The sequence below is a fragment of the Cinclus cinclus genome, chromosome 9 (assembly GCF_963662255.1).
Source record: "Cinclus cinclus chromosome 9, bCinCin1.1, whole genome shotgun sequence".
Classification (NCBI taxonomy): Eukaryota; Metazoa; Chordata; class Aves; order Passeriformes; family Cinclidae; genus Cinclus; species Cinclus cinclus.
Window position 1 is genome coordinate 29023451 of NC_085054.1, and position 56994 is coordinate 29080444.

At 42.4% G+C, this 56994-nt stretch overlaps 2 protein-coding genes across 7 annotated transcripts; both read left to right on the forward strand.

Annotated features, from left to right (window-relative positions):
* The first annotated feature begins 4821 nt into the window (after positions 1–4821).
* PKP4 (plakophilin 4) lies at positions 4822–41190 on the forward strand. 6 transcript variants are annotated; one of them, XM_062498714.1, is made up of 22 exons: positions 4822–5361; positions 14990–15102; positions 19189–19223; positions 23345–23476; positions 23625–23815; positions 24604–25153; positions 26847–27038; positions 28124–28126; positions 28447–28657; positions 29905–30037; positions 31090–31303; positions 32213–32396; positions 32703–32820; positions 33290–33481; positions 33623–33796; positions 34593–34743; positions 36737–36932; positions 37719–37803; positions 37909–38026; positions 39612–39743; positions 40424–40497; positions 40942–41190. In XM_062498714.1, exons 1-22 carry the CDS (start codon positions 5233–5235, stop codon positions 41188–41190), a joined length of 3576 nt encoding a protein of 1191 aa, XP_062354698.1. In that variant the 5' UTR covers positions 4822–5232. The 6 variants fall into 6 exon arrangements, with proteins under 6 accessions (XP_062354698.1, XP_062354699.1, XP_062354701.1 ...); XM_062498715.1 differs by having other exon boundaries at positions 23345–23470; XM_062498717.1 differs by lacking the exon at positions 39612–39743.
* Positions 41191–47866: 6676 nt separating this feature from the next.
* Positions 47867–54836, forward strand: DAPL1 (death associated protein like 1). The gene is made up of 4 exons (XM_062498211.1): positions 47867–47912; positions 51460–51547; positions 53159–53222; positions 54717–54836. The coding sequence occupies exons 1-4, from the start codon at positions 47867–47869 to the stop codon at positions 54834–54836; spliced, it is 318 nt and encodes a 105-aa protein (XP_062354195.1).
* The last annotated feature ends 2158 nt before the right edge of the window (positions 54837–56994 follow it).

Genomic DNA, 56994 nt, shown 5'->3' on the forward strand with positions numbered 1-56994 from the left:
CTGTTAAAACTAGAAATGTAGTACGTCTTGTTTAGGTTTTGGCTTTTCATGCACTGTAAAGGATGAGAAGAGCAGAGTCTTTGACCAAGAGCTGAGATGTGTCTTGTTGCTCTAAGTGTAGATGTACAAGAATAACTTTGGTGTGTAGTAAATAATGTTAGTGTCCCAGCAAGTTGATTTTAGCTTATAGGAGCTTTTCCACTCTATACTAAGGAGTATTTGTCTAATATCATTGGTAATTTACTATTGTTACTTGAGTTACCCTTGTAGCTATATGAATATGAGGATTTTCAGTGATGAGAGGTTGGCCGTTGTTATTTTCATGTTGCCCTCATGAAATAAATCCAGTCCATCCTGTCCTAGCTGCAGTGTTGTAAGAACTGTATTACCTCTTCATCATGAATTGTGCTGGTGACTGATTTTACTGGCTGCAGGTCAGCAGTGGGAGGCTCAGAAACAGGGAACATAGGTAAGGAGCAAATTTGGAAGAATAACCAATGTAAGGAGGGCAGAAGAAATATGAAGAGAAGGGATTAGGAGGTTGTGAAAAAGCACCACTTCCATCTGGCATCAATCCTCAAAAGGTCTGGCTTTTTCTTGGCCCTGCACTAAAAGAAGTGGGATTATTCAGTACTGGCAAAGCTATCTGGGTATGTCTAAGAACAAGAGGAGCACTGAAAAGTGGGGAGTAGAGACTAATGACAATGAAAACTTGAAGCATGGTTTGCTACACTTGGCTTAGTGGTTTCTCATATTTCTTCTTTCCTTCTCAATAGTATGTTCTTGATTCCTTGTGTCGGTGATTGTGGCTGCAAGACCAGCTGGCTCAGGAAAACACACCCTCCTCTCATCCCCAGCAGCAAGGCTGTGTCAGATGCACCCCCCAACTTCTGGCTTTGCAGCTGTTTGACCAGTGGATCAGACACAAAGGAAAGTATTTCCCAGGTTCCTTCCCTGAGTGCTGAGAGCAGTGTGAAAGCCTGACTGGCTGCTGCTGGAGCCACAGGTGACTCTGCCCAGCCCAGTGCACGGGGCTGTGGAAGGAGGAGGGCTGGGAGGCTTTAGGAGCTGGTGCTTGAGTCAGCCACATGAGCAGAACAGGGGGTGCACAGTGGAGCCAGCATGTCCTCTGAAGGGGCAGTTAGGGGTCTGTTTGGTCAGGGTTTGCTTGAGCAAATCCCACAAATGCCCAGTGGTGCTCCCTGCCAAACCATCCCTGGATGGAGAGCTGAGTCTTTATGGTGGCTTGGTTTGCTCTGCTGTGATTTACTTTGTGGTTTCATAAAGCCATTTGAGTGAGTCTTTACAGCAGAGACACTGGGAAAACCACTGTTCTCAAAATTGTTTTAGGGTATTTCAAACTGGAGGTTTCAAATTGAACAGCTATGCCTTTCTTGCACACTTCATCTGGACATGCCAACCTGGAGCTAGGTTGTCACTGCATTTTGACCTTTAGTACTGCCCAGGGCAGGACCTAGGAAACTACAGCATGGGGCTGTGGGGGAATGAGGGTCTGAACAGGCTGGGAAAGATGTGGGAGCAGTCTTGTATTCTGGGTGGTGTCTGCTCAGCCGTAACACCAGAGACAAGCAAAATAAATATGAACCTAATTTTTTGGAGGTATGAAATCTGGTTGCTAGTTTTCCAATAATGAATCAGTTATCCATCCCCAAATGAGTAGTAGCACAATCCAGGGAGTGTTTTGAGTGGATAAATTCCAGTCTTGTCTAAGGTAGAAACAGGGTTTTGTATTAACTCCTCTCAACTTCTAACTCATATCAGATTTTAAGGCTCTCACCAAACCTGCTCTTTCTGTTTCCTGCTCCTATAAGGTGAAGATGAGAACCTGCCTTGACTTTGTGAGTTCCTGTCCTTAACCAGCATCCCTAGACAGAGCTGTGCAGGGGTGGACTGGGCCCTGGAGAGCTTCTCCTGCTTCCTCACTCTCCTGTGCTGTCACCCAAGCCCACAGGCCTGGCTGGGGGGATGAACAGACTTGTTTATTAGCTCAAGTGTGTACCTAAGTGTTTGTGGGATCAGAGCCAACAGTTATTTAATGTTGAAATCAAAATTAGAAAGTCAGTAACTTGGCTGAGAAATGTGTTAATTGGAGGAACATCAGTTGAAACAAGTGCCTGTGTGATAGGGTGTAGGTCTGTGATTACATCTCTTAACACTGAGATAGATGTACATTTAATACTGACAGCTTCACTAATAATTAATTTGATTGGTTTTTATCTGGATGTTTTTATTAGATACTCAATACTGGGCATATTTTCTGTTCCAATGAATTAGTACACCTTCCAACCATCTCAGAGGGATGTTTTCTGGACTGGCTTGTTACAGAAATCTACTACAGATGGGTTGAGAAGTTACAGTGTTGGGGTGAGAAGAGAGAGAAAACTATGGAAAAGATGAATTGAGATTGTTTCACTGCTGTATTTTGTACTTTTAACCTGGAAATCCCAAACTACAGCAGGCATTGCCCTGTTACATGCAGGTGGAGACACGGTGGGATATGTGGACCAACAAACAGCCCCATTCTGAGAGAAGTGCATGTGTAACTTGTGAGTTTTTGAGAGTTGTCCTTTAGATTGCTTAGCAGATTTTCTAAATGAAGGAAAGGCTTGATTGGGTGATTTTATTACTTGATATGCTTTCAAATTTATCTGGTCATTTTGAAACCTGAAACACTGAGTTATAGTCATAAAAGAACTATGGTAAGTGATATAAAAAATCATATATGACACGTGGAATTGTGGCATGTATTTTGTGCTTTGGGTTCTTACTGCTTGATTGACAAGTTGGTTTTCAGAAGTAAAACTTTGAAGAAACCATTTTTATTTTCTAAAACCATAAAGTTGTGCATTTGACTTTTCAAAATCCCATTATACAACTACTAGAGGTACTTTTGCATTTTGCTGGCTTAATTTCTGTTTAATAGGTTCTGTAGAAATGCTCCTTGAAGCATTAGGGGTTTGCCTGCCTGATGTGAAGCTTGTGACAGGCTTGGTGTGGTAGCCTTTGTATCTGCAAGCTGAAACCAATAAAAATAGTGTTTCAAAAATAGCCAGATATGTCTGGTTATTAATTTGTGGCACCTTGGAAGTCAAGTAGCATTTAATGTCTCTTTCTTTGTCGAGAGTTAGTTGTGCTGCAGTTGCAGAGTTGAGTGTTGGTGTCCTGCAGCTGCGCAGGGCTGGGGCTGGGCAGGACAATACCTGTGGGAGCACCCAGCCTTGCCATGGCTGCCCTGGCTGCTGGCACAGGAAGGAATGCTCATCCTGGGCCACGGAGCCTGGAGATGAGGAGGACAGCAGGGTGTGGTCCTCACAGTGCCATGTCTGCAGGGAGGGGAGACCGGTGTGTGTGTGTGAGGGGAGAAGGGAGTCGAGTGGCTCTTGGTGTGGCTGGGCCAGCATACTCAGGTGTCCTTGTGCACTCCTGACAGCAGAAATCTTTGGGCAGTTTCTTTTGCCTTGTTCCTGAATATAGGTGTGGTGTGGATGTAGGGTAAGAATGGGCTGTTCGTACAGTCTCATTTCAGGGTACGTACCGGGCGGCCTCCCCGTGCTTCACCTGCAAGGTGCTGAGGGGAAAAGCCCTGCCTTATGGAGTTGGACTCCTTCTCTGCTGTGTTTGGGAAGCAGGTTTATCTTTCTCCATTTGCGGTGGTAGAACCTAGTGGGTGTCCAGGCTTCTGCACGACAGGTTGCTCCCATGACTGCTTCACTGGCTTTCATCACTCATCTCACCTGAGTTTCCATGAAAGTGCTCAATTCCCTCAGTGGCTGATGTGAGACTGTACATGAACCACGTCACCAGCTCTTTTAGCAGGAAAAGGCTGGTTAATAAAGACCCCTGCTACTATCAGGAGAGCTTGTGGGCCTGAAGAGGAACCATTCCTCTCACAGCCCTTAGGCTGCCATACACCAAGCAGAATAAAAGCGGTTGTTCTTACACCATGGCCTCTCCCTTAGGTGTTCTTACACCATCACCTCTCCCATAGGTGTTCTTACACCATCACCTCTCCCATAGGTGTTCTTACACCATCACCTCTCCTGTAGCAGCCCAGCACTCCTCTGACAGCACAGGGCTTTGCCCTGGCCTGGCCTCTGCGTGCAGGCCATCCCAGGAGAGATCCCTTCAGGGTCACCTTGAGTCCCCTTCCAACCCTGTCAGAAACATGCAGCTCTGCAGCCCAGGTGTGCACTGATCCTGTGCATTGCCCTGTGCTCATTCAGGTGCTCATGGCCAAAACAGCTCTGGACTGAGGGGTCTCACAGGTCCATTCCTGGCTTTGGAGCCCATTTGCAGCCTAAGCATCTCCTCACCCTTTGAGTAATGAATGGAATGGGGAAGGAATCTCTTCCTGTTTGTCTGCCCTAGGAATATTGGGTGAGTTTGTAATGAAAATCTAAAATGAAATATGGACTACTTCTAACATTAGACCTCACAAGCTTTTTTTTTCTGAAGGAAATTAAAGTGTAGTATCTGTGCAGAAGCTTAGTGAATGCTACTTGCTGCTTTCAAAGCATTAAGCACACTTCATAACTATCTTTCTAATATTTAGTTAATAGTGACTTTGATAATTGAACAAATTAATTGCTTTTTTTTCCATAGATTGGAATTGTTAGTGTGCTGCCTCTGCAATAGCACAGTTTGGGATTATTAGATGCTAATCCTGTCAGTCCTTTCCACACTATCCATAGCCCAGGGCAATTGCTTTAAATTTGGCATTTTAATTTCCTCTTTTGCAGAAAGAGCATTAGAAGCATTGTGCCCATTAAGCTTTTATTACCATAATTAGTCTCTTCCATAGTTTGTTCCTGACAGCAGAGTATTCTGCTGTTAAGTGTCAGTCTTCTGTGCTGAAAACTGTGGTAGACTTGTACTGATCCTGGGTGTTCTTAGCAGCTAACACTAGTATTTTTCATGCATCTTGAGTTTTATTGACCACCACAAAATAATTATTTTTAAAAATAATTGTGAAGCATCATGCAGCCTGCTTGCTCCTGCCCAACCCTCGAGTTGTGTAGGTGATTCTGGTCTCCATTTGTGAAGGTGAAATACAGTCACACAACACTGATTGAGTAATGCAAAATTCCCTGCTAATTTAGTTAAGTTTGGAAAGCTTCTAGAAAAAAAAAAAATATAATCCTGAAAACTTGGATTTTAAACATCCCTGGCTGAAAATGTAAACTATCTTAAAATCTTGTTATTGCAGGCAAAATGCCAGCCCCTGAACAGAGCCCAATGGTGGAGGAGGGGCTGCCGCAGACAGCGCAGGAGACTTCCACAGGCCCAGGCATGGAACCAGAGACCACTGCCACTACCATTTTAGCTTCTGTAAAGGAACAGGTACCTGCTTCGTTTTCAGCAATTCTTCAGAGTGTGCGTGGAGTTAACTGCTGTCTCTTACTGCCTTGCTGCAACAACCAGCACTGTTTGATCTGCAGCATGTGACCCAGTGCCACTATAGCCTATTTCTGTATCAGTTTTAGAATCTGAATAGAAGGGGTTCAGTTACCTGCATTAAACAGAAGCATCTTTCTGGTGTTCTGTATCCCTTGGAATGTCTGCATTGCTGCTGTAAGTCAGACTGGAAATGCAGGTTTAGTGGCAAAGGAAGAAGAAAAGCTAGTGTAGAATTGATGCAACATTGGAATCAGTCCTTGTAAGTCCTGTAAAGCAAAGTGTTCAATGCTACGAAGTCCTGCACCTACAGATTGGGTATGATTAATTGTACTTTATTTAAAAATGGGCTTTAAACTCTGAGTTTGCTTTCAGTACCAAGGTACTAATACATTTTAAATCTTTAGCACATTTATGGATGTGTATCTAAAGTGATAATTTTTATAGGAAAAATAAAATTGCGTTTGCAGTCAAATTCAGCCTTAATTTCTGAAGATTGTTCAAGTGGGAAAAATTGCAGTTCTACAAGGAGACACTCCAGTTAAAGTTTTTGTTGGTTTTTTCTTTTTTAAATTTAAAGAACACAAAGGGAGAAGGGATACTTTGTTTTTCATTGTATTACACTGAGAAATAATGATCTTTATTGACTTAATACACAGACTGTAACATCTGAAGCTCAGAATAAATCTGCTTTGCTGTCTGTTTTGAACTTCCTTTAAGATGAATCATGACTTGATTCAAGACGGTAGCTCTGAATGCAAACACTTGATATATTAGTTCTTACATTGTCCCATATTAATATTTTTAAAAAGATGAGAATTAGATTATATCTTCTTGATATCAACAGTTTTCATACCCATAATACCTTATTGTTAAACTAAAATTATCTGCAGGGTGATGAAATTTGAATCTTACATTTTTGCACCTAAATTAAGTTTCAAAAGTAATTTAAGGTGACAATAGCAACTCTAAAAATATCTTAGCAGTGTTAAAATTAATATTCACATTTGCAGTGTTCTGGGTATCACTGCCAGGGCAGTTGCAGTGAGAAAAGTCAGCCAAGAGTTACAGATACCTTCAAACCTCTTTCATCCAACAGCAGTTTGCCTTGTGCCGTGGTAGTCTGTCACAAATTAGGACTCATTTGCCTGAAGTAGGTGGGTGGTCAGCAGGTCCATTTTGCACAAAGAGTGTGCTGGCGGTGTTACCGAGCTGGCAGCAATGCCAGTGCCAGAGCTGGGCTGTCCAGGCAGGGATGGATGGATGGATGGATGCATGCATGCATGCCCCTGCCCAGGACAGCTCTGTGCTCACAGCTCCGTGCAATCAGCTCCGTGCTGACGCTGTGCTGGGTGCCAGATGCCGCCGAGCGTGCAGCCAGGGCAGTGCTGCCAGGAGCAGCTCCACACACGGGTGTGCACTGAAGGCTTTTGTTACTGTTCCTTGGCCTGTCCAAACAATATTTGCATCTTTTTATTAGTCCTAGAGAAAAAATTATAATGGAGTATTTCTTTCTTTTGAAAAGGAAGTTAAAACCACTTCCTCTTTCCATTTATAAAAAGACTATTAAATATGTGGCTATTCCACAACTAAATTCTGATGAAAGCTAAAAAGAAAAATTGTCATTTAGCATTAGCATTACACAAACTTCAGAACTGGAGCCTTGCTGTAAAATGTGCAGACACATAAAATGTGTGTGAGGGAAGGAAGATGTAAATTGTCCTTCAGTCTTGGAATTGATAATGTGAAAGAATTAAGTTCTGAACTGCTGCTTTCTGGTATTTTTTCTGTTGATAATAATTATGGACACTGACATGTTCAACACCCTTCCTGCATGGCAGAAAGCCCAGAACAGAATATTTTCCAGTGAAGTTCTTTACTTTATTAACCTTGAACAGAAACTGCTGCACTGTTTGCTGTTTCCTTTGGTACAGGAATTGCTGCGAGGTGCAGCAGGTCAGTGTTTGTAAAATGGAGCTGCCGCACCCTGACCCAAGTACTTCAGAAACACTACAGTGGAAACAACCAAGAAAAGCCTTTATTATTACTTGTCAAATTGGGCAAGATTTAACTTAACAAAAGCTTTAAAAATTACTACAGTAGTTCTAAGATAAATGTGTTGCATTATTTCGACCTTTCTGCCATAGTCATGAGACAATAGTTATGATTACCTAAAAATTTGCACTAATTAGCCTATGAATCCTATAAGCTACTTCTAAATAAAGTTTCCACTTGTTTCCATTTGTTTCCTTTTCCTAGGACCTCAAATCAGTTTAAAGCAATTGTTTTACCAAACTGGAGTGTGTCCTCTCAACTCTGATCCTTGGGTAAGGTGTCAGACAGCTGGGTCCATCTCCCTTGGTCGTATTTTAGGAAAGGAACATTTTGATTCACTCGTAGTATTATAAAATAACACGAGCAGAACAGGTGTAACCTGTGAAGAAATTTAGATCACTACAGCTTTGTGCTTTTCTGACAAAGCTCAAGATCTGTTTTAAAGTGAACATGAGCCCATGTGGGCAAAAAAGCCAAGGCACCTGGCCCTTGTCCAAACTCGTGTGGCCATCAGGACTAGGGCAGTGCCTGTCCCCTGTGCTGGCAGTGCTGAGGCATCTCCTGTTCTGGGGGCAGTTTTGGGTGCCTTAATATAAGAAAGTCATTGAGGGACTGGAGTGTGTCCAGGGAAGGGAGCAGAGCTGGGACTGGGCTGGAGAATTCCTGACCTGGGAAAGGGGTTCAGCCTGGGCAGAAGGAAGCTCAGGAGGCCCTTGTGGCTCTGCACAAGTCCCTGACAGGAGGGGACAGCTGGGGGGGTCGGGCTCTGCTCCAGGGAACAGGGACAGGAGGAGAGGGAATGACCTCAGGGGAGCTCAGAGTGGGCATCAGCAGGAATTTCTCCATGGAAAGGGTGCTGAGGGATTGGAACTGCCCAGGGAGGTTTGGATCCCCATCCCTGGAGGTGTCTGAGGAAGAGCTGGAGGTGACACTTAGTGCTCTGGGCTGGGGATAAGGTGGGGATTGGGCACAGGTTGGACTCTGTGATTCTAATAGAGGAATTCCTTTTTGAATGCAGGAAAACCCCAAGGCTAATTGTAATAAACCTGAAACATTTTATCATGTTTTTGTCTTTAAGTGGATTTGATGATGGATTTTGAGGTGTTTTTGGGTTTTTTTTGTTTTTTTTTGGGGGGGGGGGGGCGGGCAGGGGAGGGAGGGGATTGTTTTCTATGGGCTTGTTCTAGAGGAGGGTTGGGAATTTTTTCCCTAAAATATGGCTTTCACTTCTAAAATGTTATGAGGCTTCCATACTATCATGGGTAGAAGTATCTTAGGAATTGCTGAAAAAAGTCTTAAATAAAAGTAAAATGTGTCTATACTTCTGAATCCTGGGGAGTTCTGAATCCTGCATAGCAGTTTAGTTGAGTTCTGTAGGGAGTCTCTTATCCATGCTAAAAGTAAATTGAGTATTTTCATACTAAAATAAAAACTTGTTAAAAATTGTAGGAGCAGCATAGTAGCAGTAAATTTTGGGGGGGAGGAATGTAGGGCAGCTAATTGCCAACTGCTCCCTGTAGGTTCATGGAATCACTGCTGTTTTCTGTGTTCAAGCTGTATACTGATCAATTTGGAATGAACTGCTGCTGAATTGACAAGATTAAATGGGATCATTTGGAATTGTGAATTTCCTGCTTAGCACATTAGTTTTCAGTGGTTGGTCTGAGAAGCAGTCTTGCAGGAAAAGCCACCCATCAATGCAGTTTTCAAAAGTAACAGGAGTATGCTGGTTTTAATGCCTTTGCTAAGACAGAAACACTTGCAGCAATGGCTGGTTTTTTGGTTTGGTCTAGCTATTTGTGACACTTAGAGATGGGCAGCTTTTCACCTTTTCTTTAGTAAGTAGGTGACAGAGAAAGAATGATTTGATATGCTTTCAGGTGGATAATAATACATCTCTTGGGTTTCCCTGCCTGTTTTTCTAGAAGTGCTGTTTGTTCAGGACTTCAGCAAAATCTTTTCCTTTTGTGTAAGTGCACTGAACTGTATCACATAAATAAAGAATGTGCACCTCACTTTTTTCCTTCATTATTGTTTAAGTACAGATTTTTTTACATGATTCTTGAGATGTTTTTAATAGGGTTTGAGAGCAGGGAGCAAACCTCCACCTTTTTCAGATGGAAACAGAAGGAAGAATGCATTTTGCCTATTTTTTATTGCATGTTAAAACATCTTTTTGGATGGGAACTATTGATACTAAGTCTTGGAGATTTCTTTACCGTTCAGCTACCGTTCAGTACTCTGTGTAGGCATGTCACTTCATAGAGATACCTGAAAAGAGACTTACTAAATGCATTTCCAGTAATTGAGCACAAACTTTTTACAGTCTCACTTTGAAATTCTGATTTGCATGCATCTAGTGATCAGTTGGGTGATAAACATGTGGCAGTTCTGAACTGAAGGCAGTACTTTTTGTTGAATGGACTCCCAAGTTTGTCAGGAGTGAAACAAAAATCTTGGTCAACATTTTGTGAATAGCTGGAAGAACAGGGATTTTCTTCCAACTCTTAGTATTGTCTTCAATTGCATAGGTCACTCTTGCCTATTTAATCCCAGAACTCTGAGGTTTAGAGCTTCTGCTGTTTACCAGCATTTTTAGTTTTGGTAAGTCAAGTCTGAGATGTCAAATTCCTGAAGGTCTTACTCTAGGACAAATTTAATTCCACTCGTGTCTCAGGTGAAATAGCTAGCTCATTTCCTTAATCAAAATTCTCTGTACTGCTTTATCCATATGATGACTTAGAAGTTAACTTTCCTTTCTCCTTTGTACTGCTAGGCTTCAGAGGAGAAACTCCCCTTGAAAAAGAGCCAGTCTGGAACTGTGGGTGCCTCTGACATATACTGGAGTATTGACACCTTTTGTAGCATGCTTGGTTTAGATTATCAACTTGTCTGCTCAGCAGTGACTGAGCCCTCGTGCCCTAGCTGTACCTCAGCTCCAGCACTGACTTGGGCTGCCTGAGCATTGTCACAAAGCTTCCAGAGAGGATGTGTCAGAGGCAGCCAGGGAATGCCTCCAGTGCCATTCTTCCCTCCTGCCACTGGCAGCAGTGAGCTTTCTATAAAATGCTAAAATTTTGATCTCTCATCTGCTAGAGCAGCACTAAACTGTTGTACCAGACTAGTGAACAATGCATGCATAAAAGTATTAAGGGCTTTAATGGTCTGCTGCTGTTGAATACAGAGTAAGTGTGATCAGCCAGTAATTGTAGCTGTGTCATCTCACATCCTGTAATCTGTGATTCTCTCTACACTGTCCAATTTTTTATCTTTTGTCTTCTATTTTGGAAGATACTGAGATACTGAAAGCATGCAAATGCAGTTGTGTGCGTGAGTAAATTTAATTTTTACAGAAAATATTATGGTTGCTCTAATATGGTTAGTTAGTTCAGGCTTTTTCTGCAATAGATTCTGGTAGAGAATTTAAATATTGGGTCACTAGAGTATGACATCCATTTTGGAAAATATGGTATTCAGTGTGGGTTTAAGTAGTCAGTTGCTTGATCTAGCTCTGAATTATGGCAGGTGGCAACTGAACGCTACATAGATGAGTGCAAGAGGTTAACATGAAGGGAGGTTATAAATCAACTTCTGTTTTGTTGTTCTCTTCTTTGTTGCGCATTTGTATCATGAAAATATCCAAAATATAATGGCCTTTTCTGTAGCATTGTGTGAACTTTCACGGGTGATGGAAGTTGTGTGGCTCTGCACTGTGGTTGCAGTTTAATAAGAAATAGTAAACACAAGATAAAAATATTCCTCTCAAATGCAGGCTATGCTTTCTTAGATGAGTAAGTTGAGCTATTGAAAGAAGCTCAGCTCAATCATTCAGCAGACAACACTTTTGTAATTAGAACACATTTCATAGTTCAGCTTACAATTTCCCTAATAATATTTCACAGACAGCAACATTTGGTGTTTGAAGCAGCTCAGCATATCCCAGTATTACTGCAACTGGAAATACCAGCCCGTCCTAGCCCAGTCTTCTGTCACAGCAGCCACTGGGAACTGGTCAAGTCAAGAAGCTGCAAGAGATGCCTTTGTTTATTGGAGGAATCTTCTCCCTCTGATGTCCAGCTGCCCAGTCTGGGTCTGGCTAGCCAGGCATGAACCATTCAAAAGGAATCTTGACTTCTCTTCACTGTTCGTGCAATTGCTACTGATTCTTGCAGAGCTGTCACTAGAAAACCTTTCACTAAGCACCTGGACCACTGTTTGTTTAAAGTTGTCTGTGTTTTCCCAGAGGTCCTCAAATCACAACAGGGCAGGAAGAAAGTAATTTTTATTTTTCGGTGTGGTGAATGTAGATTCCTCATTCTCACCGGCCTCATCAACACAAATGAAAAAGGTGAACCTGCAGCACAGTATCATGATAGGATGTATGAAGGCACAGAATAGCCCCTAAACCCTCTTTTATTATGCAATGCCTGCAACAGGAGAATGGCAGTCTTCACTGGCAGTTGTGCAAACAGCTTTCCCATTATTTACTTGTTTTCAAATACTTGCTGGCAAGAGCCCAGCACAGTGTGTTGGTAGTTGCTGTCCCTTGCCCCGGAGCCACCAGCCTCTCAGAGACACTCAGCTTTCACATGGAAAGAGGATTCAGCTGCTGAGACTGGTGGAGCTGGCCTTGCCTGTACCTTGGTGCAGTGAAATGTCATCGCGAGTGAGATTCCTGCTGGGCAGAGCTTGCCAAGGAAAAGCAGCTGGTCACCTGGTGTGAGCACTACAGCACCAATGCAGGGTTTGACCCTCCCCCAAAAGGAGATTGCACAGCTCTGAAATGTTCTAGGCTCTGGTTTCCACTCTCACAGCCTGGCTGCCTGCAGTCACTGCAGCTGCTTTCCAAAGCGAGCTGCTCTCTTGCCCCGTGTGTGTGCGCTTTCTGATCCAGAGCTGGAATTGTGGTCAAAGCTGTCTTTTATTGCAGTTTCATATTAAGAATCATGGCCTGTGGCTTTACAGTGGAATTTTAGGTTATGAACATAAAACCTGCAGTTTGATAAGGTGATTAGTTGCTGCTGAAGAGGTTTACAGAATTAGAGGTTGCTTTTTTTCCCCTCAATGTATGTTGAATAATTTTGAATGAAAGTAGTTCTGGCCAAGCCAATGTAGTGTGTCTGTCTGAGGAGATTTGTTTGCTCCTTGGGATGCAGTATGGCAGTGTGTTCTGTAATTTTATGTCTGTGATTTTACAATGTGCTTGCCACATAGATGTTCTGCTGTGAATGATAATATGCCTATTAAGAGTTGTATTTGAGTCCAGCCATGCTATTTTGTCAGTAGCCAGTGCTCTAGGAGTCAGTGAGTTGGGATTTGTGCCCACAGCAGCAGCTCTGTGCAGGGAGCATCCTGCTCAAGGAGTGAGCTCTCCCATTGCTCCCAGAGAAACTGGATAGAGAAACAAATTTTAGTAGATTCCTTCCAGAACTAGTGTGCAGTCTGATAGATACACATTGTGGGGGTATGTCCACTCAGAGTGGTATAAAATTTTGTATAAGGAAGTATAAACTAGAATGGTGATCAATTTAGAGCTGGTTAGGACTTGATTTTCTTATGTCATTCACCTCTTCTACTCTCAAGAAAAATAGAAGTATAGTTCTTCTGGTTTAAGTGCCTTCACATTTTTGTGGTGTGGGGCAAAAGGTAGGGATGTTTTATTTAAATGGGGAATTTATTATTTGAGATGTTATGCAGCAAGATGTTTCCTAGAATAATGTGTTCATTAATGCCTCTATTTGTAATGAAAAGGGAAATTAATAGAGATTGGTTGAATGGAACCAATTAATGGCTAGTAATTTTTTTTTTATTAATCTAATTAAAAGATCAGGAAATAACAATAGGTTCAGATTTTCAGTTTGCACCCATGACATCGCTGTTAAAATATTGATTTAATAGTAAGGAACAGGAAACGTGCCTTGGATGCACACCCACCTTTTCTGGCCAAAATTGAGGGTGTTAGGTGTTTATTCGGTTTGGTTTGGGAGTTCTCAGAAATGTTTGGATGTGTCCACAATTGCTTGTATCCTCTGGAAGGGCAGTCAGCCGTGTGTGTGTGTGTGTGTGTGTGTGTGTGCGCGTCACAGCCAGGTTGGTGTAGGGGCTCACATCAGACCTTCAGAAGTCACTTTTTCAGTTTTATCATCTAATCTAGTCATTGTGGCAGCAGCAGCTGCTGTTTGCCTTGGGCCTCAGCTGCCTGCCTGATGGCATAGGTACTAATTAGCCTTCCTTTGTGGGGTTCTTGGAGGGCATCTCCTTGTGTTGTTGGGAGAAAAATCTTTATCTCAACTTCTTAGAATAGCATTTCCCAAACTTATTGTGAGCCTCCTACTGTTAGTGCAAGTGTCCTGAGGGCTGTGAGGCTCAGGGGCTGGAGCAGGGAGCAGAGGTCCCTGCAGAGTGCTGGGAGCTGTGGGACACTGCTGAAGCACCCTTCATCTCACTGGGAAGGGCACAGGCTGCAGGCAGTGGTTGGTGACAGGGAGGTGGTTCTGCCCCATCCTATGTGATGTGGGGCTGTAGGAGCAGTTTGCAGGAGCTGATATCCCTGGCTCACATACAGCACATGGGAGAAACCTCAGCAGTCATTTGGGCTTTCACACCGCACGAGTGCTCTGTGTTGCACTTCACCTCTATGTAAGGCTTGCTTGGTGTTTCATCTGATTACTGAATATTGGTGTTCATCTATTTTTATATGGTTTACTTAAACTTCAGAGGGCTTACAGTATCAGTTCAAAAAAATAATGCAATTGCTCAATAGAACCCTTTTCTCTGGTCAATAAAAGCTAACTGGGGGGGGGGGGGGGGGGCGAAACACTATCAATATCTTTTGATGTGACATAGTCTGGATTTCAGAATACTTTGGAGAATGGTTCCAGATTTCAGTAACACCCGTCCTGTGTGGCACTGGTATTTCCCACTCACCCTTGCAGCCTTGCATTCCAAAAGTCTCTTACAAAGGCTGAAGAAGTTTGGTACCCTTGACCAAGAAATGTAAAAAAAGCTGTACTCAGAAAAGGTGAAATTGCACATCTACACTCAGCCACTTTGAAGTTATAAATCTTAAGGTTTCCAACTACAGTCAGAATGTAGGATAGCTTAGGATTTGAAGGTTTGTGATTGGAAGGGTTAGGATATGATATTTTCCAGTTTCCTTGTTTATAGATTAAATTGAAGACTGACTTTATAGGCACTGACTATTATCACTATATGACTGACTTTAATCACTATGTGTGATTTTGTTAGCCTGTGGTAATGTAAGAAAACACAAAAATTTTAATTGCAGGAGAAATAAAACCCAAAAATGCTTAAACATGTTTTTTCTTTCTGTAACAGGTGATAAATCAATATTTGCATGAATCAGTGATTTAAAGAACCTTTAAATTTCACTTTTATAGTTTATTCCCCTAAGGAAGAGTCAAAACACAACTGTGATGAATCAGTGATTGTTTCAGAGTTAATCCACACACATTTTTTTAACATCAAGAATGCTTTTCTTTTTATTTTGAAATTTCAGGAGCTTCAATTTCAAAGACTTACCAGAGAACTGGAAGTGGAAAGGCAAATTGTGGCTAATCAGCTAGAGAGATGTAGGCTTGGAGCAGAGTCACCAAGTATCGCCAGCACAAGGTACAAGTCCTGATGACTTTCCTTTCATTTGTCCCATAAATTAAAGACTTTTCAGTGGTGCTTATGTCCTCTATACATATGTTTTCACTGATAGCTATTCACCTCTATTAATATCTGAAGGATTAAAAAATGCAGGTTTGATGTAAAGAGTTATGGGAGAGTTTCAGGAGGCGTCTCTAAAGATTACAGTGTATTGCAGACATTTTTTGAATTCGCATCCAGAGAGGTAGTGGTTTTCAGGGCTACCTGGAAACAGCCAGCAAGTCCCAGGACCACCTGGTTTTGGTGGCAGTGCTGGTTAATTCGTTTGAGGGGGAGCATAGGATTGCTTAGGTTCCTGGCACAGGGTCTGGTAGAGTGGGTAGAAGAATCAGCTGTATTGGTGAAGTCAAAAAGATAGCTGTTAGAAAAGTTGAAGACTGAAAACTACCTCATTTACTTAAAATATTGCGAAAATGTCTGCTTACCTGTCTCAACAAGAAAAGCAAAATACTGATTTTCCTGGTTCCCAGTTGCTTGTAAGGTGTAAATCAAGTTTATGGAGTTTAGTACATAACACTTTATTAGAGAAATCCCTCTACACTAAGAATTTAAAGTTACACCAAGTTTTCTGTATACTGCATGTAGTTGTAAATGTGTTGCTGATGTAGCTATTGGAAATAGAAGCTAAAGGACAGGTAGAAGAGCCCGTTCAGCCTGTGGGGGCACTGGAGTGTGGCTGGCAGCTCTGTGAGCAGCACACCAGGCTGGCTGGGAGCAGCCCTTTTCTGCTGCTGCCTCACAGCACAGATGTATTCCAACCACGGAGGCGTAGCCATGCAGGGAGCTCAAATACCACAAGAATATCTGTGAACTACGTATGTTTTTAACAGAATTATATTTTTAGCTTTTTACAGCTTCTCACTATTTTATAAATATTTAATAAATAGTGCTTAATTTTTTCATCTGTTGCCTTTTTTTGATGAGAGCAGCAGTATAGCCAAGCAGGAAGGTAGGCGATGGAAATCACTGCTTTTCTCTCAAGTGGTGCTGTTTAAATCAGAAATACTTTCCACCTTATGGAGTACTTGCAGAGATAATAGCCTTAAACTGTTTCACATCATGCAAAATCTGTGAAAGATGCACTGGGAATTGACTTGTCCAGTCTAGGAACTGGAGATCATAATTGTGATTACCACATTTAAAAAAAATAGCACACTGCTTAACAAAATCAGAAATGTGCCATTTCCCTAAGTGTCAGTGTTGTTCCTGAAGGCTTGGTGTGCTGTGCACAGGTGCTGGCTGAGATCTGGCTGGGACCTCCACCAGCCCCTTCTGCCTTAGCAGAGTGGCACAGCCATGTCACTGAGAGGCCTCTAACCTGGAAATTCAAATGCCGGAAAGTATTTAGGAGCTGCCACATGAAAATGTAAAGCAGTGTTGGTGACCCTTAGTGTGTTTTGTCTCTAAATTACTTAATGCAAAACCTTTTCTATATATCAGATTTTTATTTTTTTCCAGATTGGCAGCTGGTTCAATTTTATGTCTAAGATAGCTTTGAAGTAGAACAGTAAAATGGCCAGGAAAAGGTGTGAAATTAAGAAAGGAGCATAACCAAAAAACAAGCAATAAAAAATCAAATTAATCAAAACCTCAAACAAAAAAAAAACGTAAACAAACCAATCCAAATCCTTAAAAATACAAGCAAGGGAAAAAAATCAAAAGGGTAAAAAAAATTTAAAAAGAAAGGCATTGGTGGATTTCAGCACACTTTGTATGCATGCTTCATCTCCAGTACCAAATATTTGTGTTACTGTCATATTTGTCTCTATCATCTCTAACTGAAAACTGTACGTCATACCAAGCTGTTATGATATTTCTGATAGAGGAATATTTCTGCATGTCTACTCTACTAACCTAATTCTTTTTCAAGGATAGTAGTGGGCTACATTAGCATTTTCCAAAGTGTGGCTTGCTGCATCTGGGCTCTCTTTGGACGTATGACATGCTGCTGTTGGGAAGAGAAAGCATCGTGGCTGATTCCAGCAGCAGCTCGGCATGGGCACTGCAGTGTGTCACCACAGTGCTTTTAAACACTGCCACGAAATGCACTGGACTGACTGCTCAAAGCTGAAAGAGCTGCTGTCTTCTAAACATTGCATCTGCTGGGGGACAAAATCAGCTGATGGTATCAGTGGGTGATGTGTGCTGGACTTGTTCCAAAATCATTGAATTAGAGTCACCTTAACCAGTTGAAGTGTTGATGAAGCAGCTTTCTTCCTGTGACCCATGGTCAGAGCAGCCTTTTTCATTCTTACCTTGTGTACCTGTAAAGGAAGTTCAAGTAGTCAGAGTCAGGAATGCTGGGCAGGGTTATCTATTATATATTATATTATATATTATATATTATATATTATATATTATATATTATATATTATATATTATATATTATATATTATATATTATATATTATATATTATATATTATATATTATATATTATATTATGCTCCGGGTTATAGCCTCGTGTGTGTGACAATTAATTTTTGTGTGTATTCAGTGTTTGTTACCATTGCCAGCAACACTGAGCCACATTGCATCAGTGTAAGGAATTGAGTTTCCAAAAGGTCTGAAGAGCAGAGCAGAAGGGCAAGAGTGGAAAACCTGGTGTTCAGGTAACATGGGAGTTCTGGCCAGAGGTTGATTTTCGGAAGCCTGCCGCCTGCCTTGGAATTCTCCTTTTACTTGAAGTCTCATTGTAACTCTAGTTCAGTTTGTGCTAATATGTGTCTTTAGGACTCTTTTATGCAAATATTTTGTTTCTAAGAAGGCTCCTAAATGGTTGTTTTCATTGTAGAAAATAAGTATCTTGTGCTGTTCATGTTGCTGAGCTATTTTTTTGTAATCAGTAGCTGCCGTAGAAAGAAGTAAAATAGAAAGTCATTTAGAAATTGCTACATCTTGCCCAAAATCACAATCTCATGCTGATATTTAGACACAATCAAATCTGATGGACTTGGCCGTTTTTCCTTTAAAGAGCTGTTTTTTGGAAAACAGCAGCTTATAATCATTGCAAAAAATTATGTATTATTCAAAGTTTGATATTTTATATTTAGAGGGAGGAGATACATTTTCCCATAGAAATATTTAGAGTATCTAATGTTAATAACACATGGCTGAATTCTGCATTTGTCTGCAAAGATGGTCGTGCATCAGTACTACCGCGAGCACAGGAAGGCACATGGCTCGGTGGACGGACAAAAGGGTGGAGATAGTCTGATAAAAAATCAGTATTGGAAAAATGCAGGAGAAAGTTGGTTTTTACACTGATATCAGATACCTGCTTGGTCTGTGCACTGGTTGGCTCTGAAGGCATCTCACTAACCTGGACAGCGTGACGTACGTCACTCCTCACTCTCAGAGCTGTAGCTGTGTGTCAGCTGCTTTGATTTGCTCTGTGCAAAGGATCAGAATTCTCTCTGGAAAACTGGAAGCTGAAAAAACAGTGGAAAAAATGAACAGGAAGAGACCTACAACTTTTGAACTGCTTTACATGTAGAAGCCAGATGCTCTGGAGTGGTGATCCCCAGACCTCCTTTGCTGTGCCGTGCCACGAGCAGCGCCTGCTGCTGTTGAACAGAGTGCCTGGTGCTGGGGGCACACAGCTGGCTGTGGCTGTGCATGCTGGCTCTGCTCTGCTCTGCTCTGCTCTGCTCTCCTCTGCTCTGCTCTGCTCTGCTGTGCTGTGCTGTGCTGCTGCTGGCACAAGCTGCTGTGGGCTGGCACTGACAGCACAACACCTTCAGCAGGAGTTGTGTGCCATAAGTTGTGACCCACCTGTCCTGTTGCAGACGAGTTGTGTTGCCTGGTGCTGTGAAGTACAGGAAGTTACAGTGAATAATTCCCACTGACTAATAGAAACTGAGCTCCATAATCAGTGCTTTGGTAGTCAGGTGTAAAGCACTGCAGAGTGCTATTTACATGGTCTATTGAAGTTTTATCTGCTGGGGGATGGGTGGTGAAGTTTCCTATGATTAATTAAAAATATAATTAAAAGTCCACACTAACCACATGGTTCATTTGTGATAGTTTTTTTTTTCTTTCTGCAGCTCTACTGAGAAGTCATTTCCTTGGAGATCCTCAGGTATTATCTTTTATGTACAATTTGCTTAAAGCCGAAGTAGATTTATTTTCTTGGCATTCATTGCTTGTTTTGACAAAAACAGAACATTTAGCAGCAGTGCTACATATCTTTTCCAAGTGTCTTTTCTCAAGTATGACATTCATGTTTTCTTTGTCACACATGGGACACGCGTGTTCCCTATGTGACTTTAAAAGATGCTTGAGCTTACAGGTAGTTGCAAGTACTTTTGTTGTATCTTTATGTGCCTTTGCATTTCTGTGTGAGCTGTGGCTGTAGCACAAGGCTTGTCATGTGTTGGGTCTTCCTTGCAAGTAACTAAAATTTACTTGTGAGTCTTCCCCCTGGCAGGTAAGGAGAATGAAAAAAAATATGCTGCATGGTTTAAGATGGAAAACTGGGGGTTTTTTTCTTATTACAGATGTTCTTACTTAACTGAGAAAATCTCTGATAAGTGAAGGTTTTTGGAGAGCGCTTTTTCTACTTTTGTAGCTCAGGATGGTGTGGACTTTCTTTCCAAAAGAAGCACTTTTCTTGTACTGCTACACCTGCTCCTAGTTATATTGGGGGAGAAGGTAGGACTGTATCTTCAAGGTGGCATTCCCGGGTGTGTTGTAATAATCCCCCTGCCCCTGCCAGGCCAGAGCAGGGAGCTCTGCCAGTTGTGTGCATCAGTTGGTGTTTGACCTTGTGGAGCTCTCTGAGTTCCAGGGCACTGGAGTGAGGGGGCCATGTGCAGGAGCCACTGCAGCACAGGCAGGGAGCTCCTGCAAGTCCCTTCTTGTGCTGGGTGACCCTGTGCTCTTGTCCTGCTGGCCAAAGGGCCCAGTGCAGTACCAGTGCAGCTGGCATTGGAGAGTGAGAGTTGTGTGACCCCATTCTGCAGAGCCTTCCTGTCCTGCTTGTACAGGGGGAGACTGTCCTGGGAGCTGTGTGGCTCCAGCTGTGTGGCTGCTGCACAGGGACCCTGCCTGCTGCTGCCAGTTCAACCAAGCACATCCATAATTACCATAACCAGCATTACTTTATATGCCATTCCTGGGTTTTGTTTTATTTGGAGATTAAGCTCTTAAATTTTTGCAAAATTGTATTTTCATGGTTTCTGTTGCTGCAGCTGAGGTGAGGTGCATGTTAGCTTTTCTCTTTTATTTTGAAGCTAATATTCTCAACAGCATACTTGTACTGCCATTTAACTTTTGCTAGTCATGGTGGTGCTTTTCAGGTATTCTTTCAGCAGTGGTTTTAAACAGAATCAAATTTGTTTTATTGAGTAATTGAGGATCAAGTCTTAGATATTTTTTCAATATGAATGTTGGTTTTGTGGGTTTTGTTTGTTGGGGATTTTTTTAATCACATGGTTTCCCCTTGTTCTATAATGTCCCAATGACATTTCACAACTGGTAGAGATTCCTTCTGAAAGCTCTCAGGTGTTGTTTTACTTATTTATTTCAGCCAGTTGCATTCCATTGCTGTATTTCCTCTTCTGAGTTTCCTGTAACTTACTTTTCTCCTTCTGACCTTCTATTAGTTTCTTCCTTTTATTTTCTTTCTTCCTCTGTCTTCCTTTCTTTCTGCTCATATTTTTATTCTGTCCTTTAATTCTCTCCTCACATTTGAGTTTTTCTTTAGAAATCTCATGCTCACATCCCTGCTAAGTAGTCACTTGACATATGGCCAAAAATTCTATTTCTATTTCAATGTTCTTTGTGTTAATGCAAACCTAGATGTGTATTTCACACATTTCTGTATTCAAAGTAGCTTTTCCTGCAGTAATTGCTCAGAAGTGGGCATGTTGGAAAAAAAAAAACAACTATTTTTTGCTTAAAATTTCCTGATCTACGTTTTATTTCCTGTTTACATTATGCTGTGATTGTGGCTTGATTGTAGGTTTTATTCCCCAATTCACCATGGATCTTTGTTTTTCAGAAGTGCCACTAGATACTGCTTTATGAACTGTAATCTGAAAATACTGAAGTTAAAGATAGATAAAACCATTGCCTTAAATCACTTTTTCTATGACTGTAGGTAATGGTTTATGTCAAAAGCATCAGTGGATGATAAGATGTGATTGTAACTGTAATTGCTTTCTGCATTAGTAGAATTATACAGAATTTTTCACAGAAATATAAAGTGATGTTGTTTTGCAGGTGCTTATAAATAGAATATTAGATCAGCCATTTATAAGAAGGCTATTATTTTATTCAGGGCATTCCTCCTGTTTTATGGTAGTGGACTCAGATAAAAAGACAACTATTCATTTCATTGTGCTTTCTTGCCTTTGTTAAACAGCCTAAACAATCTTTATTTTTTAGCCCTCTGAAGGCTTTGGCCTGGTGGGCAGTTTGTGATGGGAGTGAGGTTGGGCTCAAAGCTCTGTCCTGGGAACATCTGCACTGAACTACACAATTGGACTTTATTCTTCCTGTGTCTCTCCCCAAACTGTCAGTTTGACATTGATTTAGTATCATGTAATATCCAGTAACTGAGATAATAGGGCCTTGTGTGAGATAAACAAAAAGGCTGAAGATTAAAGTATTGAAGCTGGATGTAATCCTAATGTAAATGTCCAAGTCCTCCAAGTGTTTATTCTGAAGAAGATGGAACACCCACTGGTGGCTGTTACCATCTGGTGTTGAGCTGGTGTAACAGGCTGTGACGTGAGTTCTTGCAGTGTTGGTTCTCTGGATTGTTTCTAGGCATACTGACAATTGAACTAATAGACATGCAGTAGCACCTCTTATTAAGTCTTAATTAAATTTGGTCATAATATTCCTATTCTAGTAAATTAACTAGTGTCAAATTTTACAAGCTAGTTTTGACCTGACAATGTACTGCTGGTAAATAACTGTTGACTGCCTAGGATTTCTAATATTTATTGTTTTTTTAAAAAATCTGACTAGTGTTCAATCATTCTTCATAATAGCAATTGCTGGGTAACATTTTTAGTATGAATGTTTCATTATGGCTCATAATGTACGTAGTGAGATACCAGCATTTTATGTCCAGCCACTGGTAAAAGCCAGAGTATTTCTGTGAAGCAGCATCACTGTCCAGAGCCCACAGCTCCTGTCACTGAGCAGTCCTTGTGGCTGGGCTGGTGCTCCTTGGCACATTCCCTTTGGGTTTCCTCCAGGCTCGTTCATGTATTTCTGTAGCAAGAATTTACATTTCAGGTGTTACCTTTAAACATAACCTCCATTGCCTACTCTGCTTCCTCAGGGAGATTTAGCTTGGATATTAGGGAAATTTCTTCATGGAAGGGCTGTCCAGGACAGGGGTAGAGTCCCCATCCCTGGAGCAATTTTAAAGCTACGTGGATGTGGCACTTTGGGATCATGGGTCAGGGGTGGCCTTCTGCTGGGTGGACAACTGGGCTCAGTGGTCTCAGAGGGCTTTTCCAACCCCAACCATTCTGTGGTTCTGTGCTGCATCGCTGCTGCCTGCATAACGTTATAACTGAATGCTTAATATTTCTGTGAAAATAATGTTGATTCAGTATCCTCATCTTTGCCTTTTTTTTCCCTGACTCTTTAGCTTTTTCCTTTCTTCATAGCAGCATTGCTGTGCCTCTTTTGCCTTTCCTTACTGTACTGTAATTTGTCTGTACAGTTCAACTGACATTCTTGGAACAGAAGTTAGCTTTGGAAGTAAATATTTAGATAGTAGATTACTAAATTAAAAATAAATATCGAAATTTGCAGCAACTGCTGTTCATAGGACACAAATGGGTGAAATTTAGCTCAGCCTTTTACATCTGGAGGTGTCGATTACAGGCCCTTAAGATAAGTGTAGCTGTCCACTGGGCACTGCAGCACAGTTGCACAGTGTTTCTGTTCTTCAGAGTGTGCTAGGTGATCAATTAGTTTTTCATTAAAATAGTTTGGAACATATATTTGAAAATTTAGAATTGTAGAACTACATCAAAGCTTGCAGGTAACAAAATTCTCAGAGATTTATATTAACATTCTGTTCATTGTGTTTGGGAGATGACACCTGTCTGCCAGTGAGCTGATTCTGTTTGGTGTAAGTCCTTCATTAGTATGTATGAGATAATGGTCATTATTGAGTTTGCAGGAAACTTGCATAAGAAACACTGGATTTATGGAAATAATTTATTCTTTCAGATCCTCCGCCCACCAGTGCAAGCAAACCCCAGGTGTCAGAGGGTGTTCACACCAATGCCTATGATATTAGGACAGAAGCAGAGCAAGGGACTCTCTACTCACCAGAGCAGACATCTCTCCATGAAAGTGAGGGTCTGTTGTGTGCATTTTAAATATTGGAATATATTTCTGTATTGACAGTATAAAAATGTAATACAGTTATGAATGCAACAAATTAAAAAGTTATACAATATTTGGTGAATTTGATGATTTTATTCTTATGCTGGCTTCTTATCTACAGGGTCTGTAGGTAACTCAAGAAGTTCAACACAAATGAATTCTTATTCTGACAGTGGTTACCAGGAAATAAGCAGTTTCCATAACAGCCAAAATTTGAACAAGTCAGAGATCAGACAGCAGCATTCCTTTGGTGGACCCCCCAACAACCACGTGGTGAGGAGCTCGCGCGCCGAGGGGCAGACGTCAGTCCAGGTACTCTGACCCATGCACTGTGCCCCTCTGGCTGGGCATGGGCTCCAGCAGGGCTTAGGGACAGCAGCTGTACAGCTGGGGCCCCTGTGTACGGGCTGGGGTTAACGTCACCAAACCAGCTTCCCTTTACCACTTTCACTGGTTACAAAGTGGGAATGGCAGAGATGTGTTTGCTGGGATCAGCACGTGTGATCTGGGTCATTCACAGGAGCTGAAGTGAAGTAGCACTCCTGACTGCACAATACACTGCTATTACCATATCAGGAAAGTATCACTCACTCAAAATTAATTGTGAAATGGGGGAAAACCTTCCTGGAAGTTAGCCTGTATGTAAGCATAGTTCTCAAAGGAAGCTGCTACTTGTGTTCCTGTACATTCTATGGTTTCTAAATTTCCCTCCTTTTTCAGTGAACGGAATGATAGTAAGACAGTAATTGTTAGAATATTTCTGGATTATATCAGAACTCTTTGTGTTACTGTTCCTGAGTTTCCAGAGTGGTTGAATAGTGAGGAAGGAAAGCACAGGTGAAGATTAACGTAGCAAGCCAGATGAGAAATAAGGGGTTTTTTAATGTTAAATTGTCATTTTATGTACTAAGAAGTACCAGTTAGAAAAAAGTTACGGGAAAACTTGAAGGGATTACGTTTAGGGTAAAAGCTACACTCCAGCTGCCTGTATATACCATTAAGTTGTGTGCATTTCCTGCTGACTTCTCCATCTTACAGGAGAACAATATCCACCGTGTGACCTCAACGATGAAACTCCTAAATGTTTTTGATTTCCACAGCCTCCAGCGACCACCACCACCAACCGTGTGATGCGACGGGTGAGCTCGGTGCCCTCCAGAGCTCAGTCTCCCTCCTACACGGTGGGCAGCGGCGCGTCCCCGTCGCGGGGGTCGCTGCGGACGTCCCTGGGCAGCGGGTACGGCTCTCCCAGCGCGGCCGAGCAGAGGTCCCTGCCTGCCCACTACTCGTGCAGCACGCTGCCCGTGCAGCGTGCGGGCTCCCCGTACGCGCACCGGCCCGCGTCCCCCTCGGCCGTGCGGCGCGTGGGCTCGCTCACCTCCCGGCAGCCCAACCCCGGCGGCGGCACGGCCCCGTACCGCACCGCAGCCAGAGTCGGCTCTCCTCTCGCCCTTGCTGATGTGCAGACCCGAGTGGGCTCTCCGTCCCAAGCTCAGCTGGGATCCTCTTCCCCGAAGCGCTCTGGCATGACGGCAGTTCCGCAGCACCTGGGCACGACGCTGCAGAGGACGATTCATGACGTGGACCAGTATGGCCAGCAGTACGAGATCTATGAGAGGATGGTCCCCCCACGGCCGGATAGCCTCACAGGTGAGTAACGGGCACGGCGCAGACCACGGCTGGAGAAAGCCCAGAATGCCGTCCTGGTGGTGTGGTGAAATGCTGTGACACAGGGGCGCAATTGCAGTGGTAGTGTCAGGTCAGTTGTAAATGCTGGTGTCAAACACTGTGTCCGTCACGAGGAGGAGTTCCTCGTGAGTACTGGCTGTGTGATTACTGATTGCTGCCCAGGCATTGAATTAAATTCTACGATTTACTTGCTAAATGAAATTCTAAGTCTTACAGAGGTACGTCAACATTTTCAGAGATAAAGTACATTTAAATATGTGTGGAGGCTAAACATAAAGTAAAACATATTAGCCTGGAACTAATTTTATGTCACCTTCTTTCTTAAAGTATATCACTTATTGCCACTGAATATTAGGGGTTTTTTTGCCACTAATATTTCTAGACTATCTCATACTTCAAGTTAAATATAGGGTACTCATTTTAATACTACCTTAAAATAGAGCCCTAAAAGGTAGAATCTATTCATCTGAGAGGCAGTTCTTGTTAACATACAGTTACTTTACATTTTAAGTTTTGTGTGTTACTGATTTCATTCTCATCTTCATCTGAATGAGCACAGACAAGGTGATTTTCCAATTGCATCATGTCCCATGGAACAGATGGCAATTTCTCGTTTCTCTTCTGAACCATTATACTGCAGGAAACTTCAAAATGCTCTCATTCCTCAGTAAAAGATAAAATGTGTCTTCTCCCTCACCTCTGTTTGCAGGACTTAATAATATGCCAGTTTGCTAAGGGATTGGGAGTGAGTTTGATGGGAAAGGCCCTGCTGCTCTCTTTGCCTGCTCAAGTCCTTCTGTTGTCAGCACCTGCAGATGTGTTTTCTTAGTGATGGCCCAAAGCTTTCCCGGCAGGCACTGTGGCAGAGAAGGTCTGGCACTTTGTGGGGGAGAATACACAGATGAAGGATACATTTGGTTGCACATCACTACTGCATTGTACTTTTGATGTTGTTTTGTAATCTGCATCATTTCATCATCCTCGCATAGCTCATTTCACGTATTCAGCTGCTTTGATAACTGCCAGAGCTTTAGTGTCTGCAGTGGTAATGCTGAAGTCAACAAAGTTGTATATATTTTATATGAAATATTAAATACATAGCAAGGTGAGAAAAACTCATCCAGCTGCAGCACAGCTATTTATATATACTCACATCATGGGCTATTTAAGCCTTTATTAAGATTTTTATCAATGTGCTTACATTTCTGTAGTCACTATCAAGCAGATGTTTGCTCTTACTGCTACAGATTGTTTCAGTTTCAGGATTACAACTCCTTTAGGTGTGCCCTCTGTCACAACAGGACTTCTGTCAGGTCTATACTTACCCTGTCATTGCTGAATTTGCCCACCACACATGCTGACTGAGCTTTTATTCTCCGTGCTTTAGACTGTAAATGATACCAAAAAAATTAAGTCTCAGAATTTCAAGTTGTCTGTGTATGGTTAAAGCTTTTGGTCAAGGAAATGCTGCTTTGTCAGTGAGCCTTTCAGTATGGGCCCTTTAATAACAGAAAAAATGTAATGGATAGGTCTTTGTAGCTGGTAGGTTTAAACACCGCCTTTTCTTGGCTAGAGGAGGAAAGGTGCAATCCTGCCAGCCGCGTTGCTTTGCTGAGGATGGCCCCTGTGGGCATGTCCCTGTGCTTGGTTGCAGGCCTGCGGAGCTCGTACGCGAGCCAGCACAGCCAGCTGGGGCAGGAGCTGCGCTCGGCCGTGTCCCCGGACATGCACATCACCCCCATCTACGAGGGCAGGACCTTCTACAGCCCCGTGTACCGCAGCCCCACCCACGGCACCGTGGAGCTGCACCACGGCTCCCAGGCCGCGCTCTTCCGCACCGGCTCCGGTGGGTGACGGGCCGGGCGCGGCGCGGGGAGGCTATCAATTAATGGGGACAGAAGCTAGGTTTGAAGGACTTCAAATAACCTGCGAGGATTAAAAGGCTCTTGAGATGTTTCCAGGGAGTGTTTGGGGCTATACATCACTGCCAGCCTGGGGTCAAACTGTTTCTGTTTGATAGTACATGCATGGGTACATGCCAGATAAGTGTATTCATGACACACAGAATTTATTGCTTCCTCTCTTGCACTCTCTGTGCATCACTCTCTTATGAATTGTGTTGGTTCGTGGGTTTTTTTTATTCATCAATACAGTAAAACAGAGCTTGCCACTAAAATTACCTACTGCCTCTTTCACAGTAAAAATACTGTTTTACCCAACTTCTCAACACAGCATAATGGTAAATGCTACAGCTGGCTGAAGATTGTCTATTGAAACCAAAATATTCCTCTAGTCTCTCATAGAAGTGCCACTTGTGCATTATGAAGAGCATAAGCATTAGATTACTATTAGGATTCATTTCTGTAGAGAGAAATGTAATGCATGTTGCAATGCAGTATGTTCTTTAAGGTTGATTATTACTTTGTATACTGGTTTCCAAAAACTCTTAAAGTATTAGAGTGATTCGGTTAAGTAAGTCTCTGGAAGTATTTGTAGAGCGCTGTCCAATTCATATGTCATGTTTTCACACACTTGAAAATGCCTGTTTAATGTTTGCTAATGTTACTGCAATACCAAGAAAACAGAGTGCTGAAGGAGGCACCAGTTCTTGCAGTTCTGCCTTTCACAACCTAGAATAAATGGAGTTTGTCAGGATATGTCAATGAAGAAATATAACTAGAAAATGGAATTCTTTGTTTACTTGTCTACTTAATACCACTTAGCTTGGAAGAATGAGAGCCACCACAACAGTTCTGTTCAGATAGGAAGATACATGTTCTTGTTCCTGAACCCCTCAGCTTCATCTTTGCAATGATCCATGTGTTACTTTTTGTCAAAGAAAGCGTACATGTCATTAGGAGAAGGAAAATATCATATAAACAATACTATTTTTTTGAATTTTTTGTTTACTTGTTTTTCCTTTTTGTAGAGTTGGTGAATTGATATTATGTACTTTGAAAACATTTCGCACCTAGATTTCTGTTTGTTGGCATGGGATGCATTTCCTACTTTAAATACTTGTTGAGGGAAGCCGAGGCACAAGTCTGATCCCACCAAATCTTTCATTTTGTAACTAATCTCTGTTTCCATGGGACACCGAGGAATTGCTCCGTGGAATCTGACATCAGCTTCCAGTGTGGAGCACAGTGCGCATTTTCAAGACCGATGGTTTTTTTGCTCGCCCTGTTAAGTAGGTGTCGCCCTCTCTTCGGCAGACGCTCGTTACCCTTGTTTTTGACGCTGTTTTATCCTAGGCATGGGTAACCTGCAGCGATCCTCCAGCCAGCGTAGCACCCTCACGTACCAAAGAAACACCTACGGGCTGCCCCCGGCGGCCGCGCTGGCCGAGCCGCTGCGGGCGCTGCCGTTCCGGCTGCCCGAGCCCGGCTACGGCCGCCTGCACCCCGCGCCCGACGGCGGCACCACGAGATCGCCCTCCATCGACAGCATCCACAAGGACCCCAGGCAAGGGGAAGGCGAGGGGAAGGCGAGGGGAAGGCGAGGGGAAGGGAACTTTAAAGAAACTCTGACTCAGTTGTCACTGCTGATGCACCTTGTCAGTTTTTAATCTTACAGAGGTATTCCTTTTACCTTATATTCAGTCTGTTCCAGTTTCTGGTGTGCATATCACACTGTAGCAGGGGAGCATGTTACACAGCCTGAGAGTGGGCTGTAAGGAAGCACCACTCTGGAATGAGAGTGAAAGTGACTGTTTAACTAGGAAGCCAGTTCCCTCTAGGGTTTTCCTATCATTAGTATGGAAAAATAAACCTCCGAATTGTGGGCAGTTCAAAGTGGGCACAGACCTGAGCTTCCCCTCTGTGTGACTGTGAGTCCTGGAGAGACCTGAATGGCCAGCATTAGTCTTGGAACAGCTTCCCAGCTACTGTTCTTGGAACAAACTTCGGTCTTACTTTGGTTTATTTTGGCTTTTGTTTTTTTGGGGGGATTTTTGGTGGTTTGTTTGATTGTTTGTTTTGGGGGGTTGGTCTTAGTTTTTTGTTTACTTGGATCTTTGAGCCTTGGAAAATTTAAGATACTACTTTGTCTCGCTCCCCCCCCCCCCAGTCCTCCTTTACAGAAGGCAGATAGCCCAGCAAATATTAATGGCTATGTTTCTAAGTCTGCAAACTGGGCATGTTTCATGACTTTTCCTGGATTGGTCTGCACAAAATCATTGTGGTTTGATGAAGGAGATATTATTTTATGATTTTAAATTTACAATCCCTGAATAACTCAAATCAAGCAAACATCCTGTATCTGATCTTGACAATGACACTTCAGGATGTGCAGGTTTTGTTGAGGTATAATTGGCTTCTGCCTAGGGAGAACATTAAACACGGAGAGAAAAATGTTGTGTGCAAATGATGGCCCTAAGCAGCACTGTTGAGGGGGTATCTTTTGCATTATATATATTTAACTTTTGGGAGATTTTTTTTTAGGTTGAACTGTTTAAGTTTGTGTTACTTTGGTGATTATTTGTGTTTGTGTGGTCCATAAGCCAACTGAAGCACATTGGATATAGTGTCCTTTTCCAGTTGGAAGACTAAAAGGTGATGTGACCCGCTGTTATCCCATTATACCTGGTTTTCCTTCTAGCCCTCTTACTCCAGAACAGAACTGAGTTGTTGGAAAGCTGTTAAGATGCTAGATGTAGGTAGCGAATGCCCATGCTTTGTGAGTAATGCTTCTCTCCTGTGCTGTCTGTGAAGGGAGTTTGCATGGCGAGACCCGGAGCTGCCCGAGGTCATTCACATGCTGCAGCACCAGTTCCCGTCCGTGCAGGCCAACGCAGCTGCCTATCTGCAGCACCTCTGCTTTGGGGATAACAAAGTGAAAACAGAGGTGGGTTCTGCTTGTCTGCTCTTCCACGATGGCAATGGTACCAGGAAAACTAGGCCTCTTGCCTCTTCCCTTTGTTTTCATTGTGACACAGTATTTGTGACACTCTGTTGTTCCCCTGTGTACCAGGTGGATGCTAATATTGAAGTGCCTGGGGGTGTGTAATTATACACACTCAGATTGCTCCTGTCAAAAGAGCTGCATGGAAATCCTATGGAAATCTTTTACCTTGAAGTTGTGTCATCAGCAGAATTCCAAAGTAGGTTTGCCAGAGCCTGGCTTTGTGTAACCTGTTGGTGACTGGAGACTAGAACAACCAGGAGCTCTGGAGCACTTTCACTGGCTTTTATCAAGGCATTCTAAGGCATCATAGAGGATGAGTGAGCTGTCAGGCAAAGGAAAGGAGCCCATCCCTAGACAAACATGGAGGAAGCTGTTTATGTCTCTCTGATGTGGGGGCAGGATACACCTGAGTGAACATTCAGATTATTATTGAAATTTCTTGAAGCTTTGCATTCGAAGACCTGCTGTTTCTGCAAAGCAGCTGTGAGCTGTTGATTTGAGGGAATTTTCATTTGCATCCTATGTGTGTGTGCTAGATGTTATTTTCAGTATAGATTTTATTTGTGTTAATAAAACGATGGTGCGACTGTTGTAAGAAGATAGCCCAACATAATTCACTGTTGCTGGGAGATGAAAACCAGGTGGTGGTTTTGATGGTCTGGTGATGATCACAGTAATAATCAGCTCTTATTTCTAATATTCCCTAAAAACATATTCTGGGGTATAAGAAATTACTTTTAAAACTGGAAACAAAACTGATGCAATAACAATTCTCTGAACACAGCAAATATCTGAAAATTACCCTCAGCCATAGCAGGGGGTGGGGGGGAGGTTCAGTCCCATGTAGCAATCAAGTCAATAAAGTTCAGCAGCTGTTTTTTCTGGAAGTAGAACGGGAAGTACTGTTCTCATAAAAACAAAAGCCTTTTACATCTGTGGAGTGAGGTGGGTGAGATAGTGAGTGCTGACGGCCCTGACATTCCACTTGCCAGGTCTGCAGGCTAGGAGGTATCAAGCACCTGGTGGATCTCCTGGATCACAGAGTCCTGGAGGTTCAGAAGAATGCCTGTGGCGCCCTGAGGAACCTCGTTTACGGGAAGTCCACTGATGAGAACAAAATAGCCATGAAGAACGTGGGAGGAATCCCTGCCCTTCTGCGGCTGCTGAGGAAATCTGTTGATGCCGAGGTCAAGGAGCTGGTGACAGGTAAGCTTGGAAGGGAAACTAGCAGAGAGCTATAATGCAAAGTGTTTTTCTGGACACTTATCTTGATCAGTTAAATCAGCGCAGAGTGTAGAGTCATTGGGAGAGGTGAATGCCGAAGTAGTTGCACTTAAGTTCCATGGTGGGTGGATTTTCCCTCATATGAGTCTCCAGCACACACAGCAGGTATTTCTTTATTGATTCTGAACATTTGTTTTATTACGGGTTTTTTTAATCTTTTCTTGACAAGAGTTTTAAATAAGATCTTGCAAAATTTAAGGATCCAAACTATCTAAATGTGTATGGAATTTTAGCTGAATTATAATCAAGGATCACTTCTTCAGAAAAAGTGTTTAAGCTGTGTTTCATGATGAAAAAGAAGATTCAATGCTGTGTTCAGCATGTTATTTGTATACACAGTTCTGCTGGTTTTTTATGTCAGATGTCATACTTCTGTATCTGAATGTCATGTGTGTGAAGACTTTGCTGGGCAGGGAACAAGGAGAGATTTCTGCCCAAGGATAAAATATGGATAGCAGTTCCATGCAGCTGATGGATGGATGGGACATGCTCTGGACTTGCTGCTGTTGTTTCCAGAAAGAAAGTTGCTGTATGATTTTTGCATCCCCTCTTGTATGTTCAGCTCTGCTCTTCAGTGCCTGACATCTCCAGTATATGGTGCGAGATAGCAGGAATGTCAGGGCAGGCCATCCTTATCACTGGAAAAAAAAACAAACCAAAGCTCACTTTGTTCACCTTGCTTTCCTCATTTTTGGATGCTGGCTCTCCATGTTCTGCTTGCTCTAGAATCACATCACATATTTAAAATAATGTCTATTAAGTTGTCAGTGTTACTTCATGTTTGTTTGCCAAGTCTCTGCTGACTTTGCTGCTCTGGAAATGCCTTCTAAGGGGTTCTCTGGAACTTGTCTTCATGTGATGCTGTGAAGATGACAATCATTAGAGACGCTCTCTCCACGCTGACAAACACTGTGATAGTGCCCCATTCGGGATGGAACAGCTCCTCCTTTGATGACGATCATAAAATTAAATTTCAGACTTCCCTCGTTCTGCGCAATACAACAGGATGCCTGAGGTATTTGCTCTTCTAGAATACTCCCTTTTAAAGAGTAATCATGTTATCTGGCAGGTCTTTCCTGTAGTGTAATTTCAAAGACAAGGGAATTGTTTTAGTCTATAAATTACAGAGTTCCATCATGTTGACAGCTTTTCCAATGGTCCTTTTTTCCTAATAGAAAAACATGACAATTACCAAGTTAGTCACTAGGAGTTGCTAACCAATTACCAGTCAGCTGCATAAGAACCTTCTGCAAACTGTCTAATAAGAGATTATCTGTCTGTCCTTGCTTACACTGTCTTCCTTTGTCATTCCAACCTTCAGGAACCTGAGCTCCGCTGGGGAAGAGGCACGAAAGCAGATGAGGTCCTGTGAAGGACTGGTGGATTCACTGCTCTATGTGATCCACACCTGTGTGAACACCTCCGATTATGACAGCAAGGTGTGGGCATGTCTCAGCTACAGATACTTCATGCTAACCTGTGTGTCTGATCCTGGGGCTCTGTATAGCTCAGCTGAGCGTGGTGATGTCCTCAGCTCAACTGGCATGGCTCCCAGCCCCCAGTTACTGAGGCACAGCCAAACTCAGCTGCATAACACAGGGGCGCCTCTTGTTTTCAGCAGTGCTGCAGTACCTGTTTCGTAATAAAACAGTAATAAGCTCTTAGGCTTTTCATTTTCAGAATACTAAAGAATAAGCCACTATAGCAGAGATCGCTCTTATAAATATTGTCAGATTTGAGAGAGATTGCATTTTCCCAGAGAAGCAACCAAAACACAAAACGAGGCCCAGCATTAGAGTATAGTGCTCGTGCTCCCAGTGCCTTTCCTGCTCTACTGAGCTGGTTTGGTTTGGTTTGTGTCTGTGTGAGGAAGAGATGGTGACGTGGTGTCTCTCTGTTTTGGTTCAGACGGTGGAGAATTGTGTGTGCACGTTGAGGAACCTCTCCTACCGCCTGGAACTGGAGGTGCCTCAGGCACGGCTGCTGGGAATCAATGAACTGGATGACTTGTTGGGAAAAGAGTCACCCAGCAAAGACTCAGAGCCAAGCTGCTGGGGGAAAAAAAAGAAGAAGAAAAAAAAAACTTCCCAAGAGGATCAGGTTTGTATTTTCCATGTACTGCAAATACCACAGATGAGGTTTGGCTCGTGGTGGGGGAGGACATAGCTTGACAAAAACAATCCTACATAGAATGAAAATACAGAGGTTTTGTCCAGTTACAAATCTGCGTTCCTTTCTCAGTGGGATGGAGTTGGCCCTATCCCGGGATTTTCCAAGTCTCCTAAAGGGGTGGAGATGCTCTGGCACCCATCAGTGGTGAAGCCATATCTGACACTCCTGGCAGAGAGCTCCAACCCAGCCACTCTGGAGGGCTCTGCAGGATCACTCCAGAACCTTTCTGCAGGCAATTGGAAGGTATGGGAATTCCTGCCCCTCCTCTCTTTGTAGTCCAGCTGTTTTTTCTAGTGAGACCCTGGAATGTGTTTGGGGGCAACATGCCATTTTCTCGTGTGCATCTGAGCATTCCCCTCTTGTCTGTGCATTAGTGCTCATGTGCTGCAGTCATGTTTCCACAGTGAAAAGCCTTGGCAAAGAGCAGGGGCAACAGGAGCCATATGGAAGCTGGCCTTTATTTCAAATAGACAGAAAAAGCTTCTTCCAGTGCTTATCAGATCCACACAATCTTCTGGCATCTTCTAGCTGTGAATTCTGATGGGAAGGTGCTGTTGAAATAAGACCAGGACAAATAAATTTACTTTATTTCCATATTCTGTTATTTATTTCCATACATTCTGGCCATGGAAAATATAATGTGCTACAAAATCAGCACATGAGAACACTATATTGTGTTATGCATTTGTCATGGAGAAATTTAAAAACACAGCAAGCATTAATTGTTTCCTTTGCTTGCAGCAAGCCAGCTAAGCCTTTTTCAGTTTGACCATTATGAAATCAATGTTTGAAAAAAAAATACAACAAACAAAACCCAAACCCCCTCCTCCCTTTTCAATAATCATCTATTCAGATACTTCCTCTCTTTGGAAGAAGGATGAGTGAAAAATGGGAAAGAGGCAGCTCTTTATAATCACAGAAAAAGCACACATCAAACATGTCATCTTTAACTGGAAATGCCCAAGCACACCTGAGAGTCATGGTGCAGCCCGGGGCTCTCAGGCTGTGGTTGCTGGTGGTAACTGAGGTTCTGTGTCAGTTCGCAGCCTACATCCGTGCTGCCGTCAGGAAGGAGAAGGGGCTGCCCATCCTCGTGGAGCTGCTGAGGATGGACAACGACCGAGTGGTGTCGTCTGTGGCAACTGCCTTAAGGAACATGGCCTTAGACGTGCGGAACAAGGAGCTCATTGGTACGTACAGACCATCCTGGGGGGCACCAGGCCTTGCACGGGAGACCCAAGGACATTCCACTCATGGGAGCAGCACACTTGGTGTTTCTGTGTCACATCAGTTGTGTGACATAAATGAGTCCTCCTGACAGCAGCAGCTTTCCAGAGCAATATTGCCTCATTAGTTTGCTGCTGGCCACCTTTCGTGGATGGGAGTCAGCCAAACCAGACGGAAGACCCTCCATGCCAAATGGGATGGAAACACAGCTCTGCTTCCTTGGAGCTCAGTGCTCACCTGCTTGGGGGTTGCAGGTTTCCCACATGTTCTGCTGCCACAACAGCAGTGCTTTTTTAACAATTTTGGACAGGAAGAGAGGGAAGAAATCTTCTAGTGAGGTATTTCCAGGAAAACACAAATATAGAGCAGTGTCTGTGTCTTTGCTGAACGAAGTCATCAACAGGGGCTCTTGGGGGTGCTTCCTAGAAAAACTTACTGTCTTGTCAATTCTAATATTTAACCCTTTAAGCCTTCATCTGTGCCTTTCTGATGTAGCATTAAGAAAACCCCATCAAAATAACAATCAGCTTTCCTGCCCTGAGGTTTCTCAGTCTGTTAGTGTTGAAAATGCTTCGGCCTCAGGCTGCTGTGGCTCCAGTGAACCCTGTTAACAAGTGGCATGGTATAAAAAAGTCTCGTTTTTGTTACAAAAGCATTTTCTGTGTGTGGAATCATGGAGTCAAGGTTATAACAACTGTTCATAGAGGTAGGAGGATCATTATTCTCCAAAAGAGAAATACAGGTGAACAGAACTTTGTTACCTGTTTTTGAAGCTTTGCCATCTGGAACATTCAGAGTGTGCTTACCCACAGTGCAAGTGTTACACATGAGAAGTGTGTTAAGAGAGAACCCTATTTCATAGCACCAGCCCTGTGCAGGTCAGACTCAGGTGATATTCTCTTGTCAGGATATTTCTTCCATTCCTGGCAAAACTTTTCAGTTCAGGAATGGTCCTCCACCTGCTCCCTCTCCCTGTCAAGGCTGTACCACTGAAAGAATATCTGGCCTCAGACAGGCTCTGAAACAGACCATTGGATAAAACATTGCAAGATGTGAAGCGAGTTGTGCACTACCCCACACTAGAAATCCTCTTTAGGAGCTTCTCTGCTGGTGTAGGAAAGGAACAATGGGCTCACAGGGTCTGAAGGAAATGACAGACAAGGACTCCAGCAAATTGCAGGATCTGTTGGAACACGCTGCATGTGGCTGAGCTTGCTTGAAGGATTGGCAATGGTGGGGTATTGCTGCAGACAGCATTGTGGGGATAGTTTTCCAGTGGGGTTCCTTTTGCCTGCGGTATTCCTTTTTGTTTCTTTTTTTCCTCTCAGGCACATTACGCAAATAGGTAGCGAATGACTTTGTGTGAAGCTCCTTTATTATTCCCTGTTATGTACAAATACATGTCTGCTATAAAATCAGTTAATCATTCAATTAAGAGTACAGCCCAGACAGGAAAAATCCTCGACTTTATCTTAGTTACTGTCCCTTGTGTGCAGCTTATCTCTGGCATCAATCAGCATCTGGAGCCTGACAGAGCTGACCACTGACAGGTAGCAAACAAGGTGAACAGAAGATTCAGAAGAATTCCCTGTTACTATAAGGATTCCATTAATCTTCCCATAGATGAAGCCCAGCAATATGCACTGCTCTGCCAGTCATAAGTAGCCTAACATTTTTCCTTGAACAATTCTGCTTTCTCCTAATAATTATTGTTTAAAATTGTTCCTCTTTCCGTGCAAAACTCAGCTCCTCACACTTTTAAGCTAAAATAAAAAAAAAATCAAAAATTGTTATGTGGTCTCCCTTGAGTCCATGTAAAATATGAGTTCTTGGCAGGTTTTGATACTGTGCTGCTTCTCACTGCCTTCAGCTGCAGTTTCACGCTGAGTCCTGCAATTTCCAACCTGAAGGACTGAACTGTGGTTCTGACGTGGTTCTGTGGGTGTGCATTTGCAGGTAAATATGCCATGCGAGACCTCGTCAATCGGCTGCCGGGAGGCAACGGGCCCAGCATCCTGTCGGACGAGACGGTGGCCGCGATCTGCTGCGCCCTGCACGAGGTCACCAGCAAGAACATGGAGAATGCCAAGGCCCTCGCCGACACCGGGGGGATAGAGAAGCTGGTCAACATAACAAAAGGAAGAGGTGACAGGCAAGTAGGCAGCAAAGATCATACCTGAGCTGTTTGTGTCCATTTAAAATGCTTAAGAATGCAGGAAATGGTTTTTTGAGTTAAAAAAAAAAAAAAACCTGCCTTTGCAGTCTGGGTCTGAGGAGCTGTCATCTGGAGTCTCTCTGGGAGGGAGGAGGCACCAGTACCACTGTCCTGGGCAGTGCTCTCTGTCCCAGGCTTCTGGAGGCTGGGACAGCTGCTCACAGTAACCATGGTCATGGGACATGTTCAGGTCAAATGAGTTCACCAGTCACCTCTTCAACACCTACAAGATTTATAAAATATTTGGAGCTTTTCCAAGTCAGACTTTGTGGGCACCTCTGTCATGGATGTATCCCAGCAACCATGAATTGTACCTAGTGCAGGCCTGTGGTCAGTGGAAGGAGAACATGGCCAGGGGGATGCCCTCGAACAGCATTGCCAAGCAGGTGCTGGCTGAGGGGAGCTGGTCCTGCCCACTGTGCCAGAGCTCCAGGGAGGCTCTCAGATGAGTTCTGTGCTGGCACTGTGGTTGTCCAGTGGAAGCAAACCCTGTGAGTGTGTGCTGTGTCAGCAGCAGGAGGCTCCTGTGGCTGGGGGATGGGGTAGCAGGAGCCCCATCTCATGGTGAGACTGCTGGCTTGGCTGTGCTCACGCTGGTGATGCAGGGTCTGGTTTGCCCCACAAACAGGTTCAGGTTCAGGCTGTAATGAAGCTCAGGAACACTGTTCTTTTGAAGTGGAATTCAGTGACTTTCTAATGCTGCCATATTCTTTACCTTCTCAGGTCCTCATTGAAGGTTGTCAAGGCAGCAGCCCAGGTACTGAACACACTGTGGCAGTACCGAGACCTCCGGAGCATTTACAAAAAGGTAAATTTTAAAATTAGCTTACAATGGGAAGATGGTGCCACAAAAACTCATTTATTTATAACTTGCAATTTATTCTGATGTGTTGTTCTTTTTGCCACTCCACAGGATGGATGGAATCAAAGTCACTTTATTACACCAGTATCAACACTGGAACGGGAGAGATTCAAATCCCATCCTTCTCTATCCACAGCCAATCAGCAGATGTCACCTGTCATGCAGTCAGGTCAGTCAGGGAGGGTGAAGGGGACCTCCTCATTTATTTCTCACCTTTGTTCTTTCAACGTCTTCAGTGCTAGGATTTAGATCTTCAAGATGGCTGATACAAAACCTACCTGCAGCCTTATATGTTGTCTTCATTTGGCATTTTATTTTACCCAATTTGTTCTTCTAGAGGCTATTTAGGGCAGATCTCTGTTAATACTGAGAAATACCTGCCTACTGTGACTGCTAAAATTAGTGACCAGTTCCTACAATGCTCTTGTTTAATTACTTCTTTGCATAAAAGCAACAACCCTCTCACATTCCTTTATGACATGGTTGACTTGAAAAACAAGGAGTCCACCAGGGATTTATTTTTCTGCAAGGAGTAAACCTGTTGTGGCTTTTGTGCCAGAGTTCCTTTCACCCACCAAGGAAGCCAGGACAGCTTAGGCTCGGGGCATGACTGGATTCTACCCAAGTGTAAAAGGATATTCTGACCTCAGCTGTCCAATTTCTATCTCAACGCTTTCTCTCGCAGGATACACCAGCAGAACAACTGTGTTACTCCAGTTCTTTGAATGACAAGTAGGAAGTAGATGAGCAGCTCTAATTTAATATTCAGAGGATGCTGTATTTCAAAGAGGGTTCAGTAAAAGATCCTAATAGGAGGTGTCTGCTTTCCTGCTCTAGAGCACGGCCAAGCTCAAGGGAGTCAGTGGAAGCTGGTGCAAGGCCCACATCCCCAGAGGGGCTGTGCAGCACCATACTGGGAACAGCAGGTGCCTGCTGGAACAGACATGCTTGGCCTGAAACAGCTGCACTTGTTTCAGTCACTTCATTATTAAAACACACATTATTATGTTGACCCATGTCAGAATTTTAACAACATGGCATATTTAGCCATTAATATGCCAGGAAAATACCAGTAATTAAACTATCCATAATAGCACAGAATTCTGAGCTATGATGTAACAGACACATCAGTGGAAGATTATCATTGAACAAAAAGATTACAATTTTGAAGCAAAATTTCTAAAAATTGGTTTTAAGTATTTTTCTCCCATTGCTGGAGTCTGTCTGAGCCAACAAAGCCCAAGTGATACATAGACCAGGGAGGATTTAGCAGAACAAACTTCTCACAACTGCAGCTGATATTCAGCTGCTTATTGAGGAACACAAAGTAACCCCTTGCTGGGATCCCCCTCATGGCTCTTGGCCTCCCAGGGCACGCCTTGCCCAGCACTTACCTGTGTATACAGGGGTCACTGAGGCTGGGTAGGCTGGACAAGTGAACAGGGTGGCCTTAAGTTTTGTGTTGAAGTGTAACTGAGATGAACCATCGCCATTAGCAGAGCATCGTCATGTCCTAGGCATGGTAAGGTCCCATCTGGGTATCTGGGCTGTGAGTGTCACAAAGATCCTGTAAGTGCCTGTGAGCACCATAGAGCAGTGATGGCTCTTTGCAGTCTCTGGTACCTTGCTGGCAGCTTCGGCTGTTGTGTCCTTACCCAGCCCCTGTTGGGAGCCCTTGGAGCAGGCAGTGGTGAGGAAGGCTGGGTGTGTGAAAGGCTTTTTCTCAATCTTGAGAACGTCTCTTTTCCCGTCAGTTGGCAGCACATCCTCATCCCCAGCTTTGCTGGGAATCAGAGAGCCTCGCTCCGATTACGACAGGACGCACCCATCTATGCAGTATTACAGCAGCCAGGGCGATGTCATTGCACACAAAGACATCTACACTGGTAAGAGACCAGCTGAGATCTTCTGGAACAGGGAGCTATTCCTTGTGGGAAGAGTTCACAGTGGTACACAGACAACTGCAAACTGGTGCTTTCCATTTCCATTCCTTGTATTCCCTGGCTGTGGTACAGGGCAGGCTGTCACCTGGCTCTGCTGTTCTCTGTAAAAACTGCCCAGTACTAGAGTAGACACAGATCCCTTTCTATACTGGGAGGTGAGAGGCAGTTGGAATTCTTATTTGTATTTAAAAACCCGGTACAGAAAATTATATTACTATGTATATTATATGATGATGATGTTTTAAATTTTAATGTGGAGTATATCATTATATTACTAAATTATACCAAGATTTCTTCTTTTCTGATATCTCTTTTCCTTCTTACTATGTCACACAAGTAGTAAACCAATACATGACAGTGACTAAAGAGAAAGAGACTCCTTGCTTTAAAGATTTTGAGTCTGTAAAATGAGAAACATCAACATAAGCCTCCTGACTTTGCTGTACCTGCTGCTGAGGGACAATATTTGCCTTCATTCTGTTATTACATTGTATCATTAGTAGGTACTGAAATGTGCAGATTTAATAGCATGGGTGCTCCATAAAAGGCAAGATAAAAAAACAATGGACTTATGGCTGAGTGAATGAAGAGTGAAGTTCAAGCATTAAACTTTTTTCTCCCAGGTTCCAGCAAAGCTTCACCAATTTACATCAGCTCCTATTCCTCTCCAGCGAGAGAACAGCACCGGCGGCTGCAGGTGAGCCCAGAGCTGTGCCCAGGCTCAGCAGGAGGAGCCAAGGCAGCCTGGGGCTCTGGGCACATGCCCTGAGCTGCCAGGGCCTCAGGCTGCTGGAGTTCCCTAGGAGTTCCCTACAAGTCACTTGCTCTAGCACCTTCTCACACAGGCATCTGAGATGTCTTTTCTGACTTGACTTGAGTTTGGGCTGGTTTTGGTAGGTATGGCCAGGTTCTGTATTTATTGTACTTGAGCTCTAAAGTTGTGCACTTGTGCAGTTGCTCCCTTTGAGTGATGCAGGAGACAGCAGCAGACACCAGACACACAGTAGGGGCATTTCCTCCATTTCCCTGGGTACATTTCATGGAGTTTGAAACCTACGTTACTGTTGCGGGTAGAGCTGCACTTGGGAAAAGTATTTTCTATTTATATTTTGAAAGTTTGTTTTGCTATCTTTACCAGCAGCATCAGCAATTGTACTACAGCCAAGAAGATACCACCAGGAAAAACTACGATGCCTATAGGTTGTACCTGCAGTCCCCACACAGCTACGAGGACCCTTACTTTGACGATCGAGTTCACTTTCCTGCTACTTCAGATTACACAACGCAGTATGGACTGAAATCAACCACCAATTATGTAGACTTTTATTCCACCAGACGATCTTCTTATCGAGCAGAACAGTACCCAGGCTCTCCTGACTCCTGGGTGTAGCACCAGAGAGAAAAACCCAGCGTGCTTCTTGTCTGACTTGAGAAGGACTGGAATGGCCCCATGTCGTTTTGGTTAAGAAATGTGAAAGTGAAAAAACAAAAAAAGAAGGAAAAAGGATGACGGATTTTTTTTTCTTTTTGAGTGAGGAATTGTCAGGAGAAAAAGCTGGCAGGGGTGGTTTTGCTCTGCTTAGGTGTTAGGTATCATTACTTGTAGCTCCTGTAGTCTGGTGAGGGTGTGGGTGATGTGATGAAAGGTTTGAGAATTGAGTACGATGAATTTGGAAAGCGTGTAGGTCAGAAAAAATTAAAGCTGATTTTTTTAATGTGAATAAAAGTCTTGTTCTGATAGTTTGTACAGAAAAAATCCAATGGCTGCCCTTGTTTTATTGCTATTACTGAATGTCAGGATTGTATGCTACTGCGTCGTGTAAATTTCTTCATTAGTGTAAATATGGAAATGCCACGTTGGTCTCCAGTGCCATCCATTTGTAATGCAGTGTGTCATTGGAAAAGGAATTTGAAACATCATGCACAAAAGAAAAAACCAAAACCAAGAAAGCGTTATGAATTCCAAGAAGAAAAGAGCCCAAACTTTAAAAAATGAATAGTGTAATTTTGAAGCACAAAGTCCAGTCCAGTATATCCACATCTCTCCCATTCCCTGCCTATTTCATAAGGAACTTCACTGCCATTTTCTATGCACATGGAATAACAATAAATATGGAAGTCTCATCCATGGAAAGCTGTTCCCTGTTCATTTTTTTCTTATTATTTTCTGTGTGTAATATTCAGAAACAAATTCAATGAAAATGAAGTCTAACTACATATTCTTAAGCAGGTTAAATGTATCAAAACATTTGGGCCGCTTTCCCAGCTCTCTCCAGTGGAAACGTCCTGAATGTGTCAGGCTAGCAGCCCAAAGTGCTCATTCCAGCACCTTTCTACCAAGATTCCTGAGACTCGTGTTTTTACTGTTGGTGTTGGCGATCCAAAGTACTTCAGAATTCTAGCCTGTTTTCTTTCCATCACTCCTATACCCTTCCCCTTGCTCTCTCAAGGAAATTGAGGTCACCTTGCTGTCCTAGAAATTATGGTCTCCATTCTGACTACATTCTGCCTGAATTTCTTTCCAATAAAAATGTTTGATTATTTTAAGTAACTAAATCACGAACTCTCCTGCGCTGTACAGTCTGTTACCTTTACCCTGTCTGTCACCACCACTATTGCTCTGCATCACTGCATTTTCCTTGGGTTTTCGGGGTTTCCAGTATTCTGAAGAAGGATTGAGAACACTGGGAAAAGGCAAATTAATTTTTCTATCGGAGTAAACAGACTGAAGAGAATCCATCTCAGCCAAGGACCGTACTCAAGCATGCATTCTGCACTTGAGTTACTGTATCAAGGACTAACACTCACATAAACATGAATAAACTTTTTGAAAAACAAGGCAAACGTGACTTTGTAGCTACAAGTAGATTCCTATACCTGCCAACAACAGCAGGCACTAGGGGAAAGTTGTCACTGAGGCGTGCTGGAAAGTTGGTCTTGCCATCACAGAGTGCAGGGATCTGTTTGTGGCTGTAAGGTAGAGGTGAGGGAAGGACTCAGTGCTGGCTGCCCCACTTGAAAACCTCTCCAAACTCTGCCATGGAGAAATGACCATCTGCCTGCAAGGCAGAAACCAGCAGCAAGGTTCTTCATTTGCTCATAATTAGCATCAAAGTGATATTTGTGAGTTCTGTTATCCAAAGTTATCACTACTTTATTATAGATTCTAAATATTTTGTATTGAGATGCATACAACTTACAGGGCATTCACTAGTTTAAAATCCATGCATTTTCAAAAAGTAGCTTTCTTTTTGCTCTTACTAAGGTTTTTACCCCATCAAAAAAGTGTCATATTTATTTGGCTTGGTTTATGGCATTTTAATTCAGGGTAGTGTTGATAATTACATCACAATTAGACAAAAAGGAAGGATGACCTTGTTTGTTCCCTTGGCTGGATGGTGAGTATTGGGTGGTTAGACAGGCAGCTGTGCTGGCCTTGCTGGTTATTCTGCTGCCACATCTATCACATTCTTTTATACCCATTTTGTAGGCTTACCACAAGAGCAAGAACTTTCTATTTTTGTCATTTACAAGCACACCTGCCCAGGGAACACTGCCATGCTGAGTCCTGGGCTGTGTTTGGAAGGGCCAAGAGCAACATTTCAGCTGTCACCATTAACTTGCCTGCCCTCATTCTGTGGCAGCACTCCCCGTAACTTCAAATACTGTGTAGGAGTTGAAGTGACTTTTCATATGGTTTGAACAGAAAGAAATGCATTGAACATAGAGAACCAAAAGCTTAGTATGACATGTTCAACAACGGAATGGGCAGGTATGTGTGATGGTATCTCTAAAGAAACTGTTGCATTCTCCTTTTAAAATTCCAGTAAGTATTCCTGTTCTGATACTTGTCTTCACATCCCCCTGTGGAGCTTGCCTCAATGTGATTAATTCCTCAATTTTCTTTTTCAATTTCACTCTATTTTTTAAAAAATCTACATTACACAGACAAGGGATTAGTGTTGTCTTAATTGTTACTATGAGCCATGTCACTGAAGATTTAGTGTGCAGTCATAGTGCCCCACCAGTGGAAGCTGATAGTGCTGTATAAAGCACAGCAGGCGTCCCTTTGGAGGCTGCAGCTGCAGCATTTCTTCAGACTTCCAAAGGGCTGGATCAGCCTGTCAGGGTCAGCTGGGTCACTGGGCAGTGCTAGTCCTAGAGCAGGCCAATGGTATCTCCTTACTGCTTCAGGGCACCCCAGATATCAGTAAATATCTTTATACATACCATTCTATTGTGTGAAACATTGCCTTCTGGTCTGTTCAACATTCTAGGATTTCCAGGTAAAAGAGTAAGACGAGTAGCAGGATATGTAATGCACTGATTTTCAACTGTAATTCACTGATTTTCACTCTCAAACTCAGAAAGACTGAGAAATGAACTATCTCCTATTCATTGACAAAAAGCAATCACGCTCTCGGAAGGAACTGATCTCCATTAGGAAGAAATTCCAAAGGCCTCTGTCTCAGCATGTGACAACCTAATTCTTTAGAATTCACTCACTTATTCCACTGCCCAGCAATACTTTTTTAAACTTGGGCACTTAGGTGGATAAAATGTGATGACAAAGGTGTATATTTTTTGGTCCTTCTTGTCAAAACAAACAAATAAAAAAAAATCTCTAATTAATATTAGCCAGTAAGGTTCCTCTGCTTAATGATGTTGCCCTTTACCTTCTAACACTTTACCTTCCAGCCTGGAGACTTCTTTTTCTCCTGCAGTCTGAGAAACAACTGGCATCCAGATCAGAACCAGGACCTGAACTTGTCAGGTTTCCTACAAGAAACAGGCAAGTTTTGTAGACGTGAAGCCAGACGTATCCTGCAGATTTTGTCAAATACATACTATATGCACTAGTGAAAAATTATACCAGCACAAACCCCACTGAAAATATGGCTGCCTTCACTTCTCCTTGCTTTAGATACTTAACACAAATGATCTCTCTAACATTATTAACTTTGCACTGAACTACTGTAAAACAGGAAAAAAAAAAACCAAGGGTGGAGGAAATTAAAACGTGTATTAATAAAAATAAGCTATATACCTGCCCTGGAATATTTGTTGTCTCCCTTGGGCTCCTGGAGCACCTAAAACCAGCTATATCGACTCATCTGAAGAAGGCATTGCCTGTCACTGAGCTTAAGAAAACAGCAGTAGTATTTTACCATTCAGATGCCAGACATAAAACCAGAATCAGTTTCTATCAGTACCTGCAATTCAGTAATTCTGACATTTGAAAACAAGCAATACTGGAAATAAGAGAAGGGAAAACACTGCAGAGTCATGAGCAATAGATTTTAACAACAGAGAGATTTGATTTAAAATATGACACATGAGGAAGGTACTCCATATGTCTGCATGCTAACTGCTTGTTTTAGATGTGGACTATGGTGTATAATTATGCTAATAGCTGTTAGCTGGATTAGAACAGACCGTCTGCTTGGGAACACGGTGATTTTTGTTCCTGCCAAATGACTTTTCAAACTTTGCAATCTGTTAATAACCTGCCCATAGAACGTAGATTATAAAGGAGAAATTACCAGGAAATAGGAAGAATTCCAGAATACTGAGAGCACCACTCAGGAAAATTTTCTATGACTATTGTCTCTTTATCACAATTAAAACTCTGTGCCTGCTCCCAGGCTTTCCCACTGTTACAGGAAAAAAACACATTCTGAAAATACACAGAACCATTATAATATAAACTCATTTTTAATTCAGTCATTCCCAAATTGAACATCTCTGAAGTCTGATATTTGTGTGATTGGGAAATGAGACTGAGGATGGCAGAAAAAGCAAAAGATTTCAACTGCACTATCCCATGGCCACAGAAGGATTATTCTTCTGCTGATTCTTCTCACCCAGACAAACCAGTCTAATAATTTCCAACAGGTAAAAAGTCTAAATGAAAACGGAAAAAAAGAACAAAAAAAAGTTTAAATAAATGAAATCATTAAATAAAATCAGGTTTACAGATCTAAGCTGGTGCTGTGGCATTGTTGAGATAGTGGCAAGAGCTGCCTGTCAAGAATAAGGTGCTCCAACAAGTACTATGTAAATATGGTTTCAATTCACAACAGCTTCTGGTTTAAAGATATAACAAGTGACAGAGGAAATGAAGTAAAGAAGGTGAAAAAAAAATTTAAAAAGAAATGGTATGTTATATTTAATATAGTAAGAAGTCAACATGAACTTAAAAATTCTTATTTAAACCAAGTTCCCATGCTTGTCCCAAGAATTCCTAGAACAGGTGTGCAATGGCACTAAAGCTCATCATTATTAATGCTTTAGGCAGCACACCAAAGCTGTACTACATGACTGCCTTATATGGTAAGCAATGAAACTTCATCTCTCCAGTCTGTGCATTAACAAACAGCTCAGGTAAATACACTTGAAAGTCAGTATTTCCCTGCCGAGGCAGAGTAGCATGAATATCAAAACCCCTTACTACTGGCCAAGTACTTCATAATAAGGTTCTTTTGTTCACTCTCCCGCAGAACATTTTACCTGAAAGAATATATTTCCCCAATCAAATTGCCACCATCCACTTCAGGCCAAATGCTTACAGGCAGAGACATGCAACACTATCGACTTTAACATTTGCAAAGTTGTTTTTCTAGGGAGGAAATTGCTGTATTTCAAAACTATTTCCTGGCTCATACATATAGAATTGAATATCAGGGAGATCTAGTTTAGACTGGATATTCTTTCATTTTTTTCTGCTTTAAAGACACAAGCCAACAGGAGTCACCCATAAGATGCTTGTTGTGCTATAAATACCTACTGGTTTCTTAGTCTATTTTCTCTTCCAGTGGTTTTTCTTTTTTTTTTTACTTCATTTCCCCCTTCTTCAGATTCCACTTAATCACATCCTATTTTTACATTCTCTCTCTTCTTTTATTTTTTTTTTAATAATTGAGATCCAGTAACAAGACAGTTCCAAATAAATCAGGAGATTAACAGGTTTTTTCTTTCACGTTTTGCTTTCAGAATCCCTGCAAGAACTGATTTTTGTGATGAAATGCTTTCGCACAGCAAAGCAGAACACGCTTACAGCAATCCAGGAGAATCTTTTTGACATGATGCATTATAGTTCCAGCAGCTGCCTGCAGATCAGCCCGAGCCCACTGACAGGTCCCAACAACTGACAGCTTTTGCGTGAACATTTCTTCTTCCACAGCATGGTTTACAACATAGATGGTAAACATTAAAAGATAATTCCTAAATTATTTGTTGTCATTTAAAATACTGAAAATGTTGAGGAGTTTATACACTAAATATCTCCACATTAGCTGCATCTACTTTCAGTTGTTATGTTTCTACTGTGTTACATAAAACGTCAATGTTTGTTAAGGTCATGGATTTTTTTTTTTTTAAAAGCACGTGAATGACAATGTTTTGCTTGTATCAAGCAGATACTATCGATTGAAGAGGGTAAGATTTACCTCACTAAATCAAGTTCTTTTAACGTTTATATCTTGGTTTTAGTTCGAAACCGGGCGGTACAAAACACCACAGTTTAGTAATGTTTTCTAACGTCCCCGCCTCTCAAACTGCCCCTCACACCGCTCCCCGCGTCTCACTCGTACCTCGTACCGCCCCTCACAGCGCTCCTCTCCCCTCACACGGATCCCTTCCCTTCCCTTCCCTTCCCTTCCCTTCCCTTCCCTTCCCTTCCCTTCCCTTCCCTTCCCTTCCCTTCCCTTCCCTTCCCTTCCCTTCCCTTCCCTTCCCCTCCCCTCCCCTCACACGGATCCCTTCCCTTCCCTTCCCTTCCCTTCCCTTCCCTTCCCCTCCCCTCCCCTCCCCTCACACGGATCCCCTCCCCTCATATCGCTCCGCCTCTCACACCTCCCCTCACACCGCTCCCCCTCTCTTACCGCTCCCAACCTCTTACGCCTCCCCTCACACCGGTCCCTGCTGTCACGACCCCGCTCCACCCCACCCCACCCCGAGCGCTCCGAACCGCGCTGGGCGCTGCCGCTCGGCTCTGCGTGCGGTTTCCTGCGCGGTTCCGTGGTCCTGCCGTGCCTCGCTTGGTTCCCGGCGCTCCCGGTCCCGCTATGGCGCTGAGGAGGGGTGTCCCGCCGGGCCGGCGCCCTCCCGCAGGTAGGGGCCGGGGCCGCTCCGGCCGCGGTGTGAGGGGCTCTCCCACAGCACCGTCCCGCACAGATGCCGCTCCTCCGCGGAGAGGAGAGGCCGAGTGGGACCGGCAATGGTGGAGGCGGGTGTGTGGGGCGCGGCCCGCTCTCCCCAGCCGGTCCCGCAGCCGCCCTATCACGGGTGCGCTCCGTCGGCGGGTGCGGGGCTGGAGCCGCTCGGTGATCGGGAACGCGTTATTGAGGGACAACGAGAGAAATGGGTGTCCGTTTTCAATGGAATATCTGTATTAAATGTTACAGCCGCATCCTCCGCCTCCTGTAGTAATGTGAAGAATTTCCCCGCCACCAAGCACCTCTCCCCCCGATAGCTCTCTGTGAAGAAGCCTTCGAGCCTGCTGTTCCAGCCGCCTGTGTGGCGACTGTGAGGATGTAGTAGTGAGTGCAGTAGCGCCTGTGTTTATTAGGGGAGCGTGTAAACGCACGCGGTGTGAGCAGCTCCTGGGCCGGCCCAGGAGCAGTGCGGAGCTGTCTCAGGTGGAGCTGAACACACCAGTGCGTGGGCTGGGACCCGCCTGTCCTGGGGCGCACGCGGAGATGCTGCAGGCTCAGCCTTGGGAGCTGGGGGATAGTCACTGCAAGGGCAGTCGCTGCATGCTCAGCCTTTAAAACATGAGGAACTGTCATTGCAAGGCTTTAAATCTTGGAAACTGGGGCTTCCCCTCGGTTTGTTAGGAGCAGTTAGTCCCTGAGGAGCACATACTTTTGTGTCTCTATGTACCCATAAGAACTGCTTTGTTTTCTTGAAAATATTTTTTTGTTTGGAGCTGTTTGTTTGTTTGTTTGTTTTTTACCATGCTTTTGCATGAATTTGGGAAGTAAATATTTTTTTTCAGCTTGTCTCCAGTCCATTCCTGGGGTTTTTTTTGAGTGTAGCAGGGACAGTTGAGCTGTACCTGCACGGGTCTTTAAAGCACTGCAATCAGTGACCTGGAGCAGGTACTGTTGCATGATAGTGAACTGCCACTTGTAAACTTGCAAATCTGCAAGTAAGTCTTAGTGAAGTTTGTGTGATTGCAGTGGGGACCAGCTTGGCAGAGGGGTGGAGGTAGCAGAGCAAGTGGTTTCAACCATGCACTTAATGACCAAAGTTCAGGTGGGCACCTTTATTCTGACCAGTATTCAGCCAAGCTGTTTTTCTTTTAACCTGGATTTGGTTTTGTTTTGTTTTCTTTTCTTGTTTGGGTTTTTGTGTTTTTTTTTGTTTTGTTTTGGTTTTTGTTTTTTTTTTTTTTTGTGTGTGTGTTTTTGTTTTGTTTTTTTTTTTTTTGAAGAGGGGAGCATAAATGGGATTGTGCCTCCTTACTTTCTTGTTTTATTTTAAAGATACATGGTATTTTAAAAATGGAAGTTAGTAAAGATTTTGTTGCTTAACTGTTTGATTACATGGCTAATAGGTCACTTACAAAAATCAAAAAATTGAACTCTGTATTAAGTTTGACATACTTCGCTATTTCTTTGGAAAGCAAATTGCAAGACAGCTTTGCAGTGCATCCCAGATGTTTAACTCTTGTAATCCATATTTAACTCTTCCCCCACCATGGATGTTGAGCAGCTGGGACAGCTGTTCCTAGTGGCTAGTTTCAAGTCAGTGCAGAGATGGAAAGGAGGATGGTTTATGTTTAATTGCTGCAGACAATGTTGTTTTGTGAGCCTGTTGGTACTAGACACAATTCCAGATTGTCCACATTTCAGTATCTCTTCCCGTGCTGGCTATCTCCTCCTTCTCTAGCTCCCCTTGTGCTTTGTGTAAAGCCTCATAGTGTTAAAATGTCTGCCTCTGCCAGGACCTCCTTGCCCTACTAAACTAAAACTAAAGCAATGTTTGTATCTGGAAATTGCCAGTCTTGCATGTGAGGGAAGGTCCCAACCCAAAATCTGTGGGTCTAGATTCAGTTACTGTTTTTTTTTTTTTTTACCTAATTCCAAAATTTTAGTGGTTTTCCTGTTTGTGGTTTGACTGGCTCTGAAAAAGACAAAAGCCTAACAATCTATGAGAGAACACTTGGGATAACTTGAGTTGGTGTTCTGGATGAACTTATATAAAGAGAAATGATGTCAAGAAGACCTTGGAAGATGCCAGGGCTTTTTTTGTGTGTGGTCTGGTTTGTTGTTGTTGATATTTGGTTTGGGGTTTTTTGGATTGGTTTGGGGTTTTTTTTGTATTCTAGTTTGCCGCAAAGACAAGGAAGAGTTTCACATCTTGTGAGAGTATTTAGAATCTCAATTCTCTTTACTGGTTGATACTTGGAAACAAATGGTTGAAACTTCCATTTCAGATGTTTTTAATTTTGCAGTTAGGCTGCCAGAAGGACTAGGGTCAGTCCAGGTCTCCAGCGTATTTGCAGCTGTAAGATGGCTGGACAAAGAATTTGCTGCTTATTCAGCGGTATAATTAACTTTATGTACACCATTTTAAAATGAGAAGAACAGCCAAGTCTAGCTATAGCATAACTCTGATATTGTAGTGCTGCTTTGGACATGACTGAGGGAGAATTTTTGTTTCTAAAATTAAACCCACAGCTGGGAAACACAAGGTCAGGAGTAGAATTTGGTAGAAAGTGGGTGTTAGTTACAGATAGATACAAATGCATTTCTCATGCTAGCTAGTTGACTAATTCTAGAAACCTTTCCACCTTTCCACATTTCCTATTCTCTCCCACCCCCAAACTTAAACTCTAGCCTTGATTGTTCATGATCAGAATAGGAGTCTTGCTGAGAGGTGAAGCAACTTGTTCAATAGGATGAGAAAAGAACACCAAGGTTGTTCTTTCTGACTTACTCGCTGTTTTAAAACTTAAAATGCTGTCCTGAAGAGGGAGAAAGTATTTCTTTCAAGAGAATATTTTGGATAACTTTGTGTTCTTTGTTCAGAATTCAATTTTCAGACATGCCTCAGAACTTAACTTGTTATTGTTAGGTCACCTGCAGCTTAATTAGTGCTAATTGGTTTTGTGATTAGCAGATATGTTAATAAAATTTAAACATGTTGGAACACAAGTTCAAGATGAGTATACATCTAGTTCTTATCTTCATTATTAGATTTATTCTGGAATACCCTGAATTAATCATGAAACCTTATTGCTGTTAGTCACATTGTTCAAAAACCTGAAAGTGTTCAGATAGTAGTTTGGTTTTCTTTTTTGTTTTTAAAATACAAATCTGAGATGTAATAGTTTCTGGGGAAGAACGCATATTAACATAGTGAGGTGTTAAGGTTTAATACAGTGCCTGAAACCACTTGGGTTTCTTGATTTATGGTATTTGGAAGTTGATTTGAGTCTGCTATGACACAGAATTTTGAAGTCTTTGCTGCATCTCTTTGGCTACTCCTGTGTGTGTGTGTGTGTGTGTGTACAAGTGAAACATTGAGCTAAATACTGAAAGATGATTTCTGGTTAATGGTTAGCTGGGATAAAAGTATTCTCTTCTTGTGTATATAATGTGGTATGTAATTCTGTAAGTATTTTTACTTACATTTCACTTTCTTCTTGCAGTTAAAGCTGGAGGTATGAGGGTGTCTAAAAAGCAAGAAAATGGACCTGTTGAGAAAAATGCTAAACCTCCAGGAAAAGACAAGTCAAGGTATTACAATGCAGGGTCTGTTTCCCCCTGCCCTGTAGTTCAAGTTCATAGGTAATGATCTCTGAAAACAGAGAAAACTCTTATTCTACAAGAGTTTAATTCTTAAATTAACTTGTGCAATTTATAGATAAAATAATACTGATATTGAAATAAGTATCAGCTTAAAAAACCCCAAAACCCAGCAACTTCAAAACCCAAGGACGGTGCCTTGACATGAAAGGCAGAGGCTGAATCCCATCTCTATTGTCATGCTTTATGGAACAGAAATGAAAACCATGTATTACATACCTGTGCCTAATAAAGGAATGGTCAAACAGTTTCCAGTGAAGTAGGAATGAACTTTAGGCTGTTTAATTCTGAAGGAAATTAAACCCACATCAACTACCCCCAAGGAAGAGTCTTATCTTCTGTATAGGCTATACTCCCTATTTAAATCAAAAATCTAATTTGGTTTTTGCTGTTTGCTGCTTTAGAAAGTTAATCAAGCTGTTTTGCCCCAGAAATGAAGGCATGCTTCTATTTTTTATCAAGTAACATTGACCAGTTGATGTGGTCATTAAAACAAGTATTTTCTTACATCTTTTTCAAAGACTGAACATTTTTCCTAAATACATGCACTTTTCTTAAATGTCACTTAACAAAAAATTAAGTTAACCAATATACAGATATGACAGTAAAATTTGAATGACTTGTGGTGTTCCTGAAATTTTTGATTTATTGTTTTCTTCTGGGTTTAGAAGCTTTTTATTTTCACTTGTTGCCAATTGTCTGGCTGTAATTTTGCAGCTCTTTTCCATAGTCATAGTTACCTAATGGTATAAATAGATCTTAAATAACTTATATTTGTCAGTGTAGCAAACTGTTGATTGCTAAATTGAAATGTCTTGCCTGATCCACAGAATCATTAACTTTATTTAAAGATATATCTGCTTTCTCAAGAGTCATATTTATGGTATTTGGGATTTATAATGATTTTTTTCCTACTCCATTTTAAGCTGCAGATGTGTCAGTGGATATAATGGTATCATCAGTAGAATGTACCATTTGAAGTTCTTCCTGTTGTTGAAGTACATTATTTCATATCCACAGATTTGTTTATTTGTGGAATATTGGTAACATGGTGTTATTTACTGGAATATGGAGAAGTTAATGGGATAATCTTGTGAAAAATAAGTTCTTGCTTGATAAATAATTGCTGTGAAAGCAAATGCTCTCCAAAAGCAGAGGGTGAATTTTTTTCATGGGTCTAGGTTGGAATCAAGAAATTTTTTTGTAGATCAGGGTATAACTGCTCAGCTTCTGAGAAGTTATTTCACAGTGTACCAAAAAAAGAAAAAAATCAGTTTTGAGATATTCAAGGATATTTCATATACAGGTTTTTGTATATCTGAATAAAACAGCCTGTCATGCAGCTTTTCTGCTGTTCCATTCTGAAACAGCATGCCTTTTAAAATATTATATAGTTTCTAATGTGATGAAAAGATTTAGCTCCAAAACCTAAATTTATATTGCAAAATGTTTTGTATTAAGTCTGGAAAATGAAAGTGACAAGTGCTCAAGTGTTTCTGTGATGTGGAAATGCTAAATACTTTTTTTCCTTCTGCTTTACAGTGCTATTGTCAGTTTTGCAAAACCTCAGAACGTGGGTGTCTTGGTAGCAGAAGCACTGAACAAAGTAAGTCTGGAAGAAAAAGTCAGGGTTTCCTCATAAATCTAAACATGAAAAAGAATTAAAAAGTGAACTTTCCTTAAATTGGTGTCTGGCAGTTGCAGGTGTTTCATCTGCCACTAAATGTTCTTGGGATAACCTCTTTCTGTAGTGGTTGTGTGGCTGAGCTGCTAGATGACCAAAAAGTACCTGGCCTTCTTTCCTTACTCTGACTCCACTCGCAGTTACTGTGACATGCCCTGGGTAGTTGTGCACACCGGGGCAGAGAAGCACAGCCAGATAGTGAGGTGTGTCCTGCTTGTAAAGTGGCGTGGTGCATCAGCTTTAGTGAAATACGGGGAAGAATTACCAGCAGCATCTAATTGTCTGGATGAGCTGGGATTACAGTGCAGAGCAAAACCTTGTCTTCAGTGCTTTATCCCACCGTGGGAATCACTCCAACCTCTGTGAGGGTCCAGCAGAAATGCAGAGCTGCTTGAGGGAGATGGCTGGCAGGTGCAGGGCACTCCAGGACAGCAATCTGGTGTCCTGCCCTGTGCATGCTCTCCACAGAATGATCACAGGCACAGCATGTCCTACTGCTGTCCCGTATCTTGCTGTTTCATCTGAGGCCTGACATCACTCAGTCAGGCACCTTTTGACTTCTCCTTTGGGAATACGATGGGATCCTGTACAATTCTGTGTCCCACAGCTGCTAATGGATCCTTCTGTTTATCACAGCCCCTGCCCTGTGTCTCATTAGGCTGCTGGTGCAGACTTACACCTGCCCTTTGGAAGAGCTGATCTCACAAGCAGCTCTTTGGTTTGCATGGTAATCCAAAGGTCTGACATTTATTTCTGTGCTACACACTTGCAGTCTTCAGACAGAAGCATACAGGAGTTCTCATCCCTAGAGCTCAGTAAAACTTCAGTTGCATAATTTCAACACAAGCCCTTTATCAACAGTTGTGTTTATAGCTTTAGCCTGTAAATCTTTAATTTTTGCTTAAGCTTTTTAAAGGAGAACACATACAACTCATCCTCTTTCTCTTCCACCTGTCCTCATCTCCTCTGTTCTAACCCATTTCCTTTTCCTGTTGGTTTCCAGAATCTTGTATATGAAGCTTCCTCACTACTTTAGAATGTGATAGTTAGGTACTGTAATCATGATGATTTTGAACCTGGGAAAATAAGAATTTGTTTTAACTTACTGTTAACTCTGGCATACCAATTATTTGCTGTGTTTTCTTTATCTTGGAAGCTCATTCTATGAATTACTAAACAAGGGGAAAAAATTGAAAAATCTCCTAAAGGTAGCAGACTAATATAATTTCAAAAGCAGAAATTATAACTAAATATACCAAGATACCATGAGTTCTGTGTATTGATCCCTTGAACTTTTAGCAGGTTTAAGTTGTACTGCTCCTTTTAAACTACTTTAATAGGATGAAATTTAGAAAGATAATAGCTGAAAATCTGTATTCTATCACAACTTTTTTTCTCCCCCCTTTAATGTTACAGATGAGCCACAAAATCCAGGCAGCAGCATTACAAGTGGCTCACCAAAAGCCACAGCCTACCTTGGAGAAGTTCATACTGCCTAAAAGAATTTACATTATTCAACAGCCACGGAAATGTTAAGATAATCATTAAAATACTTATGTTTCCTTAAAAGTGAGTTTCTATTCTCTATAGCACTTTGCACACTGTGGTGGAGTGCTCAAAAGCTGTGTGCCTTGTATCTTGCTGTGTTTCTGTTACTGACAATAAAATATAAGAAGAGTTACTAAATGTACTCAGGATTTATTACAGTATCATGGCTTCTCTAACCTGGTGTTACTGGTATGTAGTAATTACTCAATATCAAAAAGTCTAAGATTCACTCACTGTGTGAGTTTCAAGTGAAGGAATGGAAGCTGTCAGCCCTGTTCTGGGGTTTTTTTTTTTTAGTTTAATGGTAGCAAAGCTGATGTGAACTTGATTATAAGAAAGCAGGTCATGACTGAAAGATGTGGGGCTTCTTTCAGTTGAGCCTGAGGTTTTCCATGCTGAATGCATGCCTGAGGCTTGCTGCATGCTAAGTAATTCACAAAGTCCTGTGAAGGATTTTAGTGCAGTGATATAAGTATTTTTTGCTTGCATTTCTTTCTGTAGGAAAACCCAGCTCCTCTGCAGTGATCCAGCAAGCAGGAAGAACTGAGTGGAAACAGTCTGAACCTATTTGGGGCTGGGGTGGATAAATGAAGGAAGTACCTGACTTGAAGCTGGACCCTTGGCACAGGAGGGCAGGTAGCAGGGAAGAGCCAAGGTGCAGAGAATGCTGTGCCTGGTGATTGGAGTTGGTAGAATGGGGTATGAGACTTAGCACTGACTGGTGGTAGTAGTAGGGTCATGAAGGGTCAAGCTTAAAAATGGGAAGGAACAAGTGTAAATCCCAGTTTAGGCAATGTCCTTGAGCCATGACCTGCTTGCAGTGACAACAGGGACAATAGAGAGACCCAGAGGACAATACTGTCTTGCTGTTGGGAGTTGGTTGGTTGTGGAGCTCCACTAACTCAGAATTTAATTCTGTTGTGACTATTTTTTTTTTTTTTTAAGGTTGTGATTGCAGAAGAGTATTGTCCCAAAACTGGTTCTTTCATCCTTCTGGTGTACAAGAAATTGATATCCACACAGAGTGGAGGTTTTTTGATTTATTTATGGTTGTGTGCAGAAAGGGGTGCTGGGTGGTGAATTGTCAGAGCTAGCATGGAGACAGACCAAGGCAGGCAACCTATAGGTTACGTTCTCCAGCCAAGCAGATCTTACTTCACCCTATGGTTAAATTGCTGTTAGCTTCTCCTCTCTGTTTCAGTCTCAAGGTATAGTGCCCCAAGAAGTCATAGTATGTACTCAGTGAGCAGTGGGCTCTTGGTGAGCAGAGGGGGCTGAGCTAGGGATGTGGCTTTTACTATTATAGTTATATCATGAGGAAAGTTCATGGCAAGGGCAGGTTCTCACCACAGAAAGTCAGTTTGCTGGCCCATCATATAAGGTGCTAAATAAGAAGGGTGTGATCCTTCTATTCCCTCCCCTTCAAGGACTTAGGACATCAGTTTTGTGTTCTACATTCCTGTGGCTGTTGCTCCCATTGCTTAGCTGCTTTGTTCTCTGTCTCATTATTTGGAACTTTGCTCCTGTTATTCATCAGTTCCCCACTTCCATACTTATGATTCTTCTTATACATACCATAAGTCTCACTTTAGAACCAGCACATATTTTCCTGAAAGGAATCACAGGCCTGACAGGTAAGTCAGTTGCTTCATGATTTTCCAAATGCAAATACATAGTGCTACAATTAACACAAAACATAATGGGGTTAATATTAGGAGAACGAGGTAAAACATCTCATTTAAACTCCCTCTAATGATGGTAAATGACCGTCTGAAAAGTGTCCCACCATCCCTGTGCTCTCACTTCACTTGTTCCAACCCTTGTGTGCTTTCCACACCACAATGGACAGTAATCGAACTATTTTATCCATTCTTCTGAGCTTGTTTCAGCAGCTGTTGCAGATCATCATGCTATAATCATTTTCTTACTAAAGTGAGATTCATCCCAGCAGGGTTGGGCAGCAGATCTTAAATCAGCATATAATTATCCTGCAATAGCCGATATAATGTGACAGGAGATGAATAATTGAAATCCCAGCCGTTGATTTTGGTGAAATTATCAACACGAACATCAGAGTAATTACCTGCATCTATAATAAAGTTATCTACAAATATGAAGCCACAAAGTGTTCTCATATAAGCACATA

Coding starts and splice junctions, on each gene's coding strand:
- DAPL1 (XM_062498211.1), top strand. CDS start 47,867: ATGGCGCTGAGGAGGGGTGTCCCGCCGGGCCGGCGCCCTCCCGCAG. Junction 51,548..53,158: donor CCAGGAAAAGACAAGTCAAG/GTATTACAATGC, acceptor TCTGCTTTACAG/TGCTATTGTCAGTTTTGCAA. Junction 53,223..54,716: donor TAGCAGAAGCACTGAACAAA/GTAAGTCTGGAA, acceptor TTAATGTTACAG/ATGAGCCACAAAATCCAGGC.
- PKP4 (XM_062498714.1), top strand. CDS start 5,233: ATGCCAGCCCCTGAACAGAGCCCAATGGTGGAGGAGGGGCTGCCGCAG. Junction 28,658..29,904: donor AGCATCCACAAGGACCCCAG/GCAAGGGGAAGG, acceptor CTGTCTGTGAAG/GGAGTTTGCATGGCGAGACC. Junction 32,821..33,289: donor CCTCCGATTATGACAGCAAG/GTGTGGGCATGT, acceptor GTTTTGGTTCAG/ACGGTGGAGAATTGTGTGTG.